The sequence below is a fragment of the Cynoglossus semilaevis genome, chromosome 3 (genome assembly GCF_000523025.1).
Source record: "Cynoglossus semilaevis isolate Cse_v1.0 chromosome 3, Cse_v1.0, whole genome shotgun sequence".
Taxonomy (NCBI): domain Eukaryota; kingdom Metazoa; phylum Chordata; class Actinopteri; order Pleuronectiformes; family Cynoglossidae; genus Cynoglossus; species Cynoglossus semilaevis.
The window spans coordinates 15,040,440-15,101,687 of NC_024309.1; the positions used below are offsets into that span (position 1 = coordinate 15,040,440).

The 61,248-nt window shown below is 44.5% G+C and overlaps 7 protein-coding genes across 22 annotated transcripts in view; 5 read left to right on the top strand and 2 right to left on the bottom strand.

Moving 5' to 3' along the window:
• The window catches only part of cnksr2a (connector enhancer of kinase suppressor of Ras 2a), an 11,034-nt gene extending 3,709 nt beyond the window's left edge, over positions 1-7,325 (top strand). The window contains exons 7-24 of the mRNA XM_008308319.3: positions 128-187; positions 336-404; positions 552-698; positions 916-1,028; positions 1,102-1,253; positions 1,567-1,653; positions 2,178-2,353; positions 3,011-3,074; positions 3,440-3,615; positions 3,812-3,885; positions 3,993-4,064; positions 4,157-4,218; positions 4,289-4,389; positions 4,575-4,799; positions 4,918-5,059; positions 5,157-5,375; positions 5,490-5,677; positions 5,881-7,325. Coding sequence (XP_008306541.1) covers positions 128-187; positions 336-404; positions 552-698; positions 916-1,028; positions 1,102-1,253; positions 1,567-1,653; positions 2,178-2,353; positions 3,011-3,074; positions 3,440-3,615; positions 3,812-3,885; positions 3,993-4,064; positions 4,157-4,218; positions 4,289-4,389; positions 4,575-4,799; positions 4,918-5,059; positions 5,157-5,375; positions 5,490-5,677; positions 5,881-6,081 — 2,328 coding nt within the window. The 3' untranslated portion in view covers positions 6,082-7,325. The remainder of the gene's footprint in view (positions 1-127; positions 188-335; positions 405-551; positions 699-915; positions 1,029-1,101; positions 1,254-1,566; positions 1,654-2,177; positions 2,354-3,010; positions 3,075-3,439; positions 3,616-3,811; positions 3,886-3,992; positions 4,065-4,156; positions 4,219-4,288; positions 4,390-4,574; positions 4,800-4,917; positions 5,060-5,156; positions 5,376-5,489; positions 5,678-5,880) is intronic.
• A 446-nt stretch (positions 7,326-7,771) lies between these two features.
• Positions 7,772-10,426, bottom strand: klhl34 (kelch-like family member 34). The gene has a single exon (XM_008308320.2). The coding sequence runs from the start codon at positions 9,742-9,744 to the stop codon at positions 7,942-7,944; it is 1,803 nt and encodes a 600-aa protein (XP_008306542.1). The 5' UTR covers positions 9,745-10,426; the 3' UTR covers positions 7,772-7,941.
• A 1,728-nt stretch (positions 10,427-12,154) lies between these two features.
• On the bottom strand, positions 12,155-16,976 carry smpx (small muscle protein X-linked). 5 transcript variants are annotated; one of them, XM_008308307.3, is made up of 5 exons: positions 16,715-16,976; positions 13,528-13,585; positions 12,948-13,034; positions 12,721-12,871; positions 12,155-12,546 (listed from the first exon to the last, which is right to left on the bottom strand). In XM_008308307.3, the coding sequence occupies exons 2-4, from the start codon at positions 13,561-13,563 to the stop codon at positions 12,728-12,730; spliced, it is 267 nt and encodes an 88-aa protein (XP_008306529.1). In that variant the 5' UTR covers positions 13,564-13,585; positions 16,715-16,976; the 3' UTR covers positions 12,155-12,546; positions 12,721-12,727. The 5 variants fall into 5 exon arrangements, with proteins under 5 accessions (XP_008306529.1, XP_024910341.1, XP_008306527.1 ...); XM_025054573.1 differs by lacking the exon at positions 16,715-16,976 and adding an exon at positions 16,612-16,653; XM_008308305.3 differs by lacking the exon at positions 16,715-16,976 and adding an exon at positions 15,574-15,709.
• A 559-nt stretch (positions 16,977-17,535) lies between these two features.
• mbtps2 (membrane-bound transcription factor peptidase, site 2) lies at positions 17,536-23,623 on the top strand. Of its 4 annotated transcripts, XM_017031814.2 has the most exons (12): positions 17,536-17,832; positions 18,260-18,408; positions 18,557-18,695; positions 18,959-19,062; positions 19,216-19,343; positions 19,429-19,547; positions 19,655-19,835; positions 20,358-20,458; positions 20,711-20,912; positions 21,245-21,320; positions 21,434-21,527; positions 22,877-23,623. In XM_017031814.2, the coding sequence occupies exons 1-12, from the start codon at positions 17,758-17,760 to the stop codon at positions 23,003-23,005; spliced, it is 1,497 nt and encodes a 498-aa protein (XP_016887303.1). In that variant the 5' UTR covers positions 17,536-17,757; the 3' UTR covers positions 23,006-23,623. The 4 variants fall into 4 exon arrangements, with proteins under 4 accessions (XP_016887303.1, XP_008306530.1, XP_024910337.1 ...); XM_008308308.2 differs by lacking the exon at positions 22,877-23,623 and having other exon boundaries at positions 17,537-17,832; positions 21,434-22,274; XM_025054569.1 differs by lacking the exons at positions 17,536-17,832; positions 22,877-23,623 and having other exon boundaries at positions 18,293-18,432; positions 21,434-22,274.
• Positions 23,624-24,258: 635 nt separating this feature from the next.
• phex (phosphate regulating endopeptidase homolog, X-linked) lies at positions 24,259-35,045 on the top strand. Of its 8 annotated transcripts, none has more exons than XM_025054501.1 (23): positions 24,259-24,475; positions 25,743-25,869; positions 28,342-28,398; positions 28,616-28,777; positions 29,079-29,162; positions 29,244-29,470; positions 29,556-29,624; positions 30,026-30,142; positions 30,251-30,334; positions 30,448-30,593; positions 30,676-30,769; positions 30,888-31,016; positions 31,452-31,553; positions 31,922-31,999; positions 32,079-32,182; positions 32,300-32,358; positions 32,479-32,533; positions 32,674-32,741; positions 32,824-32,954; positions 33,042-33,107; positions 33,347-33,451; positions 33,560-33,636; positions 33,728-34,519. In XM_025054501.1, exons 2-23 carry the CDS (start codon positions 25,746-25,748, stop codon positions 33,828-33,830), a joined length of 2,241 nt encoding a protein of 746 aa, XP_024910269.1. In that variant the 5' UTR covers positions 24,259-24,475; positions 25,743-25,745; the 3' UTR covers positions 33,831-34,519. The 8 variants fall into 8 exon arrangements, 7 of the variants coding, with proteins under 7 accessions (XP_024910269.1, XP_008306531.1, XP_008306532.1 ...); XM_008308309.3 differs by lacking the exon at positions 24,259-24,475 and adding an exon at positions 24,946-25,578 and having other exon boundaries at positions 25,686-25,869; XR_001759926.2 differs by lacking the exons at positions 24,259-24,475; positions 25,743-25,869 and adding exons at positions 27,585-27,852; positions 34,580-35,045 and having other exon boundaries at positions 33,728-34,438.
• A 1,250-nt stretch (positions 35,046-36,295) lies between these two features.
• Positions 36,296-43,182, top strand: ptchd1 (patched domain containing 1). Of its 2 annotated transcripts, none has more exons than XM_017031377.2 (5): positions 36,296-36,635; positions 36,733-37,286; positions 37,980-38,685; positions 40,163-40,857; positions 40,965-43,182. In XM_017031377.2, the coding sequence occupies exons 2-5, from the start codon at positions 36,939-36,941 to the stop codon at positions 42,063-42,065; spliced, it is 2,850 nt and encodes a 949-aa protein (XP_016886866.1). In that variant the 5' UTR covers positions 36,296-36,635; positions 36,733-36,938; the 3' UTR covers positions 42,066-43,182. The 2 variants fall into 2 exon arrangements, with proteins under 2 accessions (XP_016886866.1, XP_024910271.1); XM_025054503.1 differs by having other exon boundaries at positions 36,736-37,286.
• A 103-nt stretch (positions 43,183-43,285) lies between these two features.
• On the top strand, positions 43,286-60,440 carry adgrg2a (adhesion G protein-coupled receptor G2a). The gene is made up of 30 exons (XM_025054702.1): positions 43,286-43,822; positions 44,181-44,291; positions 44,361-44,739; positions 46,449-46,528; positions 46,624-46,949; positions 47,058-47,316; positions 47,946-48,296; positions 49,649-49,702; positions 49,782-49,852; positions 50,583-50,620; positions 50,711-50,847; positions 51,499-51,566; positions 51,880-51,882; positions 52,017-52,245; positions 52,371-52,485; positions 52,680-53,806; positions 54,356-55,128; positions 55,498-55,634; positions 56,687-56,843; positions 56,923-57,078; positions 57,152-57,274; positions 57,356-57,401; positions 57,491-57,594; positions 57,691-57,815; positions 57,909-58,177; positions 58,476-58,575; positions 58,899-59,185; positions 59,284-59,385; positions 59,493-59,606; positions 60,049-60,440. Exons 4-30 carry the CDS (start codon positions 46,453-46,455, stop codon positions 60,147-60,149), a joined length of 5,448 nt encoding a protein of 1,815 aa, XP_024910470.1. The 5' UTR covers positions 43,286-43,822; positions 44,181-44,291; positions 44,361-44,739; positions 46,449-46,452; the 3' UTR covers positions 60,150-60,440.
• The last annotated feature ends 808 nt before the right edge of the window (positions 60,441-61,248 follow it).

Here is a 61,248-nt window from a genome sequence, read left to right on the forward strand (position 1 = left end):
ACAACATCAACCAACACAACTGTATTCAGTGGAAGCTCGTGTGGACGTCAGACGGAGCTGGACGAGTCTTCACACTCCAGGGCAACAACGTTGTTTTTTTTTAAATCTTTCTTTTTCTGTTCGCCAGGGAATGTATATCAAGTCGACCTACGACGGTCTTCACGTGATCACAGGAACCACAGAGGGGGTGAGGAACTCTCTTTACATTTGTGGGCAGCCGATGACTTCCTCCAGCTTCATGAAGCCACGTCAGAAATAAAAAAGAACCGGGGGCTCCGTTACGTCACAGTTTGTTCTGATGTGTTAATCACCTCCTTCTTCCTGTCTCTCCTCAGTCTCCGGCTGATCGCTGTAAGAAGATCCACGCTGGAGATGAAGTCATTCAGGTCAATCATCAGACAGTGGTCAGTTTGTCTACATTTTTACACTCTTTTCACTGTGCTAAGAGTTCTCCCTACCAGCAGGTGGCACTGCAGGCACATTTGTAAATAACGCCAACATTATGGGTTTTTTTTTTCTATTTCCAACCCACGTCCTGGTTCTCCCTGTAGGTGGGCTGGCAGCTTCGTAACCTGGTGGGCTCTCTGCGGGCAGATAAAGGCGTCGTGTCTCTGACTCTGAAGAAACGACCTCAGAGCACACTGAGCTCTGCTCCTGCACTGCTGAAGAACCTGCGCTGGAAACCTCTGGCTCTGCAGGTTAGCACCTGGGCTCCTAGTTTTAGGCTCAATTCCAACATTGCTGTGGCCCACATCAGCCTTCATAAGCCCCAGTTTTAACCGAGGTGACCCAAAGAAAACCGCTGTTAAAACAGTGATAGGTTGACTTTATAAACACAAGAAAAATGAACAGACAGTGCCTCCAGTGGTGGACATCAATGTCCCTCACAAAACCTCTCACACTGTGTCTCTGCAGCCAACCAAAAGTCCAGGCAGCAGCTCAGCCACGCCCACTGACACGCCCACTAAGACCTCTGCCCTCCCAGACCTGTACATCCCTCCTCCACCCATGGACCCGTACACACCCAGGTACCAGATCTTCAGCTCGAGTTTTTATTTTATGTATTTTTCTTTTTTTTTTACTGACTTCTACCTTTGACAGAGGCGAAACTGGAGCCTCATCGGAAAACAAAATGTTGCGTAACCACGGTAACATGAGCATCACTAAGAATCGCTCTGATTCCCCAAACTCTTTCCTGGACCAGGATCCACAACCGGCGGAAGAGGAGGATCTGGGGTACACAGCCACCTATGGTAAGAACGATAATAATAATAATATATTAGAGTTCCTGATCTGTCCAGCAATTAAGTACATGGTTGCATCTCATGATGAGGATGGAGAAGATGATGATGATGAATTGTGGGAGAAACCTTCACTTAAAAGCAGTGTAACATTACAAAAAGAGTCAAGGGTTTGGTTCCCAGATTTAAAAAGAAATCACTGTAGTTTTTTTATTTAGTCAGTTTCTCGAAAATGTTCAAAAAATGCACAAACTGAATTGAGAAAACAGTGAATAGATGTATCTACTGTAACAGTGTGTGTGTGTGTGTGTGTGTGTGTGTGTAGGCAGGCTCAGGCCCATCTCCATGCCTGTGGAGTGTAACTGGGCTGGTGATTACGAGGATCAGACTAAACCCAGAAGACATGGACGCGGTGAGTGCTGTTTCTTTTTTTTGTTGACCTGTTTTTTTCTTAATTGATGGTTCAGTTCTGGTGTTGGTCCTTCATTCAACAACTTCATGGTCGAACATGAAAAATGATGGAAATATATAAATGAATAAACAGAGGGGAAAGAATTGGAAATAAATATCTGGAAAAAAAAACCAGAACAAACTTCTGCCTACTCCACCTGAATCACTCACCCAGTTTCCATGACAATGCTGACAGCAGCTCCTCTCCTCCAGCTGCTGCCTAGCAACCAGAGGAGGGCAGGATTGAGAGAACGTGGAGGTGGAGGAAAACCTGGATTTGTTCAGACACAAAGTTGGGCAAAAAAAAAAAAGACCTGAGAGGATTCACAGTGTTCTGCATGAAACCAGGACACGGTGTTTAGTGCGTGGGAATCTGATGTCTGCGAATTTTTCGAACAGCTGTATTTTCATCTGTTTTTAATCATGTGTATGAATACATTAAAACATTTAAATGTTTAAAACGTTTGTGTTTAACCATTGGCACAGATCACAGGGCCGGATCTGAAGATTACTCCTCCCACACGGCTCGTCCAGGTAAACGCTCCAAAGAAACCGCCAAAAGAGCCAAGAGGCGGAGCCACCACAGTCAGAGCCCCTCCCATTACATGATGCAGACCAATCAGAGGGACTCCCCACACAGGGAAACGGCCTCCGTTTATCAGGTGATTCACTTTCTGACCACGACACAGATGGACCGTCACAGTGTGAGGTCATGGTCAGGGATATTATGATAATATTACTACAACAAGATGATGATGATGTCACACTTTCAAAAACAGGAATTTAATTTTTTTCCATTGGATTTTTCCTACTTTATGTTATGATATTATGTCACACAGGTTGATATATTATGATGTATTTTTTTTATATGTGAAACGAAATATTATTAATACTGACCAAAGTTATGGTCTGTGTCAACTGTGTGGATCAAACCATCACTGTGATAAATGTATGTGTAACATAATATTTCCTGACTTCAGCAACGTGTGTCTATTTGCGCTGCTGTTATGCCAGATGGTGTCACTGTAGGATTAGGTGGAGCCTGGTCCACTGTGGTGGTGCATGAAGGCTGTGATTGACTGAAGGCCAGATTCTTAAATGTCACGCTGTGACATCACAGCAGAGAGAGTGTGACATCACACTAGTGTCAGTCAGTTCAATAAAGGCAAGGATTTCTATTCTCTGGAGAAGGTCACCTGAGACACAGAGCTGTGACGTTCCAGCTGCTCACCTCACTGAGCTCTCAGCTCATTTCCCATAATTCTTTTCTGCTGATGACTACTGACAGTTTTCTCTCTCGTCCCTGTTTTTTCTCTCAGACGTTCCAGCCGTCGTCCTCGTCATCATCGTCCTCGCAGCAGAAGAGCAGGAAGAAGAACAAAGGTGAGCAGGAAGTTTTTTTAATGTCTGAGGGAGCAGCTGAAGGTGCATGGACGGAGGAGGAGGGGGGTGCTGTGATCAAAACATGAATTATTATATTATTATTATTTATTTTTACTGTGAAAAGTAAAATAAAAATGATGTAAGAATGCCTGAGTTTATAGCTATTTCTTTTTTGTTATTAATGAATAATTAATGAATTAATCTGACTTTTTTTTTACCCTCTTTGCCCAAACTGAACATTTAGTGATAAACTCACTTCTCAGTTAAATGTAATTATTGTTTTTCTGGTGTATTCTTTGCTGTGAGCAGCTGTTAGGATGTTCAGACCTCCTCCAGGAAGTCTCAAAGACTTGTTGTTGTTTCAGGACGGGCGCTGGCCTCGCTGAGTCGGAGGCGGGTCTCCTGTAAGGCTCTGGGCGGGGGCGACTGTGAAGGTTGGCTCTGGAGGAAGAGGGACGCTAAAGGCTACTTCTGTCAGAAGTGGAAGAAGTACTGGTTTGTCCTGAAGGATAACTGCCTCTACTGGTACATCAATGAGGAGGTGAGTGCCACCTCCTGGACCAACATGGCCGCCGCGGTCAAACGCACACGTTTCTTATGTTTCAGCCCACGGTAAACTCGTTGAAGGTTGGCTTTTCAATTAGTTAAACCAGACACTGGTCTCACCATCTTACTATCAATCTATCTATAACTAAAAATAGATATATGTGAATAATGGTGTTTATCTCTGTGTCCAGGATGAAAAAGCTGAAGGATTTGTCAGTCTTCCAGAGTTTAAAATCGACCGGGCCAGTGAATGTAGGAAAAAATAGTAAGTAGATCATCGGTGCAAAAAAAGGAAGAAAAAATGTTTATAATAAGTGATGTCAAAGTATGTGTAAATAATCACCTCCCTCCTGTTTTCCCATGATCCTCCAGTGCTTTCAAAGCCTGTCATCCAAAGATAAAGAGTTTCTACTTCGCAGCAGACAGAGTTGATGACATGAACAGGTACAAATATTCAGAAAACATTTTGGCTGTATTTTGATGTTTTTTTTATTTTTTATTTTTGAAGTTATCGAACATGTGACCTTTTCTGTCAGATGGTTGAGTCGTCTGAACACGGCAGCCGTGGGATTTTCTGACAGGAGGCGACAGGACCAGGGTGAGGGTTCACCTCCTCACTTCTCTGTGTTCTGATCAGAACACATGACCTATAATGTGTGTTTGTGCAGATTACTGGAGCGAAAGTGAACATGAAGAAGAAACGACCAGCTCCAGCCCAAAGCAGGGCAGTCCTCCGCCTCCGTATGACTCCTACACACAACCTCCATCAGTGAGTCAGCACACACACACACACACACACACACAGACATAGACATACACACAGACATATACGGCATTTTAGCCTAAAAATAAATGAAAACTGCAGTCTTTTGTCTGTGAAGATCAGGCACTAAACATTTTCTCTACAGGTTTCATCACTGTTTTTACCTGGTGTGTGTTTTTTTTTACTCCCAGCATCAGGTCAACACACTCCTGGAAGGACGGACCACTCGTTTGTCGTCCACTGGGACGTCTCGTTCTCGATCGTCTCAGGAGGACTTCCTGTGTAGTGATCCACTTCTGACGGCAGCTGACCCGCAGTACCAGCCTGCTCCACCAGGAGTAGGCACCACTCACAGTGGGAGAAAAGCAGGTGGAAGCAGCAGCAGCGATGTTCAGTTCAGAGGTGAAGCTGCGGAGGTTTGTGTGAAAAACTTTGAAAACAGGAAATTTTAAACATCGTTAATTTTTTATCTTTTTTTTTGATTGTCATTATTGGTTTTGATATTTTTGTCTTGAACTTGTTTTCTTTCCACAGTACCGTTCCAGCCCAGCGGGTGGCAGCAGTGAGACTGGGTCTCTGGGTCGGTCTTCTTCTTCTCAGAGACGTTCTTGGCAGGACCTGATTGAGACGCCGCTCACTGAGGCCGGGCTGCACTTTTTACAAACTGGACCCTTAGGTACCGACGTTCTTCAACAGAACCAGTTGTGCAGTAAACTTGACAGGTGACGGTGGTTTGATTCCCGAAGCTACGTTTCGGTTTCTGTCGCTCACAGATGATGCTGTCTTCGCTGAGCCTGAGCCAGCAGATGGCGCTCTAACAACAGGAGGCGGAGCTATGTTTACTGGAGCTGTTTACACACTTCCCGCTCAGAGGAACGTCCAGTTGCCTTTTGGAATGCAGAGGTCGATTCCCATGGCAACGCAGGGCGGGAAACCCCGCAGCCTCACCCTGCCGAGAGATGGGGATTTGCACTCACTGCTGGCACGCAACGGTACGGTCACTCTTGGTCAGAGACCCATGTGTGTGTATGTGTGTGTGTGTGTGTGTGCTGCAGCTCCAGCATGTGAACACAAGGCGTTGCGTTTCAAAAGTCCCTTTCTTCCAGCTGACGGTGAAGGTGCGTCCATCGGCGACATGCTTCGAGCCTGTGAGCAGGGCGGAGTCTGGCCCTTAGGCTGTGGGGCCAAGGTCAAAGGTCATTCAGAGTTCAGGCAGATGTTCCTTAAACAAGCTGCGGACCCTGACCTCAATGACAGACTGCACCGACTTAGGATTCTGACGTCGACACTGAAGGTGAGCGCACACACACACACACACACACACACACACACAAATCTTCCAGCCTACGGTCCCAGCTGTAGCCTTGTCTTTGTCCTCCTCCTGGTTTGTGTCTTAATCCTGGTCCGTGTCTCTGTGGTTCTGAAAAAAACAAAAAACAAAATCTGAAGTGAGCCTCCATGCCCCGCCCCCAAACCTTGCTTCTGCCCCTTGTATAGGACAGGGAGGGAGAACTGGCCATGATTGACAGGTTGTTGGCCACGCCTCAGATGTCGTCGGCAGAGTTCCGAGTGTGGAAACAAGCCTATCAGGATTTGTTCTCTCAGGAGGCTCAGGACTCCGGCGCTGAACCAGAACCTGGTCCGGTACCGATGGCGTCGCTGTCTCACACACACTCTTACATCGAGACTCACGTTTGATGTGTCGCGCACAAACACACGGCCGTCCTATTGGACGAGGACGGCGGTGGTGGAGGTCAGTCAGCGGTGGACTTGGTCTGATGTGTTTGTCCTTACGTCAGTCGACCCGCCTGATTGGTCGATCTTCTGCTGCTGAGTCTGAGACGGACGAGTTCTGCCCTCGACCATAGGAACCAGTAGAACTGTCCTTGATACAGTGCAGATCACAGTGTCCCACGGCTTGAGCCTCATCCACAGCCTTGTACGTCGTCCTTGTTGCATTGCAGAACCAACATGGTTAGAGCATGGTCCATGTTGTCCTTAGGACTGAACCTCTGCGGGGCGTTGAGTCGACCTGCGCGATGTTCGTTAAGAGTTGTTAAGATTTTCTTACACAAATCGTCTCCTTGATAACTTTGAACTGAAGACAGAAGGTCGGAGAACAGACGTCAAGGTTCCTCACTCAGAGCTGCGTGATCCCACTCTGTTTAATTTAAACAAATGGACTGGATGTTCATGGCTCCCCCTACTGTTGGTCATCTGAACTTCAGAGTTTAACTTAGTCAAGATCCTGATTCTTTTCACTCTTCTCCAGTTTTCAGTTTAAATCTCTCTAATGAGCATCTTCGTCTGCTCACACCTGTACTGCAATACAGTCGCCATGACAACCACAAGTTAAAAAAAAAAAAAAACAACTGTAGAAGTGACACGAACGAGACCTAAAAATAACCAGAAAACTGCAGGGTCAAGGATTTTCCAGGGTTGACATTCCAGCTTCTCTCTGTCCCGGATTTAATGTAGAGAATATATAAATTAAAAAAGTGTTTGTGTAGAATTTTTATTATAGATCTAATAAATCTCATATATATACGAATGTATTTATTTTTGTGCTGCTTTTAAATCAACACTGAGATGCTGCACTAAAGTGACAATAAGCACAAAAACAAAGGCAACGCATTATTACTATTATTATTATCATTGAATTTATTAATATTATCATTACTACACTTGGTTTGAACGGCTGCCACCTGTGGATCTATATATATATCTATATATATATATATGTATATCTTTAGATATTTCTCTGTAGACTGAAGAGGAACCATCCACGTCTTGAGTGATCTCCTCTCTTTCTGACAACACACCGATATATTTATTACCAATTATTGATTGTTTATTGTCAAAGCTCTAATTTCTCTCTCTTTTCTCAAGTACTTTTGTGATTTTTCTGCCTTTGTGGATCAATAAAGTCTGCTTCAGGTGGAGGTGTTCCGTCTCCTCTCTTTCTCTCTCTCTCTCTCTCTCTCTCTGTGTGTGTGTGAGGTGCAGTACTGCCATCTCCTGGTAGCACTGTCAACCTACATCTGATATGCTGTGTACTAGTGTTACTAACATTCCACTACATATTAACCTATTAGCACTGCTATTACGCCACTGACTAGCCTAGCTGCTAGCGCACAGTTAAAACGCTGCTAACGTGGCATGTACTGTTTATAACCTCTGAAAACATGGCGTCCACGCACAGTCTTTTCTTAGTTCGATGTCTGATCGTTTTTGTTGTAAACGAAATCGTAACAGCAGCTAATGAAACAGTGACTAAGAATTTAATTTCACCTCAGGTAATTAACATTGAGTTTTTTTTTAATACAAAAAGCAAGGATTAAATTAATATTAATACAGACATTTTTGAATAAAAAAAGTAAGGATTAAATTAATATTAATACAGACACACACCCAGACATTTAACTCTATTCCTCTCCATTCTTAGCTCTAAGCTAATACTTTGTCCAACCATAAACAACAAACATGGAGAGTGAATCCAGTCACATCAACACTCAAACAAAATCAGATCCAATGTCATTCATCTGAACAGTGATCACATCAGTCCATCAGGGGCAGTAAAGAGCACTCAGTGCCCATCAGAGGTCTAGGCAGTTCACAGACTTCTTTCCAGCAGTCTTTCATTGTGTCATATTCCAGAACACTCTTCAGGATCACTTCCTGTCCGTCACTCCACCGTCTTCCTCCAAACAGCAGCAGTTTCCCAGATGGCAGTGAGACCATGCCGTAGTTGAAAGAGCCAATGGGAACCGGTCGGAGGCGTGTCCACTGGTCCGCCTGTGGGTCGTAGCGCTCTATGTCACAGAAAGGTTCGTACATTCCCAACAGAGCGTAGATGTATCCGTGAGCGGTCGCCAAACGGTGGCTGAACCGTCCGATGGACATGGACGTTCGTTTTTCCCAAACTCTGGATTGAAGTTTCCAGCAGAAAACCTCTTTGCTGCCCTCTCTAGGTCCGTCCTGGTTACTGTTGTAGTTGCCGGCGTTAACGGTGGGTGTGTGTGCGCTTCGACCTCCTGACACGTAGATGCAGTCGTTCAGTACAGCGGAGGCGTGGCCGTACAGAGGGCGGGGCATGGAGGCGCCCCTCCTCCAGGCTCCTATGGCTAGGTCGTAAAACTCCACCGATGCGACAGAAGCGCGTGCCTCGGTGTCCAGCCCAGTGTGTCGCCCCCCTGTGGCATAAATGATGTCATCCATTACGCAGCAACTAAACTTGGACCTCCTCTCCAGCATAGACGCCACCTGCTGCCAGCTGTCAAAACGAGGATCGAACCGCCACACCTGATTGGATGCTGGTGAAGTGTCAGATTTCAATCCGTCTTCATCTCCGTCCCTCACTTTCTGTCCTCCCATCACAAACAGGAAACCGCCCACCGAGCACACGCTGTAGTCCCTGAGTCTGAGTGGGAGTCTGGACTTCAGGAACCAGAACTTCTTACATCTGGGATCGAACGCCAACATCTGCCGCTCTGGGCCCTCACCACTGGAAGCCCCGCCTACCAGCAGCACACGATTGGAAAACGCCCTGAGCGTGGACAGACGGCTCTGACTGATTGGCTGAGCTGAACCCGTGGTGTGGTACGCCAATGCCTGTGTCAGCTGACCTCTAATCAGGGGCGTGGCCAGGGCTCTGTGATTCAGGCTCACGATATCAGACGCACTGACCAATCCGAATCGCAAACGACTCAGCAGGAGATTTGAGTTTACCAGTGGGAGTGGTCCATTTTCATCCAGCCAATCCAGAGCCAGTTTCACTAGCTCCACCTCCTGGACACCTGGAATCTCCATCATGTCCAGAATTTGCATCAGCGATCGGAAGTTCAGCTGAAGAAGGTCGTCCCTGTTGGTCTGCACTAACATCTTCATCTCCGCAGATATTGTTTGGTGCGAAGCTTCCAGAACATTCGTCAGCGTGTAGTGCTCGGCGAGGTTAGCGTAACAGCAGCAGTTCTCAGCGTTTAGGCCGTCGACCATAAACCGTTCGCAAATGGCCACTGCCGGTGCCACCTGCAGGTACCTGGCTGCCTGCAGAACCGCAGACAGACTGGAGGAGGAGACACTGAGCCAGCCAGAGTACAGGAAGTCCAGAAGGGCGTCCATACCCTCAGCTGTCAGCAGCGGCAGGCTGACCGATCCGGCCGACCTCTCTGCTGTCGTCTCACCAAACAACGCCCAGAAATACTCACTGGAACTTGCCAAAAGGGCCCGATGACAAGGGAAGGAGACGCCTCCCGCCTCCAGGACCACATCACACATCCTGTTCTCCAGCCGCAGACGCTGGAACCCGGACAAGAGTCCGGTTCTGTAGGTGGAACTGTAGAGCACTGAGAAGCTGTCCATCCATAAGAGATAAAAGAGCAGATTTTAGCTGCAGGAACGGTGGGCTAAAAAAAGACGAGTGGAATGTGAGAGGAAGTGAGCGGTGACAGCGGCGGAGAAGAAGATGCTGCTGGACAAACGGTCAACATCTGAAGTCAAATAGACGCCAGAAATGAGACAGGAGTCCTGCACCGCTCCGTGGTCTGGTCCGTCCATCCTCTGCGGACGGATGAGGACCCGTCTGCTGCCGTCAGAACCCGACACCCTGATAGGAAGCTTAATAACAGCCAATCATGACCGCTCCCCCATGCTGTCCCCTCAGTGTGGTCCGCCCCCCATGCTGTCCCCTCGGTGTGGTCTGCCCCCCCCCCCATGTTGTCCCCTCGGTGTGGTCCGCCCCAAAGTCTCTCTCCCCGTATACTGTGAAACCCATATCTGTTGGAGCAGCATTTTGTCTGCTGACCTTTACACCAACACTGGGGTGAACAATCAGCCAACCAGGAGTTGGCCGGACCAGTGAACGGTGTCAGTGGTGATTTGACAGATAAGCTCATGACTGAAGACCTGGACCAGGACTCTGGACTGCAGTGACCACGGCTCTAATCTGAGGACAAAAATAGAACCGATCATAACTGGGCTCGATGAGAGCGCTCTCCTCAGTGTTGTTGTTTGGAGTTGAACGGTAGCCCACAGTAGCCCACAGCAGCCCACAGCAGCCCACAGCAGCCCACAGCAGCCCACAGTAGTCCACAGCAGCCCACAGTAGCCCACAGTAGTCCACAGTAGTCCACAGTAGTCCACAGTAGTCCACAGTAGCCCTCAGTAGCCCACAGTAGTCCACAGTAGCCCACAGTAGCCCACAGCAGCCCACAGCAGCCCACAGTAGCCCACAGTAGTCCACAGTAGTCCACAGTAGCCCTCAGTAGCCCACAGTAGTCCACAGTAGCCCTCAGTAGCCCACAGTAGTCCACAGTAGTCCACAGTAGCCCACAGCAGCCCACAGCAGCCCACAGCAGCCCACAGTAGTCCACAGCAGCCCACAGTAGCCCACAGTAGCCCACAGCAGCCCACAGCAGCCCACAGCAGCCCACAGCAGCCCACAGTAGCCCACAGTAGTCCACAGTAGCCCACAGTAGCCCACAGCAGCCCACAGCAGCCCACAGTAGTCCACAGCAGCCCACAGTAGCCCACAGTAGTCCACAGTAGCCCTCAGTAGCCCTCAGTAGCCCTCAGTAGCCCACAGCAGCCCTCAGTAGCCCACATGGGCTCCACTGGTGCCAGTGTTAATCCAGTCCTTTTGAAAAGGATTTAATTTGATCGTGACCCACTTCACAGACTGATCCTGATCATGTTGTTATTCTCAGGTCCCCTGTGATTACTGTTGGCTTCAGTGACTCAAAGCCTGGGGTGGGGCCCCCAGATGGGACAGATTTATTCTGGGTTTTTTATTAGTTTAAAACGTTTGTTCTTGTTCATCTGAACCTAAGACTCCAGGTTCAGACAATACGTTTTTAAAACTGGTTTGATCGATTTGGTCCGGAGTTTTTCTTTCCTCCGACTTGAGATAAAAAGACCTGAATCGTTTTTTAATCTGTTTTGTGTTCAGACCGTTTTAGTTCAAAGCTGACGAGGAGAGTTCTGAATCTGATGATGAAGATGTTGTGTTGAGTTCAACAACTCGACCGCCTGATGGTCACACCGCCGTGGTCATCATCTCTGAATAGAAACTGCCTCACACTGAAATCCACCTGTGTTTAAAGTTCACACAGCTTATGTGTGTGGAAGTGTGTGTGTGTGTAGGTGTGTGTGTTCAATCCTGTCCACACAATGTCAGGTCCTGGAGCCCAGTTTTTAACACAGCAGCAGCAAAATATTCCACTGTGACTCCAGGCTAAACTTAGGCACAGCTGCTCTGTGTGTGTGTGTGGGTGTGTGTGTGTGTGTGTACATGTGTACATGTAGTGTGATGATGGATCTGAAGTAACGCCGGTGTAGCAACTGGGCTGCTGTCGTGTGTGTGTGTAGGTTTATTTAAATCGAATCCTGTTGATAAAAATCTTGTCGCCAAAAAAAAATAAATAAATAAAACAACAATGTTTTGACTAGTTCCTGGTTTTTCTCTGGAAGCGTGAATTTAACGGCGGTAAATTTGCGAATCAGGTCATGATTTCGTGGCTAGCTACAGTAGCATCAACAACTAGCAAGTTAAGTAACACCTAGTGCTTTAGTGCTAGCACATATTGAATGGATCAGAACTGAACTGTTTTTCTTCGTTGACTCGTGACGACCGGGCGTCCGTCCTAAATATATTTATTTGTTTAATTATTTAGTAGTAAAATCCACTTTTGTGTTGATTTTTGGCTGCAGCTTGTTTGCTGATAGAAAAAACAAAACAAAACAATACAGACTGAACTGTAAAATAGTTAAACAACATCTTTAACAAACAATCGTTTTTTTATTTTTAAATCTTTTCTGTCAGAGCTTTTACAAAAGAACCCACATGCACTCTACCTTAAACAGAACATTAGATAGAATTCACACAGTGGAGAAGGTTCAGTAGGTGTGTGTGTGTGTGTGTGTGATAGAGAGAGAGAGAGAGAGAGAGAGAGATGCAGCAGAAACAACAAAACTAACAGAACTTTGGTCACTGTTTCAATGTGGATGAAGAGAGACTTCTTCCCCGTCTTTATCATCTTCTTCGTCGTCATTGTCTTCGTCTTCGTCGTCTTCTTCAGATGTCTGTGTTTCTGAGCATTTCTGGATTTAGTTTCTAGTCTATTGGTTTGAATCTATGTCGACGATTTGCTTCTGTTTCACCAGATCCTGCAGCAGAAGCAGAAGAAAGTGTTGTTAGTTTTAGATGCAGAATTAAAGTCAGTCCCAGAGAAGAGCCTGTGTGGGTTCAAGGTAAAGGTCACAGCCCACATGTGGACCAGTCTGATTGAATGTGGGCCACGACGCTGATGCAGTTGTTACTGACAGACACTGCAGCTTGACCTGTGTGTTAATCCTTGGTGACCCATCGAAGTTCACTCTTCACGTTCTGTAACTCAGACGGATGAACGACAGGAAGTTTGACCGAGGAGGGCGGAGCTTTCTTCTTCTCCTCTGGTGTCTGAGCTTCAGAGCTGGACTGGTCTACGGCAGCCTGTGGACCAGACATACGCGTGAACATGGCAACAAACAGACACACACTATACCTGTGTGTGTGTGTGTGTTCTCACCTCTTCAGCGTCCGCAGTCTCCTCCCTCCTTCTAACAGGATGTCCAGCCCCTGGACGCAGCGCTCCCATTGGAATATTCAAATTAGCCTGAAGGACAGACAGGAATCATAGAATGTTTCCACTGTTGTAAAAACGGAACTTTCCCTGTTGTGAGTCACACCTGTGTTTGTGATGGGACTGTACAGATAAACACTAACTGACTGAGCCACAGACTGAGCCACAGACTGAGCCACAGACTGAACTAAGACAGGTTTTATTTTTCTCAAACAGTAACTATTTTTTCTTTAGTCAAAAAACAAAATTATTTTTATATTCTATTTGACACACTCTGGTACAGTAGGTGGCGGTATGCAGCTAAAGACGTTTGTTGTGACACAGAGGTCAGGTCCCTTTGTAACCTCTGGACGTTTGTTGTGACCCAGAGGTCAGGTCCCTTTGTAACCTCTGTGACATTCAGGTGTTGAAACAGAACGTGGGAAAAACGTATTCCACAGACACAAACAGTGTTTGACAGTTTTCCTGTAAAGATGATTCTATCATGTTACATTCTATTCTAATATATTCTATTCTGGTGTTTTACCTGAAGGGCTTTGACGTTAGATGAGGGTTTGGACATGACCTCTGCTGAGTTCACTGACCTGCAAAAAAAAAAGATGTGTGTGTGTGTGTGTGTGTCCATTAGAGTAAAGCAGCTCCCGGTGTAGTGTTTCTGTTGCTTAGAAACTCTCAGAGACGAACTCTGAATCTTTCATGAGAAACGAAGACCAATCAAATAAAGGTTCATTTGTGGATCAGTTTCAGCAGCAGTGACTGAAGAACGGGAATGAAGAACGACTCCTCAAACAGTCGTCACATATGACGTATGGCAATATTGTCCAAACATTTCCTAACAATTCCCGATTCTGATATCGGCCGATACCGATATAGACCTGGTAATATTTATTTGTTGATTTGTTCAAACCACTGTATGAGTTGCTGCCACCAACATTCTGCACAAAATCCCCTGATTATTAAAATTGATTAATTAAATGAGCTGCTATGCTGCCATCTAGTGTCTTTTACTTTCATATACGGCTGTTTTCCCCCAAAACTATTTTGAGGACACACATCATTTGACAAAACCCAGGCATTGCTTTGTTGGGTTTTCATAATCGGAGAAAAAAAAATAACGATAACGATTCTTACAGATACTACACAATTACGCTAATATCGGGCCGATATTATTGGACAACCCTAATTTTCAAATTTTCATTAATAAATCTATTGTGACCACACGCCGTTCATACCTGACAATTCCCAAATATGGGAATGTTAAAACTTTAAGCTCAACTTCCATCCAGTTGTTGACTTCAGACTTCGTGTCAGTTGTCGTTGGTCCACAGACTGGGAAAGTTTCCACAGCCCAGAGTTTTAAATCTAACACACGGCGTTGTCAGGCTGTAACCACAACAACATTCCCTCAGAGGAAATGCCTGGACATGGACAGAGAGAGAGAGAGAGAGGGCAAGAGAGAGAGAGTGTGTGTGTGTGTGTGTGGGGGGGGGGCTCCATCTACAGCAGCTGCTCTCGTCCCTGCAGACAGTTTCACTGTCACTCAGTCGACACAAACTTGAAGAAAATGATGAAGTAAAGGTGTGAGAGCGGGCGTTCTGTAGCTCAACAAACATCATGTCATCGTCTGCGTAGGAAATAATAATTCATTAATAAAACCTGGGGCATTCTGGACTAATGAGACCAAATGGAACAATAACTACTTACTCTTACTAGACCAGCTGCACTAGCTTGACTAAGCTAGGTAGACTAACTGATAATGAAAACCCGATAACCCGATGCCTGGGTTTGGCCAGATAATATGTGTCCTAAAACTAGTTTTGGGGATAAACAGCTGTATATTAAAGTGAAAGTCACTAGGTGGCAGCATTGCAGCTCATATAATTAATCTCGTACTCATACAGTGGTTTGTACAGATAAATAAATAAATATTACCAGGCCTATATCGGTATCGGAATCGGAAATTAAATGTTTGAACAAAAGTTAATATCGGACATCCCTACTAATTACTGTACATGTGACTAACTAAGCAAGACTAGGAAGACTAACTAGGCTTGACTAAACCAGACTAAATGGATTAACTGGGATAACTGGACTAGATTTACTAGAATAGACAACTTGACTTATTAGACTAACCAGACCAGACAGCGACTCCAGTATGCTAACTGGAATAACTAGACCAGAGTAACAAGATTATCTTTACTGATCATCTTTATCATCAGTACTTTTTTTTTCCAGAATCTTCCTTGGTTTCCATGTTTTTCTCAGGTCAACGTCAGTCGACGTCAGTGTTGGTCACGTTGACAGACAGAGGGACGGTAGACCATGGACAGAGAACATGACTGTGTGATTGACAGCTGGATGATCCAATAAGAACCACGCAGTGTTGTCCCACCGGTGCCTTCACCGCCATCATCAGGCCAGTGATGTTCGTTACCAGCAGGCACCACACCGCTGGCTACGACATGTTATGGTCATTAACCTACTGTATGTTCTACAGAGTTAGAGCGACACCTGCTGTCTGGGAGCAGAGGATCGTCACAAACAGGAGTTTGACAGAGAAATAAAAACTCACCTGTTGACGACACTGCCTCTAAGGTCTCTAAGACAAAGTGACTCTGAGCTGAACTGAAAACCTTTGGTTCCGTCACACACTCCCCCCCTCAGGCTGTCTCCCTCTCTGTCTCCCTCCCTCTCTCTCTCTCTCTCTCTCTCTCTCACTGCCCCACACCCTCAGATTCTCCTCATATCTGGGATTTGTTCTTACTATAAATAGATGATACAGCCAATGGACCTGCTTTCTATCCACTCACACGCACACACACACACACACACACGCAGGAACATCTTTCAGACAGAAGATGAAGTTTAAAACTCAATGTTTTAAACGGATGATGATCAAATCTTAGTCAGTTAATATGATTTGTTTTAATTGTGGAAATCAAACTCAACATCCTGTACAAATCCATGTAATAAAAATAATATAAATTAATAATAATTAAAAAAAACAAACAACTGTTCACCGTCACAGGACTGAGGCAGTCATAATCCTCAAAATGAAGTGACACGTTTATGTTTATTTATGGGATTAAAACATAAAGGCTGTGACTGTGTTCACGACACCTTCATAATAGGTGGTTGTTAGAAAATCACATTTCTGGATTAAACTGGATTATTCCATGTACAGGTGACAATAATGTGTTTGTGATTCAGATAAAGTGAGCATTTGTTTTTTAATTTTGGTGATTAAACCGAAAATAAAATGATAACTGATTAAAAAAACAGAAATTAATTTTTTATTGATGATTGGAGACGTTCAGTACAAATTAGTTTCTGATGAACAAAATGTATTTGAAAAAGTGAACATTTACACCGTCACAGCATCTACATCTCTCTCTCTCTCTCTCTCTCTCTCTCTCACACACACACACACTTGTCAAAACTCTGCTTCTTACGTTAGGGACAAAAATGGAGCTGTCCTACTTTTACTCTGACATACACACACTCAGACTCAGCAAAGGTAGTGACGTCTGTATCTAAAGAAAGTCCTGCTGCAGTACAACATGGATGTGTTTGTTTGTAAATGTTTGTTGTTTGTTGTTTGTTGTCTTACGTCTCTGTGTCCTCTCTCTGTCCCTCTGTCTCTGTCCTCAGTATTAATAGTGTATGTTGGTTTAACTGTGTGTGTGTGTGTGTGTGAGTGTGTGTTATCTTACCTCCTGGTGGCTCCTGCCTCTCTCTCTCTCACTCTCTGTCTCTGTCCCTCGTCCTCAGTTGGTCTCACCTCCTGTTCTTCTACCTGACCCGTTTCCGCTGCAGCTGATTGGTTTACAGACAGAGAAGAACCCCCTCCCTGAGTGGAACCTGACCTGGACTCACTCACAAGAACATTACTTTTTACTCCCTTCCCTTCCTGACCCTGAGTCTGACCCCGACTCTGACCCTGTCCCACCGTCTGAACCGCAGAGACCAGAGGTACAACGCTGACGTTCTGCCCTCAAAGTCGGAAATTGAAAATGAAGACCTGACAACTGAGCTGTTGTTTCATGAATCAACATATGCAAATACAGAAAACACTCTCACACCACCTGAGGTTCAGCCTGGAAGTTACATTTAAAATTGATGGCCATTTCTAATGCTGTTCTCTGGATTGACACTGGTTCTGTTTTTATGGCAAAGCGGATGAATTTAGCAGATTTCCCTTCTAGTGATTTTATTATTTAATAATTTATTAGGAAACTCTATATCCTTCAGTATGGCCACTTGGTGGCGCCTGTAGTATATCCAGTTGTTTCAGATTAAGGCTAAGATTGAGGCAATAATAAAAAAAACATAAAGTCGGAATGCAGAAAAATATTGAGGTTTCGTGTGATTTTTTCCGTCGATGTAGTTTTACCTTCACAGGAAACACAAACATGTCAAAGAACAACAATAATGAAAAATATTTAATCGTTTATTTCAAATATTTCATAGTTTTTTTAAGTCGCTTCCAGTTTTTGTCAACAGGGGGCGCAGCACTTATGTGTATCTGAAATCCTACTCAAACGAAGAAGAGAAGACGGAAGTAACCCGGAAATCTTTATTTTCTTTCATTTCATTTCGTTTTCGTCATATTTCATCATCTTTGGTAAGATTTTTTGGAGAGTGTCTGCTGTCGAAAAGAGTCCCGGTGCTTCGGGGGTCCACAGAGAGAATATCAGCGCGAAGACCGCGTGATGAAGGCGGCAGAGAGCGAAGAAGTTCCCCGATAAGAGTCGCTATGATTCCGGTGTCGGTGCTGGTGTTTGTCATGGTCGCTTGGTCCGCGGTGTATCTGACTGACACCATCCTCAGGGTAAACCCCGTGATTCTGTGTTACGTGCTGTAATTAAGATTACACTATTGTAGCCGAACGGCGTTTATGGGCTTAATAAACAGTAACAACACAACAAAGAGCTATAATTTACAAACGTGCATTCAGTTCAACCGGTCGCCTACGTTGCATCTTCTGTTCAACTATTTAAAGTGTAACTAAAAGAAAATACAAAATATATGTCAAATAAAGCAGTTGATATTTTTAAAGGGACATTAAATAACATTTATGATAAAGAAAAATACAAATGCTACTGTTTTTGAAGCTGAGAAATACAAAACTATTTCTGCTCCACTTAGAAGAACCTGAAGTACACATTTGGGACTTTTGTTATATATATGGTTCTACCAGTACAGGTCATAATCTTTACCAGGAACAATTGAATCAAATCACTGTGTCCTCCCTTTAGTCTTCAGTCAGTCACAGGATCAGCTACCAATCATGGCTGTCCAGTCGAGGACTCTCCCTGTCTCCGTTCCACCTGCGCTGGCAGACGACCATGTTCAATGGACTCTTCTCCTACTGTGCTCGCATCAGGCCTGGAGCTCTTTATGTGTGGTGAGAACATCTGTGAGAACATCTGTGAGAACGTCTGTTCTGTTATTAATTCACCCATTCAGTGTTGCTGTCACTGCTGCTGCTTCTGTGTTGCTAATGTTGCTGTCCCCCCCATCCCCCTCTCCCCCCTCCCGTCATTTCCCCCCAGGTTCACCAGTGGTCTGGTGTTTGGAGTGGTGTCCATGTTGGGCTCCGTGGTTTTGTTGATCAGGACTCTTCAGCAGACCATCACTCAGATGACCACCAACAACCCAGGTGCAGGAGGACAGCAGGCTCTGCAGGTGGTGGTAAGTAGCTCTAGATCTGTACTGACCCCTACAGCTGAGCTACAGAATGACACCCTTTCAGGGCTGAAGGGCTCGGCCTTGGTAGAGGACTCGCTTTTTTCATCATCCTGTCCATGGCTCATGTCTCATCACTGAGGTCTAAACATGTGGAGCCAAAGTCCAGACTGGACAACGTCAAATATGTCACGTCTTAAATTTGTATGGAAAGAATAAAAACAGACTTTAATGACGTCTACCTGATCTTTGACCTTCTACCTCTTCAGGTTCCTGGCGTTAACCTGCCCACCAACCAGCTGGGCTACTTCTTCCTGGCTCTGCTGCTCAGTGGGATTATACATGAACTTGGCCACGCGGTGGCAGCACTGAGGTAAGGCTTTGACAAATCACCTTAGAGACCAAGGCAGCAGTACAGCTGGTACTGATGGGCTCTGTTAGAACCACCAGAGTTAATGTGAAGAAGCCCTGACCTCTGACCCCTGTTGCAGTGTTTATGAACAGCGTTTTCCTCTTCCGTTCACAGGGAGCAGGTTCGGGTAAATGGTTTTGGCCTGTTTGTGTTCGTGGTTTATCCCGGTGCCTTTGTGGATCTGTTCACGTCTCATCTCAACCTCATCTCTCCCACGCAGCAGCTGCGCATCTTCTGTGCAGGTAGGGGGCGCACTCGCATACTCTGAAACACACACGAATGAATGACGCTGATGTTGGAATTAATTCATTGAACCTGTCTCCTCAGGCGTCTGGCACAACTTTGTCCTGTGTGTGGCAGCGTTGCTCCTGCTCTTCCTGTTGCCTGTTCTCCTGTTTCCTGTTTACTCCACAGGAGGGGGCGCTCTGGTCATTGATGTGGTGCAGGTGAGTCCAGCACATCCATAGTCCTAATAATTTAATTCATTATTTATTTCCTACTGGTGAGAAATCCAATCAGTGACAGATTTTAATATTTTTGTTTTTTAAATCAGGGCTCAGCAGCAGACGGCCCTCGTGGTCTTGCAGTTGGAGACCTGGTGACATCACTGGAGGATTGTCCAATCAGAGGAGTCAGCGACTGGAGCAGCTGTTTGTCACATCTGTCCCACAACCCACAGACTGGATACTGTGTCCCTCGGGCCAGTCTACAGCCCAGCTGGGCCCACGGACGACGTCAGTCTACACACGCACACACACAGACAGACACCAAAAATAAAAGTGTGGTCATAAAAAAACGTTACGTTTGGTTCAGGTTCACATGAAAGATCTTCATCTTTAACCTAAACATTTTAGAAACCTATAAAGGTGAACATGGCCATGTAGAGCAGATAAGAATAAATATTAATAAAAATAAATAATTCTAAAAAAATCTTTCAAAATAAGAGTTGTATTTGTGTAGAAACCAAGGCTTAAAATCTAATGTGAATAAAGAAAAATTTAAAATCAAATCCTAAGAATGAGAAACGCAATTACGGGTGTGTGTGTTTGTTTGTTTGTGTGATCGTTTGTGTATTTATGTCTGTTTTCATCTCCCTTATCTTTAAATTTAATAAAACAGCACTTTAGTGAGTCATGTAAACAGTCTAACCTAATGTCTCCGTGTGTGTGCGTGTTTGTCTCCGTGTGTGTGTGCGTGTTTGTCTCCGTGTCTGTGGTTGTGTGTTTCACCAGTTCATATCTCTGTTTCTGTTGCAGCTTTCAAGCGTCTGGATGGAAGCATGGACTGTTGTAGCAACAAGAGTCTGACTGACCTGTGTTTCTACTACAGCCCAGACCAGAGCGGTGGAGGCAGAGAGGTCAGACACACACACACAGTCCTCCAGGTTCTGTCAGATAAATCCATAGCTCTTTAGACAAACCACATGAAAGGAACATTGGACAGATAATAAAACTGTCTGGGAACTGGAATTTTTTACTTCAAGATTAGTGGAGGAGAGCCAACGCAGAACCTTTGGTTCCTCAAAGAACATCAAACATCATCAGCACAAAAGACACACAACAACCCACTTACACACGTGGGTCAAACTTTGATTTCATCCCCTCTGCAGTACTCCTGTCTGCCCGTCCGTAAGATGGTGTCAGGGTCGCGTTTGTGCAGTACCGACGACGACTGCGTCTCTGACTCTGAGCATCAGTCCAGCGTGTGTGTGACTCCGTCACTGGAGAACCAGACGCGCTTCATCAGGGTCGCACACCCGCCTCACACCCACATGCTGTTTGTGGGCTACCCCCCACACCTGCAGTACGCTGGTACGTGTGTGTGTGTGTGTTTGTCTGTTAAAGCCCTGCAGTTGTGCTGAGTGAGTCATCACCTATTATGTGTAATATTCCTTTAATGACTGTTTACAGCAGTGGAGCTGATGTTTACTGAGGAGGAGCAGAAACAAACTCGGTCTCTGCTCCTCCTGCTCCAAGTTTCAGGAAAACACAGCTGAGAAAAAGCTAAAAAAAAATTAGCCTTTTATAATTCATTCAACAATAACGATAATTTAAAAAAATAGCTTTGGAAAAGCTGAATGTTAGCTTTAAAATTTGTTTATAATTTTTGATTAAAAACTGATCCTGTTTTTATTTTTTTCCAGTGAGTTTGACGAACTTTGTTCCTCGCTTCAGTTTCCTTCACCTGGACCTGCCCGTCTTTTTGGAGACGTTTTGCAAGTATCCTTCAGCAGCAGCAGGTTTTGGGTGAATCTGTGGTTTTTAAGTTAAAGTCCAGACCAGGTTTTTTGTTTTTTTTTGTGTGTGCTGTTCCTTAGCCCCCTCCACCTCAGGTACCTGCTGTCGCTGTCCGGAGCCCTGGCCGTCGTCAACTCGGTTCCATGTTTTGCTCTGGATGGTCAGTGGATCCTGAACGCTCTCCTCGAGGCTACGCTAGCGTCGGTGGTTTCGGACCCTCAGAGACGTGAGATGATTGGTTTCTTCCTACTGCTGGGGGGCAGTGCTCTGCTCGCTGCCAACGTGGCTCTGGGTCTGTGGATGGTCACGGCCCGGTAACAGTAGAAAACTGAACACGGGCAACAAAGTAAAGCGGACCATCAAACGGTGAAAAGGGACCAAAACTCAGTCATCCAGCAGAACCGCTAAATGTCCAGAGGTTTTTGACCAGTGGATCGGGACTTTGTTGGTCCGGTCCTGACCGGACCAACAAAGGTTCACTGCTTCTATTTGACGCTGCCAAAAACACACTACACTGTCTGTGGTGACTGAACAGACTACGATGGAGCTTGGACAGTTCCATGGTACCGTTACTGGGAGTAGGACATTTCTTACTTTTACTTTTACTTATTCTTTCAGTAAACACGACTCGGGAGACGTGAACACGAATCAGGAAAGGTAAACGTGACTCGGGGAAAAAAAACACGACTCAGCCGAAGTCCAAATTTGAGTTCATCTCTTGCCGATTCCTCAAATATACAACTTAATTTGAAGTTTCAGAGAAAAAGCACAAAAAGAAATTGAAGGAAAAAAAATGAAGGGATACAAATGATTGGTTTTTTACTGCATGAAATAATGAAATAATGAAAGCCATGTTTTAAAATTCTGCAGCTGTGGTTGTGACTAAGTGTAAAATTCCAACGTGGAATAAAAATGTTTGGGTTTTTTTCAGCTGTTGAAGGTGTGGACATGTAATGGATTGTGTTTCATCTGGTGAGATGTTTTGTAGGCTAACCTTTAGCTGTTTTTTCTACTTTTTTATTGCCTTCAGCATAGATTTATTTTCCACCGAACTTTCAGGGAAACTTTTTTGTGAATTTGTTTCTTCAGTAAGTTTTCGTCTGTATTTTAATGACCAGAACTTCATTAGGAAGCACACCGGGCTGCTGGTTGTGCGTCGACCCTGGTGAAGATCTGTTTGGTGTTTGGTGGTGTTGACGGTGACAGGTGGTGATTTGTCAGGGTGTTGTCCTCAGACTGTAGCTCCAGCTGTAACCACAGGGATGAGCAGTCGACCGTCAACAGTCTCGCTGCTTTCATTTATTCACTGGAAATCCTTGAATGTGTGTAGAAGACTGACTGTGGAGGAGAAAAACAGGATTTGACCTTTGACCTCTCAGTGCTTTTTCTCTCTCTCTCTCTAATCAACCCAAAGTGATTAGCCGTGATTGTTTGCACGTCTGTTGTCGTGTGTGTTATCTGGAGCTGTTGGCAGCCTCTGGTCATGTTTGTATAACACAGGAGGCAGGAGGGGGTGAGAAGTGAACGCTCTCCTCGAGGCTACGCTAGCGTCGGTGGTTTCGGACCCTCAGAGACGTGAGATGATTGGTTTCTTCCTACTGCTGGGGGGCAGTGCTCTGCTCGCTGCCAACGTGGCTCTGGGTCTCTGGATGGTCACGGCCCGGTAACAGTAGAAAACTGAACACGGGCAACAAAGTAAAGCGGACCATCAAACGGTGAAAAGGGACCAAAACTCAGTCATCCAGCAGAACCGCTAAATGTCCAGAGGTTTTTGACCAGTGGATCGGGACTTTGTTGGTCCGGTCCTGACCGGACCAACAAAGGTTCACTGCTTCTATTTGAAGCTGCCAAAAACACACTACACTGTCTGTGGTGACTGAACAGACTACGATGGAGCTTGGACAGTTCCATGGTACCGTTACTGGGAGTAGGACATTTCTTACTTTTACTTTTACTTATTCTTTCAGTAAACACGACTCGGGAGACGTGAACACGAATCAGGAAAGGTAAACGTGACTCGGGGAAAAAAAACACGACTCAGCCGAAGTCCAAATTTGAGTTCATCTCTTGCCGATTCCTCAAATATACAACTTAATTTGAAGTTTCAGAGAAAAAGCACAAAAAGAAATTGAAGGAAAAAAAATGAAGGGATACAAATGATTGGTTTTTTACTGCATGAAATAATGAAATAATGAAAGCCATGTTTTAAAATTCTGCAGCTGTGGTTGTGACTAAGTGTAAAATTCCAACGTGGAATAAAAATGTTTGGGTTTTTTTCAGCTGTTGAAGGTGTGGACATGTAATGGATTGTGTTTCATCTGGTGAGATGTTTTGTAGGCTAACCTTTAGCTGTTTTTTCTACTTTTTTATTGCCTTCAGCATAGATTTATTTTCCACCGAACTTTCAGGGAAACTTTTTTGTGAATTTGTTTCTTCAGTAAGTTTTCGTCTGTATTTTAATGACCAGAACTTCATTAGGAAGCACACCGGGCTGCTGGTTGTGCGTCGACCCTGGTGAAGATCTGTTTGGTGTTTGGTGGTGTTGACGGTGACAGGTGGTGATTTGTCAGGGTGTTGTCCTCAGACTGTAGCTCCAGCTGTAACCACAGGGATGAGCAGTCGACCGTCAACAGTCTCGCTGCTTTCATTTATTCACTGGAAATCCTTGAATGTGTGTAGAAGACTGACTGTGGAGGAGAAAAACAGGATTTGACCTTTGACCTCTCAGTGCTTTTTCTCTCTCTCTCTCTAATCAACCCAAAGTGATTAGCCGTGATTGTTTGCACGTCTGTTGTCGTGTGTGTTATCTGGAGCTGTTGGCAGCCTCTGGTCATGTTTGTATAACACGGGAGGCAGGAGGGGGTTTATTAAAAAGCAAATTGGAAGCGCGTCAGTTTTTGCCGTAGTTGTCGTTTGAACTGCAGGTGAGAAAAATGGCAGAATTATTTTTTTCTTCAGTTGAACGTGTAAATAAATGTCTGTTTCCTGATGACAGAATGTGGAGGACTGAATCAGAATGACGTCAGCTGATCATCGTTTTCTATGTGATGCCGAGAAGTGTCGCGATTCCAGTGTCGTCAACCTCATCCAAACAGCAAAGATAAAGACTCACAGACGGACGATGGATCAGTTTTGCAGTAAATGAGTTGTGGATGGAATGACAAGCACAGTATTTCACCATTATCTCTGTGTGTGTGTGTGTGTGTGTGTGTGTGAGGGAGACGGTGTCCTGGCTGATAAGTGTGGAGACAGCGTCTGATGTCGAACGTTCTAAATCCTATCAGTGAAAGTCAGAACTGAGACAAAGACTCTTTGTCCCGGCCTTTAATCAGTTAATGTTGGTTTCAGATTAAAAACAGCTGACGTTTAGACAATGGACCAGAACAAAACAATGAAGCTGCGGTGTGAGCGTGTGTGTGTGTGTCCGTGTCCGTGAGTGTGTGTGTGAGAGAGAGAGAAGGAGAGAGAGGAATGACTGTTTTATTTAAACTGCACAGGAAGTCACATCTATATACAGACACTCTGTGGTTGACGTCTCCTCTCTGGCCTCCAGGAAACTATTGATGCTCTGTGACAGTTTTTACAGCAGCAGATTAATCAAATTAATCAGGCAGTCTGTGTGTGTGTGTGTGTGTGTGTGTGTGTGTAATTCAGTTCTGCTCCCCTGTCTAATGTAATTAAGAGCAAAGGCTTTGCGTCTGCGTTTCACCTCAGATTACACCTGTCTCTCTGCTGTCGTTTGGACGACTTTACATTTTTATTATTTGTTTTTTTATTTTCTGCTCATGTTTTTTAACCTAGGATGTTCCCCCGCTAAAAAAGTCATTTTTGACTATTTATTTAAGTTCTGTTTTTCATTTCTGAGTCCAGGTGAGAACTTTAACCCTTTGACTTTTTCATCTGTCATTTTTAAAGCGCCCTCAGGGAAAAACACAGGAGGGGGGAGGGGCTTCTCATGTCTACTAACACACACAGATGAGCACAAACACACACTCTAACGTGTCGCTGTCAGTTGCAGTAAGTTCTAAGCGCAGCCGTGGTCCACAGTGGGACATGTGCCGGAGAGGGAGGAGAGAGAAGGAGGAGTGATGTTAGAGGAGGAGGAGGAAGAGGAGTGATGAAGTGATGAGGGGGTATTACTGTGAAGTTAGAGTAGAACACACACATGGATACACACACACACATGCACAAACTGACAGTCAGGACAGTGTAGACACACAGTCAGCGCTCATTCACTGAGGTTTTTGGTTTTCATTCATTCATTTTTTTTCAATTTTAACTTTTCACATTAAACAGTTTTGTTTTTTTTAATTCTTTTATTTATTTATGTTTTTATCACTTTTTTAGGGCTTGGTTTTTTTGAAGAGTGAACTGTGTTGAGTGCCAGTGTGTGTGTGTGTTCAGGACATGGATATGGAGCGTTTAGGTGTCCCTGGAATCAAACCTGGGACCTGCAACCCCCGACTCTACAAGATCGGTCTCATCATGTGCATGTGTCTCTGCGCTATTCTGATGCTCGCACTCATCCTGGGTAAGAACACACACACACACACATTTTAATTTGTAGAATTCCTTCATTATAGTACAGTGGAGTGTACACCGGCTGTAGAAAACACACACACACACACACACACACACAGAGTGTGTGAAAGCAGACCTGGTTGTAGAATGTGTAGCAGTAACTGGTCTCAGACTATTTTTGGTTCATCTAAGGTTTCAGGCTCCCCCTGAGTCACATATGAAAGCAACAACATGTGGAGCGGTTTGGGATGATTGTGTTCGCACAGAAACTACAGTCTGTCTGTGAAGACGTTGGTGTAGAACAGACCCACAGTCTGTACCTGTGTCAGTGTCTGTGTCAGTGTCAGGCAGAGGCAGCAAAGTCCAGTGTTTGGATACCTGACAGGAAACAGGAAAACAGTGAGTGTGAAGGAAATATCAGTTAATCTTCATTAACCACAGACTGATCCAAATAAAATAAACACAGCCGTCTGGTGTGTAAAAAAAAAAAAAACCCAAAACAAAACAAAACACATCCTGTCACCACACAGTCTAGAACAGATTTATTACAACACAGTGGACGGCACAGCAACTACTACAAGTACTACTGCAGTTGTTACTGTAAAATACTGCGTAATACATTCAGTTCAGTTGAAGTTAAAGAACAGGTGCCTCACCTGTCTACTGCAGTCACAGATTACTTCAAACTCACAGTACAACTACAGCTGTTATACTTTAATTATATAAATATTATATATATTTTATAATATAATATATAATTAAACTATATCATATATATATATAATTAATGGTGGCATCAGGAAGTTAAAAAAAATTCCCAACAATCCAATCTTCCAAATCCTGATCTTTATCTAGCTGGCAATTTAATGTTCATTACTGCCACCTGCAGGCTGGAGTGTGTGCAGAAGTGTCACCAGTATGTCCGAAATTAACGCCCCAGCCCTGGTAAAAAAAAAAGAAATCTAAACATTTCTATATTAAATATTTTATTGTCAGTGTAACCAAAAAAAATCATGTGTGTACATCTTTTTGTTATTGAAGGAAGCTCACATTCTCATCGTGGCGATGATGTATAATTATGGGTGTTTGCCTCGCACACACCCACTGTAATGGGACTGTGTGAATGACCACACACAGGAATGTAGAATTGTTCATTTGTTTTTTTTCCCAATCTGTTTTTGTGTGTGTGTGATCAACCAGACACATGTCGAATAGTCAGAACCTCAAAGATGCTCCAACTGACTTCTTGGTAAACTTTTAGCTCATTTAAGTTGATCTTCTTTACTACTTCTACTATGTGGGGAAAATGCAAATTAAATAAGATATATATTTTTTACCAGCATTTGCCAAATAATAATAATAATAAGTAATAATAATTTTAAAAAAATACTCTGACTGTACTCTATTGTATTGTATTCTTAGCCGTTGATTTATATTCAGTAAATTAAAGATGGACGCTAGGGGGATGTGACAGAAAACCGCCATGTTGGTTCAATATCCAGACTCTTTCCATCCCATGAGTCAGGCCTTCATTTCTCTGTGGCCTCTTTCCGGTGGTTTCCAGAACAATGAACAGGCAATAAAACAACTCTTGTGCTTCATCCTTTCAAGAAATGACCTAAAAAAACCCCACTTTCCTCTCAGATGAAAGTTTCTGGCTTTTTCCTACTGGAGCTAACGGTGTGTTCAAGTTGTACGCAAATGTCGGAATTCCCGCGTTTAAACTATTAAAACATCCATTTAAAACTATAAAATACATGAACACAAAACTATATTAATAACTATAGTAATAGAAATGTATATGTTATATGTGTGTATCTGTCATTAGTCTGCTAACAATGATGGAGGGACATGATTTCCAGGTTCTCGTTTCGGTCGTTTTTCTCGTGGAAGCTGTGGTTTGTGGTGTTTGACGTCGACTTCGCGCTGGTGACTTTCTCATGGGAGGACGGCTGTGTCTCCAGCACGACTCTGTACTTTCAACATTCATGCGGTTTGAGGCAGAGCACTGTATTTAGACTTCTGTGTACAGACAAGTACTGTATATAGTAGCCTATATTTAGACATGTACTGTATATACATGCTTCCCGCCCACATAGACACCCGCTGCCCCTGCCGTACCACTCAGGAGACCGAAGCTCTGACACGACGGAAAACAGAACGCCAGAAAATGATGGAAAAAACAACAAAAACAAATCAGTTTCAGAATATTCTTTATTATAGAATCTTGACTGGGGTGACGATGTACATACAGGACACTTTGACCTAAAAATAATACATAAACTCTCTGTTTTACTTTCATGGAATTGTAATCGAGAAATAGCTAAAGGCTAGCAAACGTAGCTAACATCAGAAAACGACGCGTTAACTCGGGAATAGCTTTTCCCAAATAGTTCAAAGTCTTTCGATGAAATCGTTCGTCTGCTCACATCGATTCTAGATCGCTATGTTCTGACGGTCGGTTTTGTTTCTATTTGTCCAGTGTCTCAGAGGTCCAGTGAGCAGCAGTTCTGTCTTAGCCCTGAATGCATCGAAGCAGGTGAGTTGTTTTTGTCCCCTTAAAATTTTACACACTTTAAAATAACACTTAACATAAGAAAGAGTGAGTTCGAATAAGAACAACAACAAAAATACGTAAATACATAAAGTTTAGTATATAATTTAAAAAGAACATAAATACGTTGCCTGACTAGTCGTTACGAGTCCGACCAGCAGAGGGGGTAAAAGCTCTCTTTTTTTCTGTCATTGTTCCGCAGCCGGCTCTATCCTAAACAAAATGGACCCCTCCGTTGATCCGTGTGAGGACTTTTATTTATACTCCTGCGGAGGTTGGCTCAAGGAGAACCCGATCCCCGAGGATTCCTCCTCGTACGGCATCTACCCCTGGCTGAGGCAGCACGTGGACCTGCAGCTCAGAGGTGGGATTTCACTCAAAATGGTCATTTCTGAAAGTTTCTTGTCAGAGACGGAAATAATTAAAAAGTTGTGTTCAAACATCAGCGTCAGTCTGTCTCCAATCAGAGCATCAATATTAATGATCAGAAACGTCACTATTTGTTTTTGTGTTTGTGTCTGAGTCCAGATCAACAATAATAACGAACTTAGTTTGACAGCACAGGAATAAAAACAATGCTAATGAGACATTAAGGAAATATAAGTAATTATATTAAATTGAGTGACATTTTTCAAATTAGTTTATTTTTTTAAATTTTTTGTCAGAGTTACTCGAGGCTCCGTCAGGTCCTGAAGAACTGGAGGCTGTGACTAAAGCTAAGGTTCTCTACAGATCGTGCATGAATGAGAGTGAGTTTGACACACACACACACACTGTTTTTGTAATTGTATTATAATTGAATTATTATTTTTTTATGTGCTCTGTCTCAGCCATGCTGGAGAAGCAGGACTCCAAGCCTCTGCTGAAGACTCTGAGGCAGAGAGAGTTTCGTTGGCCGGTGGTGGGCGACGGTCTGGGCGGTGAGTACCAGTGGTCTGAGAGTCAGTGGAACCTCCTGAAGAGCTTGGCTGAGATCAGGAACCAACAGAGTAAAAGTGTTCTGGTCAGACTCTACGTGTCTCCTGACGACAAGAACTCCTCCCGGTACATCATCAAGGTGTTTGGCCGAATTCTTTATAAATAAGGCAGAAACAGCAGAGACACTGAGCGGAGATTGACTTTCTGTGTCCGTCTCCTCACAGCTGGACCAGGCGTCTCTGTCTCTGACCTCCAGAGAAGACTACATCACCAACACGTCCTCGGCTCAGGCTGTGAGAATGAAACCTTTCGACTTTTGGCCTTTTCAACATCCAAACTAAATTGATTTAATTTTTCGTTTTTGTGATATAAAAGACAGGGCATTCTGTATTTGAGCACTAGGCGGCGACATTGATTCATTGTACAGACCTTAAGAAGCAGAAAAAATGTTGTAAAGAACATTAATGTTACAACAGAAGATTTTACAGAGTAATGTTTTTATTATATATAATTTATTTATATCTATATTTTTATTTCTATATATAATATTTAAATTTTTACAGCGTTAGAACACAGAATAACTGAGTGTTAATGGTTCATGGTGAAGATGTGCTCGGGTCATTGACTGTGGTCTGTAACTGGTCATGTATTCTAATGTTGATATTTTTTGTGTGATTATTTTTGACGTCCTCAGAAGCGAGCAGCTCTGCTCAGTCTGATGGTCGATGTGGCCGTGATGCTCGGAGCTCCTGGAACTGCAGCTCAGACTCAGATGGAAAAAGTTCTGGCCTTTGAGACCAAACTGGCACATGTACAAACATTCTCTCAGAAGATTTTAATCCTACATAATCCTACTATCAGATTATTTTAACCTTGACTTCATTTCAAAGTATACATATATATTTTTTTCTGTTTGCAGATCATTATTCCCCTTGAGAATCGAACCAGCGACACCATGTACAACAAACACACCATAGCCAGTCTGCAGAGCTTCATCCCACAGGTATTGTCCTGATCCCAATCCAGATCCTAATCCTAATCCTGAGCCTAATCACAACAATTGACCTCAGTAAAAAAGACAATTAATAAATACGTTTGTGTGTGTGTGTGTGTCAGTTTGATTGGTTGTCTTTCATCACAGCTGTTGTGAAGTCCCACTCTGAACATTCTTCTCTCTCCATCACTTCTTCTGAGCCGGTCATCGTCAGAGCTCCTCAGTATCTGAAAGATTTGTTTAAAATCATCCACAAAACTGATCCAAGGTACAAACACACACACACGCCCTCCTTTCCTTTCTCCTTTCCTCGCTTCTTCTCTGCTTACCTCTCCTCCCCTCTCCCCCAGGACAGTGGCTAACTACATCCAGTGGAGGGCAGTCTTTTCCAGGGTCACGTCTCTCAGTCGACGGTTTCTCTACAGGTTCCTGGATTTTTCTCGCGTGAGTTTTTCCAGAGCAAAACGTTTTACACAAATCGACATTCTCACACTTTGAAAATTTGTTTCCCATCATTTCTATGATCTCAACTGTGTGTCTGTGTATTTGTCTCCCCCTGCAGGTGACCACAGGAACCACGTCTCTGACCCCTCGCTGGGACAAGTGTGTGAACTACGTTGAAAACACTCTGGTTTACGCCACCGGACGACTCTTTGTCAACACACACTTCCAGGAGGATAAAAAACTGATGGTGTGTTTTACCTGTGTGTGTGTGTGTATTTGTTTAGTTGTGTTAACCCAGGTGTGTACCACAACTGCAGCGTAGGTTTGTGTGTTATTTAAATATCAGAATCTTCTGTGCGTCAGTTTGGGTGTGTGTTTGCAGAGTAATTAGACTTTTATATATTTTTCTAATGTAAACACACACACACACACACCCCTGTGTGTTTGCCTTCTGTCTGTTGCACAATAACAGTTGGAGTTGTCACTACTATTACACATTGTTTTCTTTTTATTGTTGTTTCCTGAAACAGGAAATGACTTGAATAATGTCATTAAACGTGGACGTAGAGTTGTAGCTTGACTAGACAAGATTAAATTTTCAAAGAAGTTTTGAGAGGATTTTCAGTCAAACCTTTTTTTTTAAATTTTCATTTATGATTCTGCGTGTGTGTGTGTGTGTCAGATGGAGGAGCTGATCCAGGGAATCCGTTGGTCGTTCGTGGACATGCTAGAGAAGGAGAACAGGTGGATGGATGAGAAAACCAAGAGCAGAGCTGTGGCGAAGGTCAGACCGTTGTTCTTATCACCACAAACTCCAGACTGAAACACACTTTTCCAACGGTCTTTGAAATACACACAGACCCTCCACCCAGTGAAGCTACTGACATCTTTTCACATAGTGAAAAGTGAACTGTTTAATTTGAACCAGTTGTAAATTTTCACTTAAGTCCAAACTTTATTTCTTGATAAGGGAAAAAATTAAATTAATCTTAATCTGAACTCCTGAATTAATTTTAAATAGAATTTTTTTTTACATTTTATTTGACTGTTGAATTCACTGAAACACTTGAAATGTCTTTTCTCTGTCTCTGTCTCTGATGCCCCCTCCCTTCCCCCCCTCATTTTACATACTTCGACACCCCCGCTCTCCAGGCTCACTCAGTTCTGGCCAAGGTTGGCTATCCTGAGTTCATCCTCAACGACACGTACCTCAATGAAGATCTAAAGGAGGTAAAATTGTGAACGTTGTAACCTGTGAAAATCACATGAACGGAACCTAAACTAATCCCACGTTCTGTTCCTGGTTCAGCTGAAGTTTAACGAGCTGGATTACTACGGTAACGTGATGCAGACGCTGAAGTTCGTCGCTCAGTCTGACATCTCCTGGCTGAGGAAGGAAGTCCCGCGCAGAGAGTGAGTGAAAGGATAAAAACACGAAAATAAACATTTGTTTACGCTGTTGTACTGACGGATAAACATAAATTATTTTTAATTGAATTATTATTGTTGTTATTATTATACTTTCTTCAGGTGGTTCACGAACCCGACCACAGTCAATGCTTTCTACAGTTCATCCACCAATCAGATCAGTGAGAACTTTACCTTATTTTCATACATTAAATCTGTTTTATCAGTTCAGACTGTTTTTAAGACTTCTATTTTATTTTTTGAGTTTGTTTAAAAAAAAAAATTTGTCTTCTGTCCTGAAGGGTTTCCTGCTGGAGAACTTCAGAAGCCGTTCTTCTGGGGAGGAGATTATCCCAGGTTTTAATATGAATTTATGACAAATGTTTATCTGAGAAAATGACTTTAATCTGAGGTAGTACATATAATCCCAGGTCAGTCCACCTGGATCTGACAGAATGACTCTGAACCTTCAGAACTGAAGTTCTCTCTGTCTGCAGGTCACTGAGTTACGGAGCCATCGGTGTCATCGTTGGACATGAGTTAACGCACGGCTTTGACAACAACGGTGTGTGTGCCTGTGTGTGTGTGCGTCTACATGTTGTACAGCTGTGGATCTGACCTGTGTGTGTTTGTGTGTGTGTGATCAGGTCGTAAATATGACAAAGATGGAAACCTGGACCAGTGGTGGACCAACTCTTCCATCACAGCCTTCAATGAGAAAACTCAGTGTATGATTGACCAGTATAACAACTATCACTGGAAGGAGGCGGGGCTAAATGTAACCGACGCCAGACTCGGACGACATTCTGAACACAAACGTTATCAGTGATGTAAATCAGCGAGCGTGATTTTCCTGTTGTTGTAGGTTCGTGGGAAAAGAACTCTGGCTGAGAACATCGCAGACAATGGAGGAATCCGACAGGCCTTCAGAGTGAGTCTGGGATTATCTGACCCTATCTAGCATTATCTGACCATATCTGGGATTATCTGACCATATCTGGGATTATCTGTCTCAATTGACCTTTAGGTGAAGGCCTGCGTTGTAGATTAGGAAAAAAATCATTTTGGTTCGAAACCTGAGTCACCTGTGTCAGGTGATGAAAGTGTAACAAATGTTCCCGCTTATTTTGCTCTCTATCATTTCCCCTTGCGTATGTGTGTGTGTTCTAGGCGTACAGACGATGGGTGGAGCAGAGCAGAGGTGGAGTTGAAGAACCGCTGCTTCCTGGAGTGGAGCTGAACAACAACCAACTGTTTTTCCTCAGTTATGCTCATGTAGGAAAAAAAACACACACACGCATAGACAAATTCCTGTCTCAACCATTGTTGGTCAGTGTTGCCATGGTAACGTCGACCCAGAGTCATGGCCGTGTATTTTCACAGGTCAGATGTAACTCGTACAGACCTGAAGCTGCCAGAGACCAGATCCAGAGTGGAGCCCACAGTCCACCAGAGTACAGGTAAGGGACAGAAGACACACTGACACAGAGAGGACACACACGCACACACCCTCACCTCTGTGTGTGTGTGTGGGTGTGTGTCCTCTCTCAGAGTCGTTGGAGCCATGAGTAACTATGAAGAATTCCGTGGAGTCTTCAATTGTCCTGAGTCATCGCTGATGAACAGAGGAGCTCAGTCCTGTAGGGTGTGGTGACCTTTAACCTCTGACCTCTGAACTTGAAAATGTCACTAGAATTTAAAAAAACAACCTACAACAGCAGTGTGTCACAGTGACACGGTGATTTTCTCAGAATCTTAATAAGTTCAACCGTTGTTTCTGTTTTGTCATGTTTTTGTTTGTGGTCAATGTCAAAAAGACTGGATTTTACTTCTTTTTTTTTACATACAGTACAGGTACATTTACTGTAACGTGTTTTGCAGCTACTCTCAGAACTAAAGGACCATTATCTCAGTTAGTTTATTTAAATTCAATAGTTATTATTATTATTATTATTAACTACTTTGATCCACTGACCTATGACCTTTTTGTTCTTGTGGAAAGTGACTAAAATAAACTGTTACTGTGAAAACAAACGAAATAACGAACAGATTATTTAAACAAAGAATCACTTTCAAAAACGAAAATAATCGTTGCTGTGGTTCTGCTGCCTCTGCATGTTCAACTACGTCCAGCAGAGGGCAGACGCTGTTCTATTTTAACAGGTTAAATTCAGTCTGCTTCTGTGTGAGCTGATGATGACGAAGAAGATAAAGATAAGGTTACTATGATGATGTCATCAGACGCCCGTCCTTATCATCCAGGTATCGTTCTCTGCTAAAGCTCAGAAATATGGCTGAAGATCCTTCTGTGTTTGTTCTTCAGATTAAAAATCCTGGCTACAATCCCATGTGTTTTCACTTTGTTTGTGTGTCTGTGACCTCTGACCTTCTGTGCTCCCTCAGGCCTCCTCTGACAGCTTCACTGTCTGCGTCTTATTAACCAAGAACAACTCTGTAAAATGACATTTAGAGTCTGTGAGGCCGGCAGAGAGGAAAGAGATGGAAGTGCAGGAAGAACGATTCATCAGCGCCCCCCTCAGGTCAGATGGTGTTTGACACAAAAAGCCCCGAGTCATCAAGAGGAAAAACAAGTACATTTTAACTAAATTGTCTAGTTTGTGGTGATGATTTGACTGATGTTTCCTCGACTGTTTCAATCCTCATCTAAATCAAGTCCAAGTCCACCTTAAGTTGAACTACATCAGAGGGGGAAGGTGGTGACGGGGGGTGATGTTGTTAAGGTAATGGTGATGGTGCACTAGTTCTAGGATCTATAAATAGAGCAGCACATAATTAAAACAGAGGATGAAAATGGAAATGAAGGGATGAATTCTTTATGAAAGGATGAGCAGGTACCACAACATAACGAGCGACGGGAGGGGGAGGAGGTGGGGAGGGAATGATGAATAAGGGAAAGAAGGAGCAAAGAAGTCTGGCCTTGGTTTTTATTTTATGACTGCAGCAAAGACCCAAAGAGGAAATGTTTAAAACTCATTTTTCTTCTTCTTCACATCTTTAGTCGACGGTTGATTTCTCTCAGGTTAAAGGTCAAGCTGTGACCCATCAGGGTCAGATGTTTGTTTTTATGAACTTATGAAAGTTCAAGTTTGAACAAACATCTGTGATTTGGATCCAGTCTGCACGTTTAAACTAATGGTTTGGTACCGGTCCAGATATGTTTAGACCAGACCGGGTGCTGACGGACTGGTTTGGTTTTTCTACCTGTTAGATATTAGATCTTTCAACTGCTGTGGCGCCGAACAAAAACGATTATTTGCATTTCTCCTATAAACACGAAGAACACTGGTAGAACCAGAGTCTCCGTACTGAGGATGGACCAGGAACCATCTGTCCAGGGTCCAGACCTGACTCTTTAACTTCATCTTCCTGTGTTGGCCTATATTAAGAACCACATATATTCACAAACACACACACACACACACACCTGCTGATTCTCCGTCTGTTCACAGACTCAGACTCACACAAAACAGGAAACAGACGTTCATTTTCGTGTGCTCTGAGTTATAAATAAATACAACAGTTCTTAGTTACATACTGAGGAATCAGGGCTGGGTTTGGACTCCAGCTGCTCACACCACACTGGTGATGGATGGATGGATGAATGAAAACAGATGAGTGTTTTAGTTAGTGTGTAATTGTGTCTGTTTCCAGGTCAGTATATTAGGCTGTGCGCGTGATACTGGGGGTTGATGCATTACTGTTGTCATGGTAACCACAGGGCTTTTTAAAGAGGGAGAAAAGGGAATTGTCGTAGTTTTGTTCCCATGACAACAGGGAACCACAGCATCACAACCATCAGATTGTGGAGAGGAAATAGCGCTTTGTTACATTCATGTAACTTTTTTTTTGTCACAGCCGAGACGGATTTGGTGTAAATGTTCTCAAAAGCGCCACCTAATGTTTGATTTCTACCTTTATATATATATATATAGTGTGTTGTTTATCACATTATAAACCTAGAACTTTATTTAACTTTAATTTACAGGGGTAAAATCTGACCTTTAATGTATGCGTCAAGTGATGAGTTTTAATTGAATACTGTGACACACACACATACACACTGACACACACACACGCAGCAGCAGCAGAAGGATAGCCGAGAGAGGGAGAGGGGGAAAGGGAGAGGTGGCGGATCAGCATCATCTGCTGCTTCAGTACCGGTGATGACTCGGTGATAACCCGGTGATAACCCGGTGCTCCTCCACCTCACCCTGGAACCATGACAGCAGAGACGTAGCGGCAGGAAAATCCTGCGGTGCACAGGAAGTCAATCGGACCAAACTGAGTGACTGACTCGCCGGTACCTCCCGGCGCGTCTTTTTGTCACTGGACCTCCTCTCCTCTCCCCCCTGCGCCTCCCCTTCCATTTCACCCCGCAGAGCAGACTGTGGTGACGAAGGCTGGAGGAGAGCAGAGCATAATCTGGAATCATCTTCAGGTCTGTTCACTTTGTTTAGATCGATTTAAAAAAAACGCAGCAGCAGCAGAAGGAACATGATCATCTGACGTTTTCATTTTTTTTCCTCCTCTTCCAGCAGATGGCCAGAGCTCTGGAGAAGGAGCGGAGTTAGGGGGGAGAGGGGGGTTGGATTTTCCCTGCCCAGGTTCTCTTCTCACCCAGACCGACGCAGAAGCTCATCACTGATGCCTCCTGCAGTCCCTGATGCTCGGCTCCGGGTCCGCTCCGGCTCCGGGTCTTTCGGCTCGGTAGGAGCGGCTGGAGCCGCGGCCGCGCCCTAGGATGCTGCGGCAGGTGTTGCACTCCGGCCTGCGGAGCTGCTTTTGCGCCGTCGGGCGTTTCGTAGCCACTTACCCGGTTTTCTTCGCCTCTGCGCCGGTTCTTCTCTCCATCTTGCTGGGCTCGAGCTTCAGCCGTTACCGCGTGGAAGAGGACGTGGAGAGCCTGCTGGTCCCGAAACACAGTCTGGCTAAGATCGAGGGGAACCTGGTGGAGAGCCTCTTTCCGGCGACCCGCTCTAAATACACTCTCTACTCTGACCTGCAGACCAGCGGCAGATACGGACGGGTCATCATCACCAGCCGGAAAGGCAGCGTGCTGGACCCGGTCAACATGGACACCATACTGCAGGTACAGGAGCTAAAAACTTAATTAGCAGCATTCATGTGGAAGAAACGTCATTTGTGGACAAACCTGTGACACCCCCACCAAATAAAACCCCCCACTGTCAGTTAATGTGGCCCACTGTCCAAGCACTGGTACCAGTGGTGAGGCCTCCACTAACTAGACAGAATCAGTGAGATGCAGAGTTTGCAGCCGACTGCTTGGCTGAGTGACAGACAGGTGGCGCTCTGGGTTAACTCAGGTCCACATCAGTTCTGTCTGGTAGAATAAACTCTCACCTCAATAACGTGGAACTGTCCCTTTACACGTCTGTACACTGGGTGTCACTGTTGGAAGGAGCTTCAGTGTTACATCAATAATCCAGTTGATGAAGTTTTGAAATATTTTAACTCAGGGAATCATTACTGACGCCTGCTGGACATGATGGTACATTGCTACACTTCCCCTGTACCCAGTACTTCTCAAATAGTGGGGCGGGGTGCAGTGAGGTGCCGGAGGGAGGTGAGGATGGGACATTTTTGTCCCCAAGACAAAAATTTATTGAGAACCACAATCCTTAGCCAGCTGGCAAAAGAAAATAAAAATGCTGTGTAACTTTGCCACAATACACTCATAGTGGCCTAATTATTATTTTTAAAAATGTGTTTGTATTTCTTTGAACAGAACTCTGACTGTTTTTTTTTCTTCTAATGCTCTCAGCTCCACAGACAACTCTACCAAATGCAGGTGACCATTCCGTCGTCGACCTTTAACTACTCCTTCTCTTACCTGTGTCTACCCGACGACACGAATGCCTGCATCATCGACGACGTCCTCAGGGCGATGGAGGAAATCCAGTTGGCTCGCACCGCTAACCGCTCGGTGCCGGTGTTGCGGTATCCCATCACTCAGCTGGAAGACGGTCGGCAGGCCTACATTGGCCACCAGCTGGGGGGGGTTCAGAGCTGGGGCCCAGGTGGAGCGGTGCGAGGTCCAGACACCACGGCCCGCAGCGAAAGCGTACGATCAGCACGGGCGCTGCAGTTGTCCTATTATCTCCAAACCCGTGGGGACCTGATGGAGCGGGCGGCCAGCCAATGGGAGACGGCCTTCTGCTCGGTGCTACAGGACTTTGCAGAGCTGTACCCTAAGCTGGGATTCTACCCCACCACCTCGTCCTCGCTCAGGACAGACTTCCAGTTCTCTTCAGTGTTGTCACGGTTCCCTCTGCTGGCCAGTTTGGTGGTATGCGGCGTGTTGGCCACGCTCTGCTGCTCCATGAGGGACTGTGTCCGGTCCAAACCCTGGTCAGGACTCCTGGCCCTCCTGTCCATCACGTTGTCTGGACTCACCGCTGCCGGGATCCTGAACCTGAGTGGAGCCACGTACAATTCCACCTACCTTGGAATTCCCTTCGTGATGTTAGGTGGGTTTTCACTGCCGTTCACACATGATGAGTGTGGAGAGTTTCTCTCCAGTCATTTTCATTCACCTTTCACCCAAACACAGCAGCCTGAAGGGGGAGACTGACAGTTCATTTGTTGGTCCTAGATCAAACCAAACCTGACAGGTGTGAAGACAGTCAGACTGGAGCTGTTGTTCTGTAAACCCAACGACAATCAGACACACAAATAATCCACCTCTAATTTTTATTTTAAGCTCCTCGTCTTCTGTCTCCACTTATTCCGTTTGTTTGCGGAGTGTTTTAACAAAATGAGACAAAGGTTTTCGGGAAAACGACTGACGCTCCTCCACCCTGTCTTCAAACACACACTGACGCCTTGTCAGAACATAAGGATGTTATTTATTTTTTAAACTCTGTGACCAAACATACAGATACGTGTGTCATCAGCGTAGACAGAGGGACTGGGTTACAAACCAGATTCTTATCAACAGGATTTTCTCTCTCACTTCCTTTTTTTTCCAGCCGTGACACATGTTGTTGGTCACGGGCCAGGGCTGCAGCCACAGATTCTGGGCCTGAGGGAAGTAACTCATTTAACTCCATGAATATGCAGTATTTCTAGTGGGACCTTATTTACAATTTGTTTAGTTTAATTTTAAGCCCATCGACGTTGACAGGGTGTGTTTATGTGATTGTATGAGATGGAGGGTAAACGGAGGAGGTTTGTGTCAATGTTTGTTCTCTTTGTCTTTGAATTTAAGTCTAAACAACTATTTACTCGGGAGTGTGTGTGTGTCTGTGAACTGCATGTAGATATAGTCCTTCTTTGCCCTTCTTTTTTTTTCCATTCCCTGTGCCCCACCTCCTGGTGAGGTCACTGATGACCCACTGGTGCCATGGCAACCAGCTGCAGACTGTATCAACTCGGGGCCTGATGACACTTAGGCTGATGGGAATGGAAGGAAAGGGAAGTAAATGACTTGCTCTGCCGTGCTCAGTGCACCGCAGAGGTAATTTGGCAGAAAGAGGCTCACCCCTGCCTGTCGCCCAATTATACTATTAATGATAATATTATTATATACGTAAGGGCTGTCAATCAGTCTCATGTTGAGGACAGATTTATCCAAAAACAGCTCCACGTCAGTGAAAACTAGAACAAAGATGGTCAAAAAAAAACATAGGAAATGGAGATGGTGGACGGTGTGATTGGACAGTGTTTTAAACCAGGTTTAGTTTTGGTTTTTGGGAAATGGGAATGTGAAAATGAAAAAAATGGGAAAATGGAGATGGTGGTTGGTGTGATTGGACAGTGTTTAAACCAGGTTTAGTTTTGGTTTTTGTTCATTGTTCTCATGGTCAGTTTGAATGTCAGGAAAAAACATTCAGACTGTGTCATCTGATAATCTGGATGACGACGTAAGAATCAGCTGTTTGTGTCTAAACGTCATCTTTTCTGTTTTCTATAATCTCCACATTAAATGTTTTGTTTCGTCCTCAGGTCACGGACTCTTCGGCTCCTTTGAGATGTTATCCTCCTGGAGAAGAACCAGTGAGGACCAGCATGTGAAGGAGCGAGTCGCCAGCGTCTTTGAGGACGTAATGCTGCGTTTCTCTGGCTCCACCCTGCTCCACCTCATGACCCTGGGTCTGGCGGCTTCACCGCTCACCAACATGGAGGCCGTCAGGCTCTTCTGCGGCACCGCTGCCTTATCCGTCACCGTCAGCTACGTATACACCTTATTTTTCTACACCTCGTGTCTGGTCTTCACCGGCTTCCTGGAGACCGAGTACAGACACGGCTGCTTCTGCAAGAGGGTTCCTAAACCGGAGGGACTGGACTCCAAACCCTCGTGGTACCGATGTTTGATGTACACCAGATACCAGGAGGAGACTCAAACCGCCAACCCCGTACAGAGGGTCAGACAAACTCAGGCGCAGAACTGTAACCTGACTCGCACACATACCCACACGTGCACAAATCTACAGGGTCATGGTCATGTGACTGGCTCCACGCAGCACCTCCCCCATTCACGGGCTCTGTCCTCCACAAACCTTCACCCTCTGGACTCCCACCTCCTGCTGGGATGTGTGAGGAGCTGCTACGGAGACTGGATCACCAACACCTACGTCAAACCCTTTGTGGTTCTGCTCTACCTGGTTTATATCTCCTTCGGACTCATGGGGTTTTTACAGGTGAGACCCTCTTGACATGTTTTTTTTTTCCACTGATAAATGTGATGGCATTTAAAAACCACAGGGGGAGCTGTGTTCATTTATATTCTTCTTCTTCTGTCTCTCAGGTGTCGCAGGGCTCTGACCTCAGCGCTCTGGTCGCAACGGAGACAAAAACAGTTCTGTACACTCGTGCACAGCAGCGTTTCTTTAGCTCCTACTCACCTGTCATTGGGTTTTATATCTATGAAAGCGCCCCCTACTGGAATGTCTCAGTGCAGCGGGACCTGCTGGAATACACCAAAGGCTTCCAGAGAATCAGCTGGCTGGAGGCGTACCTGACCTTCCTGTCGGGCAGAAACCAGTCCACCAGCCAGCCGCGGGAGAACTTCACACGCACGCTCCGACAGTCTTTTCTCCGCGAGCCACCGTTCGCTCACTTTGCCGATGACATCATCTTCACCGAACATGGGCAAGGCGAGGAGCCGGACGTGGCCGCGTCACGGATCTTCCTGGTGGCCAAGACGACGGAGAACAAACGTGAGGAGATGTCTGTGCTGCTGGACACGCTGCGTCGGCTGTCGCTGACGTCACGCGTTCGATTCCTCATCTTTAACCCTTCGTTTGTCTACCTGGATCATTACGCCACGGCGGTCAGCTCACCGCTTAGACACTCTCTGCTGGCGGTTCTCTTCCTGCTGGGTCTGTCGTCACTGGCTGTGGTCAAACCTCTGGTCTCAGTGTGGCTGGGCCTGACCATGCTGTCTGTGCAGTTTGGCGTTTTGGGCTTCATGACGTTGTGGGGTGTAGAACTGGACTGCATGTCTGTGTTGTGCCTGATCTCAGCTCTGGGATACTCGGCGGACTGCAGCGGCCCACTCCTCTGCGGTTTCGCCTCCGGTCGGGGTGACAGTAGGACTCGCTGCGTCAGAGCGGCGCTGGAGAGACACGGGGTTCCCTGTTTACAGACGCTGATCTGCTACAGCACCGCCCTGCTGCCTTTGGGTGTGGTACAGTCTAACCTGACCCACACACTGTTCCGCTGCCTGATCCTCACTGCTGGCTGCTCCGCGCTCCATACTCTGGCCTTCCTGCCCACCCTCCTCACCTTCCTGCCCCCCTCAAAGAGCAAAGACCCGCTCAGTGTTGGCGATGCCCAGAGGATGGAGGTGGAGTGTGATGAGATGAGCGACAGCACCCGGGTGGTGGACCAGATCACCACTCTCTGAACTCCAACACATGACTGCACGCTGGTACGGAGGAGCTGAAGAAAAGGGAAGGAGACAAGGGAACTAGTGAAGGACAGTAGGGGGCTCTCCGGTGTGCTGCGTCTACGCCTGCTTGTTTATGCTACAGTTTGAGCTTAGTTTCAGTTGATGAGCATCAGCTGCTTTACCTCGGCCTTATTATGGTCTGCGTTCGAGAAAATAATCCATGGAAACGGTCAGTATTAAAATTTCATTTCTTCTCACTGGGTTAAAAACACCAGCGTCGTCGTCATGGACCGTCGCTAGCTTCAGGTCAGTACTGTATGTAAACAAAGATCACAGACGGTGAACAAAACAACACACAAAGCTGGGCTATCTGGTACTGCCCCACTTTAGTCAACTGAGGCTGAGCTTCAACAGTGTTTGATACCCTCACTGCTGCAGGGAGGTGTGAGAAGATTCTTTGAGTTGTATTTTGGTTCATGTTGTGCACATGTTTTTTTTCCTCAGGTTTTTTTTTTTCAGTAAAACACTTTGTGGGTTTTGCTCTAGACTTTAGACTTTGAACTTTACAGGAACCTCAGCTTCTCAGACCAGACTCCAGCTGTCAGTCAGAAACCTCATTTGTCACCGTTTATGTCACTACTTGTCTGTTTACGGGTTGTAATCGTCGTTACAGACCTTTCAACACTGTGTTCTACCGAAGAGGAACTGAAGCTGAGACGTGAAGACGTTACTGATTTGGGAAAATCAAACGAGAAGAAACAAAAAGTCGACAAAAATCCACATCTGGTCCTTTTTTCCTGTAAGACTTTATTATTTAATGTTTATTCAACTTTTCCTAAACTTTTCCTTTTTTAATTTTTACCTGACCTTTCACGGCTGTTCACAGAGAGTTCCTTAACAGAGCTACAGCGCCACCACTCTGTCAGCTCCTGCATTTCTACCTTATTTCTGCACAAATAAACATGAAGCACTGCTTTAAAACTTCTTGACCTTCATCTGCGTTATTCACAGCTACATTCAAATTCATCTTCACTCCCCCCTGTCAGTCGGTGCGGCCACTTCAGTCAAGACTTCAGTCCAGTTGTTGTTCTCGTTGATCTCCTCTGACTCAAGTAGGGCCGCTGACCCCAGGTTGAACCACCCACAAACAAATGACACAGGAATACGGAAACTGCATCTAATGAAAACGATACATTTTCAGTGTGTGTGCGTGTGTGTGTGTGTGTGTTAGTGACTCCTGTTTCTGTGACACTCGTGAATGGAACCATTGTGTTCCGGATGTTCTCTGTGACACAGGAACACATGAGGAGCAATAATAATTTACATTTTAAATGTTTTCACAGTGAACTGTTGTCCACGAACCAAATACTCTCAGCACTTCACGTAAATGTGAGCATCAGTGGTTGCACGCGATGTGTCACCACTGAGAGAGACAGAAAGAGAGAGGGAGGGAGGGAGAGAGACTCAGACCGTGACTGTGTCCTCTTCTTCTGCCGTCACCACTGCAGACTGCGAGGTCAGAGTTTCATAAACTGTGACTGTGTTGTGAAAAAACACACTCGCCCTCGGGCTGAATTCATTTCACCTCCAACCTGAGAATTCCATTCCTCAGATTCACACGTCTGTCTCCCTTTCTCTCCATGTCTCTGCGTCTCTCTGTTTCCCTGCGTCTCTGTCTCACCCGTCCAACGGTTCAAGTCGTCAATCACAACCTGGCCCTGTATGAGGTCAGAGGTGAGCCCACAAAGGTCAAAGTATAGAATACAGCCAAGGTAAGAGAGACAGCTGTGTGTGTGTGTGTGTGTGTGTGTGTGTGTGTGTGTGGTTTGACCAGTTTGTCAACATTAATCCACCACTTCACACTGGAGCCTTTGCTGTCATCGTTCTCTCTTGACAAATCTCTTCTAGTATTAACACTAATTCCCTATCTCTTTCATACAAACACACACACACACACGTCCACCCACACACACACGTCCGCCCACACATGGAGCATAATTATTGCTTTGTAGTCCGGCCTCACTTCCTGCAGCAGCAGCTGTGTCGTCCTGACCTCGCTGACTTTCACTGTATTTACATATATATATATGTCTGTGTGTGTGTGTATTTTTTTTCCTTTTTTCTTCCCAGACTCAAAGGAATATAAAGAATTCCCATCATGGCCGACCTGGCATCAGCTCCGCCTGGTCCGTTCTCAGACTCCTGCGTCTCCTCCTCGGCCATGACGTCGTCCTCACAGAGGTGTGTCGTTATTTCACCGAGTGTCAGCCTCAGGCACAAAATCTCATATCTGAATTCCTTCATCTGCAGGTGGACATAACTGCTGCTGCTGCTGGATTTACTCTGAGAGTCCGTGTGACCAGAAGGAACGGCAGAGGTCAGGGCAGAGGAAAAAGAAAGAAAGGAGAGGAGTCAGAGGAGGAGGGAGAGAAAAGCAGTTGAGAAAAAGCGAAAACAAAAACAAAACCAAGAAAGGACAAAAAAGTCAAACCAAGTCAGGAAGGAGTAGAGAAAACGCTGGGACAAAGTTTGCATTCTTCAAACGTTATCCTGATGTTGAGCCAACCACGGGGACAATGAGACACAAAGGACGTGTCCAGACTGAAGGCGACCTCTCGTCCTTGTCCTTGACCTCCTCTGTTGGATTGTTTATCACATAAGATCAAAACCTGGAGCATCGACACGTCAGGTGAGTTGGTGTCCAAAAGTTTGTCTCAAAACAAAAGGGTTTTGAATTAATACATTTATATACATTTTTTTTACCATCTGCATTATCCTGACGTTCCTCAGTCGGAGCGTGTGAACAAACGTGTGAAAATGTCCTCCAGGCAGAAACAGCAGCCGTGTCTTTTTTTAACCCACGTCCATCAAACTGTTGGCTCACAGACCTGCTGTGACTCTGTGACAACAGCAGGATCAGGAGGTTCACAGACAGAGACAAGGAGACTTTTAATCAATGCTTTGTTTCCTCAAATTTAATTGTTCATTAATTGAGTCCTTAACAGTTAATTAGTGTGGGCTGACTCGCCTTGTGTGTCCACATTTTTAGATCTCTGGGTTCTTTGGACTGAAGACAAACTTGGATGTTTGTAGATGAGAAGACTCTTTCACAGTCGATTGTGAAAAGAAAAACCTGAAAAGTCACCAAGAAAAATTAGAAAAATGTGTTTTTCAGGAGTCAAACCTTTCTTTTGTCTCAAAGAATGGAGGGAATGTCCTTTCATCAAATGTCTTGAAAAGCTCTGAACTGACGAGAATAGAACATTTGGACTTGAGGTTAAAATTAAATTTAAAGTTAAAATTTGTATCATTTTATGTGGAAATGCATAAAATGACTGAAGTTTGAAAAAAAAAACAGACAAACTTTTATTTTAATTTTCATGTACGGATCAAATAAGAACGACAGACACTGAAAGTCAAATATTTAACAATGAGACAAACGTCAGGAGATAAACTGTATAAACACAGAAAATAAGAATGTTTTAGAAAATGTGTTATTGACTGAGGGAGATTTTTTTTTTCTTTTTACTTGTTCAACACACCATCAGTTTAAATGAATTTTAATTTTGTTCTGCACCAACGTCCACCTTGAAGAAGCTGAAGGTTTGTGTGACTGATTCCACCATTGTTTTTATTCATAACACACAGACGACACACACTTTTTTTTATTAACTCTTTTTGGGAAAAGTTTTTCAACTCCCAGCATGTTTCTGTGGCTGCTTCAACCTCTGGTCAGCGGCCCGGCTTGTGTCAGAGAAGCCTGACTGAGATCAGGACAGTCAGTCAGTCAGTCAGTCAGTCAGTCAGTCACTCACTCACTCACTCACTCACTCACTCTACTGCTGACAGTCTGACTGACACAACACTCGGGTGGATGGTTCAGGGCTGTAGACTGATTAATGTTGTTGAGGACAACGTCGTTGTCATTTGTCCAGATTAATAATCTCATCATTTGCATTAGAGAAAAATAAAAAATAAAAAACAGGTGAGAAACACTGACCTCTACATGCAGAGAAAAATATTTGCGTCAGATTTGATCATATAATTTTGTGATTGATCCACAGATTCCCATGGATTAATCTGATTAAAAATGTCAGTGTGTTCATTTATTTGTCTTGGAGACAAACAGTGTTTTGTTACTGAGTAATCTGTTATTTTACAGCCAGAAACCGAGTCACAAACGTCCAATAATAAAGTCACCAGTTTCAGTGAGAAGATGTGAAGTGAAGTCAGTGTGAAACCAGGTCAGAGTGAAACCAGATCAGTGGGGTCCAGCCCTGCCCTCCAGTCCTGGACTCTCTGAAGACAAAAAGACCAGGAAATGATCCTGGTTTAATATTCCACTGTTGACAAAGTCACTGCGTTTGTGTGTGTGTGTGTGTGTGTGTGTTTCTTCAGGAGCATGTTTGGTGGATGTCGTCCAGATCGTCACTCTCTGCTATTCTGGCTCTTGCTGCAGGCAGCAACGCCACCTACAGGTGTAGTTCTTCTCAGTGAAGTTCTCTGTAGATGCATATGTTTCTACACACACACATTAAAGCTGTGCTCTGGTTCCGGTCCACTCTGGTTTCAGTTCTTAACTATTTCCTCGGAGACACCAAGGCCGTACTGAAGGGCTGCGAGGACCACTGGACGCTGCAGGATCGGACCAGCCTCCCTCAGCTCAACCAGATGACCGTGTGCGTCGACATCCGGGTGGTGGTCCCTGGAGCCTGGGTGGCTTTTTCCTACAGCTCTATCTACGCCCCCAAGCCCGAGCTGGGTCTGGAGGGCGACGAAAAGGCTGTGTACGCCTGGCTGCTGAGGGTCCGCCACCGTTTCCCCATCAAACTGAAGCCCACGCAGTGGCACCGCCTGTGTTTGAGGAGGGACGCCCACAAGAACTCCTTCAGTCTGGAGGTGAGAGCTACCGGACCCTGAGGCTCTGAAGCCCATCATGACCCAGACTTTATTATCATTATCAGATTCTGGACCTCGATGACAGTGTTTGTTTTTGTGCGGTTCCAGCTGGAGGGCAGGACGGTGGCAGAGAGAAGCGTTTACTCCCAGGCCATTCCTGCGTCCGGGTCCCTGTGGCTGGGCTGTCGTCCCAGGGATCAACCCCCCGGGCGTGTGATGGCCGAGGTGGAGCTGTATCTGTTCAGGATGTGGGCCGGCACGGGCAACTACGCCCCCTGCGAGGACGGGACCGTGATTGGATGGGATTCTGAGTACTGGGGCGTCACCAGTCCTAAAGCCAGACAGACGGATGAAGAGCTTCCCTGTGGTGAGAAAGCAGGATCAGATCCTCAGCAGTCGGAGCTGCGCTCACGTCTCGTCGCTGTCTCTCTGACTAATCCTGACCAATTAAACTAATCACTGCATGTTTGTACGATGACGATCCTGTTCATAACCTGTTCTTCCAGCAGGTTCCTTCAGTGCAGGTCACATGATGCAGAGCTGACAATATTGACCTGGTTTAGAGTAAATATGGAAGAAAACAGTCTGGCCGTGAACAAACAATCAGGAAAACAAGATGGATGAGTGGGTGGATGGATGGATGGATGGATGGATGGATGGATGTGGAGTACCAGTACTACTACACTGGGGCTTCAGTCTAGTGGTACTGGCCCTCGACTACGTTTACGTTAAGATTTTCCTCGTGATACGAAGGAACATGGAGTTACAAGTGTTCAACCGAGCTCCATTTTTCCACTCAACACTATGTGGTGCTGTTTCGCTCACTGTCCATCGCTGGGTTATTTTACCCTCCTTACTCTCCCTCTCTCCCTCCCTCTCTCTAACATCTCCTGTTCCTCTCGTCGTCGTCGTCTCCCTGACTAACCCCCTCACAGCTGTAGTGTGTAGAGCATGGTTCTTGTTGAACGCTGCATCTTTTCCTCTTTCTTCTTCTAGACCCCAGACCGTCCAGACTTTGTAAAGACGAACTAAGAACTAAACCCGTAGGTCTGAGACCCAGACCTGACTGGAGGTTATCTGATGACAGCAGTCACAGAGGATGGAGACCTCAGCCTCGCAGAAGGTTCAGGGGGGGCTCTAATTGGAGAGGTTGGCCCGACAGGAGGTCCAACAATGTCTTACCGAACAGACCAGGTCCTCACTGGAGGTCCCCTAACACCGGTCTGAGACCTGGTACAGGCTGGAGGTCCTCCAACACCGGTCTGAGACCTGGTACGGGCTGGAGGTCCTCCAACACTGGTCCGAAATCTGCTCGCGGTGGGAGTGTTACTAACATTTTCATTTCAGGTGACTAACACACTCTGGCATGCTCTGCTCATTAACTCACTAACCCGTCAGTTCTCAGACGTGTCACCAGAACGTCCACGTGAAGATGGTCTTCTTCAGATTAACAACTTTTTTTGTAATTGTTTCAGCAAATGCAGTTTCATCGGTGGGCGCCGTTCCATTACCTGGTAAAAACATGTTTTCACGTCACCCTCCATCAACGTAGACTGTGTTTAAGAAATGGACGTAGATGTAGTGTTTCCAGATCTGCCTGCTACAAAGACCAGGATCTAGTTGGTCCTGAGTCCTGACCAGTTCTTAAATATAGTTTACGTTGAATGTCGTAGCATCGCTTCATTTTTCAGCCTTTTTTTTTTCTAATTTTCCTTTTTTTTTCTACCTTTAAAGCTCCTCGTATCGCAAAAGATGCAAAGCAACAGAAGGAAACCAACAAAGAAGGTGAATAAACTCACGGTGGGGGGGCGCTCTGCACAGTGAGGGTGTGACCCCCCCTCCCACACACTGGTATTTTACCATCCTGGTGACAAGCTCTCGGTTACTAAGTCACTGATATGCAGGGATTATCACTCTCTCTCTCTCTGTCTATGTCTATGTCTCTCTCTCTCTCCACACACACTAAGGTTGCGTTGCATCGTGAACAACGCTAATGTAACCATTCCAGGTGCCATTGTTGACGTTATTGTTGGTTGATGATGCTGTTGTTGTCTTTAATTGTGTAATTTGTCTTTTCATAATTAATCATTTTTAACAAGTTAATAATTATCTGTAATTGTTAGCCTTGGAAAACGTCACCACTGTCTTCATTGTTGTTTCTGTTCCGTTCTGTCGTCCCCGCAGCGATTATTATTATGACATTATATCGTAAGACAAAAAAACAAACAAAAAAAAAACACGGAAATGTTTTATTAATGAACAGACACAGAACCTCAACCTTCAGCAGAACTAATCTGCCCGGCGTCACAGGGGCTCAGCTGCTAGACAGGACTGGTCATAATTAATTAAAAATAAATGAAACAAAAGTTAAATAAAATAATTTACATTTAATTAAAAAATTTAAAAAATAATAAAATAAAAGTATTGACAGATGACATTTTTTTCATTTTAAGCTTAATGACAATAAAGTATTGTCATTGTCAAAAAGAAAAGAAAAGAAAATCAACATGAATGGATTTAACTCTTCACTCATTTTACCTGATCACTGAAAAAAACCAAAAATAATTGAGGTGTATAACAATTAAATGAATATCATAAACAGCATTTTCAGAACCAACACTGTCTGTAATTCACTGCACTTATTATATTTATTTTATTTAAGTGTTTTAAAATATATCCCTCACATTTTCCCTGAATAGGTTCCTCTTCTGCGACCTGTAAAGTCAGTCCACTCCAGTACTGTTCCAGTAACGGTAAGAATCATCAGCTTTAGAACGAGACGTTTTTCAATGAAGTGAAATTCAACTGAACATTTTTATTTTCCTCTCACAGATACTTATTTTTGGATGGTCCTAAATGTCCAGACCCAGAAGAACAACATAGAGAACGAGGCGAAGAAGCTGGTGAGAACAAACAGAGCTTCATCGTGACTTTAGAGAGGAACGGTTCTGCCACTTCAGGCCAGTTGGTGGTGCTAAGTACACATCTACTGCCCTGTTCAGTGATTCGCAAACAGTATACTGGGGCAGTTTTTAATTTTTTTTTTTAAGTAAGTCTGATTGTCAACTGAGTCAAAGAAACGAGTATTAAGGTACGTAACATGTAGCATGTTTGTAGCACGCTAGCATCCAGTGAATTAGCAGCATATCAGTGACAGAAAGTAATATCGATTTAAAATCATTTTAATGGATCTGCGGCCGTCACTTCAACCTCTGGTCTCAAACTCCAGCCGCTTCTGGAGCCACTAGAACTTTCCAGACGTTGGAGGATTCCAGAATTAATTAGATGTAATTAGTCATTTGCCCCTGTTTAACCTATTACGGCATGTCCTTTTGTCTGTTATAATGCAGTGTAATTAAAAAATAAAGAATAATGTGTCGTCTGAGGCAGAAATAATGAACATGAAAACTGAACTGCAGGGGCCAGTGTTTAGTCCTAGAAGCAGAATAAATCTGTTTTTTTTTTCTTTCTTTTCTTTCATAGGTGTCAGACACGTTCTCCTGCACACATAACAAAACAGCAGTCTTCTGTCAGGGCGGCAAAAAAATAAAGGTCAGGTTGTGATCCAGACGCTGGACGTACGTGTCCTCACTGAGAAACAGTCTTAACCTGACGTTTCTTCCTCTGCCACAGGTCAAACCGGTGTCCTGCGGCCAGCATCAGAGTTCAGGGTAAAAACCAATCAGAAGGTGATCTCGGTGTGACGTCACTCTGCTCCTTCCTCTGATCACTGGACGGCGTGTTTGTGTGTGTGTTTTCAGCAATGCGAACTGCAGTATGATCCTGAGCTTCAGTCATGCTGTGTCACCATGTGACCTGCTGGGAGGCAGAGACTCTAAGCTGCTGCAAGATGCAAACAGCAGCACAAAAGCGACAATAGTCGGCGTGGAAAGAGTTGGTGAGTAGAGTCTTTGTTTGTACTTGGAGGTCAGTCTGATACAGTACTACTGTTGGCCAGCAGGTGGCCTACATTTTTTTAACCTGTTACTTTTACCATGTATGATCCTGATGTGGGGTTATTTCTGTTTGTGGACCAGGAAAGTATTGATTCCTGGTTATTTCTGTTTGTGGACCAGGAAAGTGTGAGGACAAAAATCCTGCAGATAAGTTTTGTCACAGGTTAACAACTACGTTGGAACAAACCTGTCCGTCCAGTGCACAGGACACCTTCAACTGGTGAGTGGGGAATACTTTTACTACTTTTACTTTCCAAATAGCAACACCCATTCACCCATGTTCTACCACTTCTAGTACTATCATAGACCTGGAATCCATGACCCAGGTCCCACGGCTGCCAGACTCCTGTAGTGGTGAGTACCAGAGTCTTTGACTTTCTGATCTTCTCTTTAACCACATTTACTGCTGCTGTAACGGTGTTTCCCCTCTGCGCCTCAGGGGGGAGCTCCTGCACCTGCTCTGCCTTCTGTAACTCTACAAGTAAGGAAACGTTCTGAATAATAATAATAATAATAATAATACAAATTGATTTCATTTTATTTTATTTTCAAAATTTGAAATAATGATTTTAACATGAAATTGTTTTTTTTAGGTCAGTTTTTTGCCACCAAAATTAATGTCAACAACAACAGTGTCAACGTCAACATCATCAAAGCTCTGGTAAGTGAACAACAGAAACATGAAAAAAGAAAAATTAATCTTTCCATTAACGACTCTCTCTGTGTTACAGCTGGTACAGTGTCAATCAGAGTGAGTTTTGTCTTTTTGAACTTAATGTGACTCAAAACTCTGCATTATTATTATTTTATTCATGCGTTTGATGACATGTTGTGTCTTTAGGTTGTGTAGAGAATATGAAGCTCAATTTAAGGTATTTTTTTGCTAATGTTTTTTTCTTTATAAAAGCCTCAGAGATTTTTATTCCTTGCCTTATTCTGTATTTTTTTTCTCATCTCATCTCTTCTGTTTCTAGGAGGTTGAGGTCAAATGTGACAATGAGACAAAACTGAGGTATTTAAAGGTTTTATATATTTAACTTTTTATTGACATGTAAGGGATTGCAAACGATTCTTTGGGGTGATTTTTCTTAGTAAAAATTATTTTTGAAAGTTTCCACAACGTCACACGAATGTGACATCATCAAACAAAAGTTTCCTGACTTGGAGACAAAACACCGATAATCAAAAGGTGTTGCTAAAGATTTTGATCTTCACCTTCTCCAGCTGCCTGGTGGTCCTGGAGATGTCTGCTGCGGTGAACGTTTGTTCTCTGAGCCAAATCATGCAGCAGATCTTCAACACAAGTGGAATCTCAGTTAAAGAAAGTCTCCGACGCATGGGTGAGTCTTGATCTTCTTCGGTCAATCATCTGTCCCTCCACCTTCTCACGCTCAGCTCTTCAACCTCAGCTCTTCTTCAAACCTCAAACTTCTCTGTATCCTGTCATGTTTCTGTGTTTCTTCAGTGTTGTGCGGCTCGGCTGGCTCCACCAGGGAAGCTTTGTTGAGGTCAAACTGGACCTGGGATTCCACTCAGAGACAGTTCTCTGAGGTCTGCACACAAGATCATGATATTAAATGGTAAAAAAACACAGAATTTTTCTTGGTCCATGGTCCAACAACAACAGTTTTATTTTTCATGAAGCATTAGCTAATAAATCTGTTTAATCTGTTTGCAAAAAGTCCAACAAAGTAAAAAGTGATTTTTGAATTTGTGCAGATGAAATAAAACGAAAATGTCCCTGACATTTTTACCTCTTGTTTTTCTCTCACAGTGCGACGAATGAGTCGCTCGCTGTTTTCCTATATGACAACTGCTCACAGGCAACTTCTCCTGCCACCACCCTCACTCCACGAAGTGACTCCACGAATTATTTTGTTCAAACGACATTTGAAACCACCAATGGCGGATCCATGACAAGTTCAGCTCGACAAATGGAAGTCACGACGGCACTCGCAGCGACACAACCTCCTGTTCTACCAACAACCAAACCCGACGCAGCTGTGACACCGAGTCACTCTACAGTCGGCGTGACTAAATCAAACACAGAAACAATTCTGTCGCATCCAGGATACCCGAGCAGCGAGATGGCTGGATGGAGCACGCCGCTTTATACTGACGACTCCATGTTCACCCAGATGACACTGGAGCCAATCACTGACGCGCAGATCAGCGTCCTCACCACCCAGAACCAGCCAACAACGGAGCAAACAAACAGTACCACGACTGTAGAGTCACAACAGAATAACACAACGACAACACAACCACCTGCTGAGGCACCAGAAGACCAGAACACAACCACTCAGAACCAGCCAATGACAGACACAACAAACGGTACAACAGCTGTACCGTCACAACCGAGAAACACAACGGAAACTCCTGACAGTACAACGGCAAACAACACAACTAGTCCTAACCTGCTAACACAATTGACAAATGCAACCACAACCACACAGTCTGGAGCCACTGATGTACAACAGGTCAACTCAACAACCTGGTCTCCCAGTGACACAACGGTAAACAACCAAACAACAGTCAGACCAGTTTCATCATCTCCAAATGACACAACCAGGCATGAAACAACTACACAAACAACACACAACACATCAGACAGCACACGCACCGTTAGCCATGAAACAGCTTTCAATACGACGACAAACGAAATGACAAACACATTACAGCCGGGTGTCACCAGTGCTAGAGAACAACACAACAGTACAGTCACAACAACCAACACGGCTGTTAGTCAGTCTTCTACAAATAATGTAACTGACAATGTTACAACAGCTCCTGCCAACAACCCAACAGTCAACAGCACCAGTGTAACAAATTACAGCGATAATACAACAGGCAACACAGCGGCTACAGCGTCACTAACTAATAACCACACTGCGGCTACAGGTAATACAACGACTACAGCGTCACTAACTAATAACCACACAACTGCCATTCCCAGTCACATAACAAGGTACAACGAATCTACAGTCACTAATGAATTCACAGGTGACAACAACAACACCTTCACCCCAACCACCAACAATTACACTGAAGAGTACAGTCAAACTACTGGAGTCAACAACTACACAACCACGTTTAATACAACTTCAACTGCCAGCAATTACACAACCGTCTTGAACAATCGTAATACAACCACAGCCTACACAACAACGTCTCCCAACTACACAACAAACAATACTAGTAGAACAGCTAATGGTTACGTGACAACTGACAACAATAACACAGCTTTGCACAACTACACAACCGAGAATAACACAACGGCAGTTCCCAAAAGTTACACAACAACGACCAACAACCTTACAACAACGATCAACAACCATACAACAATGTCCAACAACCTTACAACAACGATCAACAACCATACAACAACATCCAACAACCTTACAACAATGATCAACAACCATACAACAACATCCTTACAACAATGATCAACATCCAACAACCTTACAACAATGATCAACAACCATACAACAACATCCAACAATTACACAACCAATTACAATTTGACTACAGCTAGCACCATCAACGCTACAACAACCCCACACAACTATACAGCATTCGTCAACTACACAACAACCTCCAACAACTATACAACAGCCTCTACCAATCACACAACTGTGTTCAATCTGACAACCCCCAGCAGTGCTAGTGTTACCACCTCCAGTAATTACACCACAACAAACCCACTTACTTCCATATCTAGCAATCACACAACAGTCACAATGTCAAATGTGACTGTAGTACCGCCGAGCACCTTACTTTACAATCAGACAGCAAACAACACCACCACCAGTGTGACAACACCGTCAGCAACCACAGACTCTGGAGGTAACGCCACAACTGCAGCAGCTCATGCTTCGAAAACTACGACCTCCAACGTGGCTAATATGACAACGACAGGGGGCGCACTCCTGCCACCTACTGACACAACGACTGTTGAGGACGCCACAACAACAACAACAACAACAACAACAAACAATCCAACAACTGCAGCAGCTGGTGTGTTTAAATTACACGTGTTTGAAGTCACATCCGGTCCAGTCAACTATTCACTCAATTTAATTATTTTATTTATTTATTTTTACGCTGCAGATCCAACGTCTACGTCTGTGGCCCAAACCACAAACTCTGAGCAGAGTCTGGAGGCTCTGGCTGACGACCTGCTGGAACAAACAAAGGACGTGTCCAAACTGGACGCCGCTCAGGTGAGAAGCTGCTTATCTCCTAGAAATCATTTGGAAAGTATTTCAGAGACAATCATTTGCAATGCAAAGTGAACATTGCGTAAAACTGACTCCTCAGTGTCTAATTATCTTCATTGGTTTCGAGTATGAACCTGTACACAACAATTGTTTCAGGTTTGGAAATGTATAAATATACAAATATGTGTATATATATATATATATATATCTATATATATATATATGGTAATGTGCAGGGCGTTAGTAAACTGGTCACTAGAGGGCTCCACTGCCAAAAACAGTCAAATCTAAAGGGTAGAATAAAACCCTTTATAATAGAATAAAATTGTCGTAGTTTTCTAATCATCGGTGTTCTACGATGACTGTCTTCAGGTGGCTCGGTTGGTTAAGCAGCTGGAGAAGCTTCTGGAAGGTCCGTCAGTCTCAGAGTCTCTGGGACAGAAGGTGGTGCAGGTGGTCAGTAACCTGGTGGAGGCGGACCCTGCAGCTCTGTCTGGATCAGCCAACAGGTGAAAACCGTGTCCAAGAACCCGGAGTGGGTTTTTCCACAGACGGAGCGGCTGTTTCATTTAGACGCTGTACATATTATTATTATTGTGTGTTTGTGGTGTAACAATGGTCTCCCGCCACCACACCAGATCATTTTAGTCTCTGTCCACCCTGAATCCAAACAGACGCTGACGTCACGTCTCTTTGTTAAAGCAGTAATTATCCAGTCAACTGTCAATACGGCGGTGTGTGTTTTGGTGTGTGTGTTTTGGTGTGTGTGTGAAGCACAACAGATTGGAATCACCAAGAAAACAGTAAACAGTTAATTTAGTCAGTTCTCTGATGTTCCTGAAAACGTTCTGGGAACGGAATCGACTCGTGTCTGACCCAAGATGGGACCAGAAAATAACGACTCTGAGCATTTAGGGAAAAAAATCAGAACCTAAAAAGACAAACACAGATCATTGTCTTTGGAGTCGAACCGTTTTGTTCTTCTGACCAACAGTTTTTAGCTAGCTCATGTTTTGTGATAGCACATACTACCCTCTACCTAGACCTCTGTTGGTCTGAGTACAACACTAGTTATATTAATAACCATTTTTTGAGCCACATATTTTACACAAGAAAGTTCCCAGGGTGCACCACAAAAGAAAAATGTTGCAAAATGTGTCTATAATGATCTTCTTGTTTCAATTCTCTGTGTGTTAAAGCTGAGCCTGTTTAGTTGAACACGACATGTTGATATATTCACAAGAATTGAAAAACATGAAACTCTTCTTCAACTGCTCTAAGGTTTTCTTTGTAACTGTCTGCTGCCACCCAGTGGCATAGTTTTGAATCGTTCTGCTGTCACTGTGGTGTAGTAACAAAGATAAATTATTTATATTAGATAAATAATAGTTTATAGAATTAAGAATTATTATTAGAATTAATAATAATAACAGAGCAGTGGTGACAATAATTTTTTTTTAAAGATATAATTTAAATAATAACAGAGCAGTGGTGACAATAATTTGAGACGTAGGTCAAGATGAACTTGATCTCAGTCTCCTTGTCCTGTTTGTGTCCACAGACTGATTCAGATCGTGGACACGGTGGGAATTAAACTGAGTCTGAGTGGAGACAGAGGAGTTCTGTCGGCAGAGTCTCTGGTTCTGGCTGTCCGTGCTGTGGACGGCACTAACTTCCCAACGACATCTGTCAACATCTTCGGCACCAACAGTGTCCAGGTAGAGAGGCTCCAGGTCAGACATTCGTGTCTTCACTGTGGAGCAGCTGGTTTTAAACCCATGCGTTTGTTTATTCCAGCTCCGAGCTCTGGGCAGGTCCAGGTCTAAACGGTCTGACTCGGCCCTGGGGTCCGTGGTCCTCCCCCCCGGCCTCACTGACGGTCTCAGTCCGCAGCAGCAACAGCAGGCCAACAGAGTCCAGTTCACCTACTTCAGCAGCACCGCCTTCTTCCAGGTTCCCGTCCACTCGGAGAATCCCCGTCTGTCTTCAGACTAGAACTCAAGTCAAAGCCTGTCTCTGTTTTCAGGATGAAACCTTGGACAACACAACCATGGTCAGTCCAGTTCTGGGCTCCAGCGTGGCTAACTTATCCATCAGTAACCTGACGGAGAACGTTCTCTTCACGATCCAGAACCTTCAGCCTGTTCCGGTGAGTTCCGCACTTTTGTCTTGGTCTAAATATTAATCAAAATGAACTCCGACCTGACGACATGTTGGTTTTTCTTTTCAGGAAAACTTCACTGCCTCCTGTGTGTTCTGGGACTTCTCCGTGAACGGTCAGTCTGTCAGTCACATGACACTAGGTCAGAGGTCAAGTTCCTCAGGCGTTCCCCTCAGTTTCTTCTTCATGTTCTTCATGCTGTAGGTGACAGAGGAGGCTGGAGCTCCGAGGGATGCTCCGTGGTCAACAGCACGGCCGAGGCCACGACCTGCAGCTGCAACCACCTGACGTCGTTTGCAATTCTGCTGGTGAGACGGTGGCTCAGTGGTCTGGATAAAACTTCCTGTTTTGTGGTGGGTGGGTTTTTTGTTTTTTTTTTGGTTGATGTTGTGTCTTTCCTCCAGGATTTTCCCAGAGAAGAGATGATTGATCCACGCCACGCTCAGATTCTCACCTTCATCACCTACATCGGCTGTGGAGTCTCCGCCATTTTCCTGGCCTTCACGTTACTGACCTACCTGCTGTTTGAGTGAGAAACTGAGACTGAAGTGAAAACAGTTGAAGTCATTCATCCACAAAACAAAAAAAAACTTAGTTTTTCTCTCTCTTTTTGTTATTTCAGCAAACTGATGCGAGACATTCCTGCCAAGATCCTGGTCCAGCTCTGCTTCTCGCTGCTCTTCCTGAACCTGGTCTTCCTATTGGATGGCTGGTTGGCTCTGTACCCAGCCGTGGGTTTGTGCATCAGCACCGCCTTCTTCCTGCACTACTTCCTGCTCACCTCCTTCACCTGGACTGGACTGGAGGCCGTGCACATGTACCTGAGCATTGTCCAGGTCTTCACCCCGTACCTGAGCAGATACATGCTGAAGTTCTCACTGGTGGGCTGGGGTAGGTGGGGCTCGAACACCTCCAGAACCTTCTACCTTTATATTTAAAAAAACAAACAGGAAACGGTGACGTCAGAGAGTTATTTATGAAAATGTGATTTCTTGTGTTTCTTCTTCTGGTGTGTGAACTTTGACCTTCATGTCTCCAGGGGTGAAAATCACTGACATCAACAGAGACAGAACAGACTCACAATTGGACAGTTTTTATGTTTCATGGATGATTCCTCATCAGAGGAAAATGTCATGTGACCTTCCACTGTAGAGCAGTCAGCTGACCACCGTCTGCTGTTTGTTCCCAGGTTTCCCTCTCATCGTGGTCATTGTCATAATCGCTGTCAACAAAGACAACTACGGTCTGGTCACATACGGAAAATACACAGACGGCACTACAGACGACTTGTGAGTTCCTTTGTCCTAAAAAATCCTACTTTTATTACAAATATCTCTATCTACAAATGTCTTTTGCTGTTGTTCTTATGTTTTACCACTAGAGGGCAGCCCTGCTCTTTATACTAGTCTGCTAAGTCTGTAGTTTTTCATTTATTTCAGAGATGTTTGTTTTTTTTCACATAAACTCTGCAGCTCTGTTTGGGTCCCACTCCATTCGGGTTTTCCTGTCCACATATCTGTGGGCCACATATCTGTGGGCCACGTACAGCACGGGCTGTTTTCAAAGTGTAACTCTTTAAACACACACACACAAAACCTTTTTCTAACTCCAGCTGCTGGCTGCGTAATGACATCGCCTTCTACGTGGGGGTGGTGGCCTACTTCCTCCTGATCTTCTCCGTCTGCGTGGTGGTCTTCATCATCGTGATGGTCCAACTGGCTCGGATCAAGAGGCAGAATCCCCACAACCAGGCCGCCAACAGGGGGGTTCTGGCCGACGCCCGCAGCATCACGGGCCTGGTGGTTCTGCTGGGCCTCACCTGGGGCTTCGCTCTGTTCGCCTGGGGGCCGCTCTACATCCCCTTCGTCTACCTCTTCACCATCTGCAACTCTTTCCAAGGTGGGGGAGGAGCAGGGGGAGGGGGAGGAGGAGGGTCTGGAAACGACGCTCCGTTCCTTTGCACTCCAGGTTTACGCGGGTTCTTTGGTTCTCCTCAGGGTTCCTCATCTTTGTTTTTCACTGTGCTGTGAAGGAGAACGTCCGCAGACAGTGGAGAACGCACCTGTGCTGCGGTCGACTGAGGTTGGCGGAGAACTCAGGTGAGAACATTCTGATCCCAGACTCCCCTGAGGGGGGCGCTGAGGGGAAAGTTCTTGACCCGTTGATTAATTTAAAAATCCAAATGTCTTTGTTTTTTTTCGGTCAGACTGGAGTCGAACGGCGACTCAGAGCAACAGACATCCGTCCATGAACACCACCAACACCTCCGCTCCCTTCTCCACCTCCAGGAGCTCCTCCGTCAGTGACAGCACCACCAGTGGTAAAGATCTGACTTTTTCTTAATCTTTTCCAACCTTCATCCGTTCGTTGCTGTTTCTGTTACTAACAGAACCAAACTGACTGGACTATTTTTTCCCCAAATCTTAGAAACTCTTATTTAGTCAACTTTTATTGGCTCTTCTGGAGTCTGTTCTCCAAGGCAGGATTATCTGAGTTATGAATATTTATAGTCTTAATTTTCATAATTTGAATCCTTTATCTTTTGATCTGAGGCGTTTTTAATTTATTTGGTTTTTTTTTTTCTGCAAATTTTCCACCGATTCCTTCTACAGCTGCTGTCGTCTGTTGTTATTTTTCCAATTGCCCTGTAGGGGGCAAAAGAATTCTGATATGATCCTTTAATCCTAATCTCCAATCCTCCATCGCCGTCGATGATCAGACTCGTCACAGACCAACCCTGTTTTTCTTTCTCTCCTCCCCAGGGTTTGCGTTGGTCGACAGCGGCATTTATGACAACACCACCACCGACGTGGTCCTGAACGAAGCCCACAGACGAGCTCTGAACCTGGAAAGAGAGAACTGACCACGGAACAACGGCTACGACGTCATCACACAGGAAACTGATCAGAGAACAGTCTGATCAACAGGTGAAGATCACAACAAGGTCTTGACCAGACTGAAGACTGAAGTCTCAGCTGATGCAGTCATCAGCGAAGACTGCCGGTAGGAAATGGACAAAGGTCCAAACTGAAGGAGGTCCTAGAGATTTTAATGACTGGAGCAAAAAAAGAAAAGAAAAGAAAAGAAAAACAACAAAAAAACTGCTCTGTCGACTGGATCTTTTGAAATCAGTCAAAAAATATTCTTATTTTCTCATTATTATTTTTGCTTTATTTCATACAATATCAGTCAAAAAATATTATTATTATTTTTGCTTTATTTCATACAAACCTAAATCCGGATGTTTTAAAATGTGTCTCTGTTCGAAACCCAGAGGCTCGGTTCATTTCTGATGTAGAGCCAATGTTTACCAGTAGTTGGCAGTAACGATGTGTCAGGGCTTTATAACAGGAGAGTGAACCAGCAGAGGCTTCGACAGAGACAGTCTCACCGAGTGTTTCATTCGATTTATTTAAGTTAATATTTTTTTTGTAATAATTAAAATGTTAATGTTGTTGTTTTTTTTAGACTCAGTCATGAAAATCAACGAACCGAGTCTCAGAAATATGAAGGATTTCAAACAGCACTTAAACCAAACACACTTTGTTTCTTAGAAGGAACATTTTGCACAAAGCATGAGACAGAGTTTTATTTTTGTTTTTCACACTCGAATGTCTAAAAAATATATACAGTTTAGAAAATAGATTTTATTCTTGTGTAATTAAAAAGTAAAAATGTCCAAGTTTGGTCGTCTCCTTGTTTTAAAAAAATAAAAAATAAAAAAAACGTCATCTATTTATTTGATCAGTGACTCAGATGGAAACTAATCTTCTTTTCTTTCTTCACATTTTCCAACATCTGCAGCTGTTTGTACCAAAAACTCTCCTGACCTTTTCTTCCCTCCTGGTAAATTAAAGTTAGTTTTAATGGATTATTGTGAAGCAGCACCACCAGCACCACCAGCAGCAGCAGCAGCAGCAGCAGCATCAGCGGCAGCAGCAGCAGCAGCAGCAGCCTCATCA

Excerpts from the sequence above, each read along its gene's own strand:
- klhl34 (XM_008308320.2), bottom strand. The coding sequence starts at position 9,744 with ATGGACAGCTTCTCAGTGCTCTACAGTTCCACCTACAGAACCGGACTC.
- mbtps2 (XM_017031814.2), top strand. The coding sequence starts at position 17,758 with ATGATTCCGGTGTCGGTGCTGGTGTTTGTCATGGTCGCTTGGTCCGCG. Across the intron at positions 18,696-18,958 it reads AGCAGGCTCTGCAGGTGGTG|GTTCCTGGCGTTAACCTGCC; the intron begins GTAAGTAGCTCT and ends CTACCTCTTCAG. Across the intron at positions 19,548-19,654 it reads TGGTCATTGATGTGGTGCAG|GGCTCAGCAGCAGACGGCCC; the intron begins GTGAGTCCAGCA and ends TTTTTAAATCAG.
- smpx (XM_025054572.1), bottom strand. The coding sequence starts at position 14,283 with ATGGAAGTTGAGCTTAAAGTTTTAACATTCCCATATTTGGGAATTGTC. Across the intron at positions 13,035-13,527 it reads CTAACGTCAAAGCCCTTCAG|GCTAATTTGAATATTCCAAT; the intron begins GTAAAACACCAG and ends TCTGTCCTTCAG. Across the intron at positions 12,872-12,947 it reads AGACTGCGGACGCTGAAGAG|GCTGCCGTAGACCAGTCCAG; the intron begins GTGAGAACACAC and ends TCTGGTCCACAG.
- phex (XM_008308315.3), top strand. The coding sequence starts at position 27,711 with ATGATTTCCAGGTTCTCGTTTCGGTCGTTTTTCTCGTGGAAGCTGTGG. Across the intron at positions 31,554-31,921 it reads AGAGCAGAGCTGTGGCGAAG|GCTCACTCAGTTCTGGCCAA; the intron begins GTCAGACCGTTG and ends CCCGCTCTCCAG. Across the intron at positions 32,183-32,299 it reads AAGGAAGTCCCGCGCAGAGA|GTGGTTCACGAACCCGACCA; the intron begins GTGAGTGAAAGG and ends TACTTTCTTCAG.
- ptchd1 (XM_017031377.2), top strand. The coding sequence starts at position 36,939 with ATGCTGCGGCAGGTGTTGCACTCCGGCCTGCGGAGCTGCTTTTGCGCC. Across the intron at positions 37,287-37,979 it reads ACATGGACACCATACTGCAG|CTCCACAGACAACTCTACCA; the intron begins GTACAGGAGCTA and ends TAATGCTCTCAG. Across the intron at positions 38,686-40,162 it reads AATTCCCTTCGTGATGTTAG|GTCACGGACTCTTCGGCTCC; the intron begins GTGGGTTTTCAC and ends TTTCGTCCTCAG.
- adgrg2a (XM_025054702.1), top strand. The coding sequence starts at position 46,453 with ATGTTTGGTGGATGTCGTCCAGATCGTCACTCTCTGCTATTCTGGCTC. Across the intron at positions 50,621-50,710 it reads GGCCAGCATCAGAGTTCAGG|CAATGCGAACTGCAGTATGA; the intron begins GTAAAAACCAAT and ends GTGTGTTTTCAG. Across the intron at positions 53,807-54,355 it reads TAACCACACTGCGGCTACAG|CATCCAACAACCTTACAACA; the intron begins GTAATACAACGA and ends AACAATGATCAA.